This window comes from Triticum urartu, chromosome 6A, assembly GCF_056163025.1.
Source record: "Triticum urartu cultivar PI428250 chromosome 6A, HENAU_Tu73, whole genome shotgun sequence".
Taxonomy (NCBI): Eukaryota; Viridiplantae; Streptophyta; class Magnoliopsida; order Poales; family Poaceae; genus Triticum; species Triticum urartu.
Window position 1 is genome coordinate 60,530,553 of NC_141878.1, and position 71,590 is coordinate 60,602,142.

At 45.3% G+C, this 71,590-nt stretch overlaps 4 protein-coding genes across 6 annotated transcripts; 3 read left to right on the forward strand and 1 right to left on the reverse strand.

The window, feature by feature from the left end:
- The first annotated feature begins 3,122 nt into the window (after positions 1-3,122).
- On the forward strand, positions 3,123-17,698 carry LOC147963923 (uncharacterized). Its single transcript, XM_087529761.1, has 5 exons — positions 3,123-3,662; positions 3,842-4,105; positions 4,337-5,356; positions 14,122-15,716; positions 17,335-17,698. The coding sequence occupies exons 1-5, from the start codon at positions 3,123-3,125 to the stop codon at positions 17,696-17,698; spliced, it is 3,783 nt and encodes a 1,260-aa protein (XP_087385887.1).
- A 12,932-nt stretch (positions 17,699-30,630) lies between these two features.
- LOC125517164 (putative alkaline/neutral invertase F) lies at positions 30,631-34,510 on the forward strand. The gene is made up of 4 exons (XM_048682349.2): positions 30,631-31,040; positions 31,285-31,719; positions 32,316-32,868; positions 33,771-34,510. The coding sequence occupies exons 1-4, from the start codon at positions 30,639-30,641 to the stop codon at positions 34,082-34,084; spliced, it is 1,704 nt and encodes a 567-aa protein (XP_048538306.1). The 5' UTR covers positions 30,631-30,638; the 3' UTR covers positions 34,085-34,510.
- A 1,993-nt stretch (positions 34,511-36,503) lies between these two features.
- On the forward strand, positions 36,504-38,527 carry LOC125512160 (light-harvesting complex-like protein 3 isotype 1, chloroplastic). The gene is made up of 3 exons (XM_048677238.2): positions 36,504-36,974; positions 37,791-37,928; positions 38,101-38,527. The coding sequence occupies exons 1-3, from the start codon at positions 36,602-36,604 to the stop codon at positions 38,346-38,348; spliced, it is 759 nt and encodes a 252-aa protein (XP_048533195.1). The 5' UTR covers positions 36,504-36,601; the 3' UTR covers positions 38,349-38,527.
- Positions 38,528-39,055: 528 nt separating this feature from the next.
- LOC125512159 (basal transcription factor complex subunit-like protein) lies at positions 39,056-43,551 on the reverse strand. 3 transcript variants are annotated; one of them, XR_007285225.2, is made up of 11 exons: positions 43,317-43,551; positions 43,152-43,240; positions 42,684-42,954; positions 42,551-42,597; positions 42,250-42,287; positions 42,118-42,163; positions 41,858-41,911; positions 41,675-41,765; positions 40,783-40,859; positions 40,164-40,259; positions 39,056-39,448 (listed from the first exon to the last, which is right to left on the reverse strand). XR_007285225.2 is itself a non-coding variant. In XM_048677237.2 (11 exons), the coding sequence occupies exons 1-11, from the start codon at positions 43,345-43,347 to the stop codon at positions 39,388-39,390; spliced, it is 879 nt and encodes a 292-aa protein (XP_048533194.1). In that variant the 5' UTR covers positions 43,348-43,548; the 3' UTR covers positions 39,056-39,387. The 3 variants fall into 3 exon arrangements, 2 of the variants coding, with proteins under 2 accessions (XP_048533194.1, XP_087382679.1); XM_048677237.2 differs by having other exon boundaries at positions 41,675-41,743; positions 43,317-43,548; XM_087526553.1 differs by having other exon boundaries at positions 41,675-41,911.
- Positions 43,552-71,590: the final 28,039 nt, after the last annotated feature.

A 71,590-nucleotide genomic window follows, 5' to 3' on the forward strand; every position in this document is an offset into this window, starting at 1 on the left:
GTAATTCCGAAGTGAGATCGGCAGTTGCGATGGCTGCGGGGAAGGGCCCCGGTGGCAGCGGCAGCAAGCCGCAGCGAGCAGCGAACGGGGCAGCGGCGGTGCGGGCAATGCGAAACAGGGGCGCGGGCGACTCGTCTGAGGTGCGCGGCAAACGCGGTGAGCGCGCACGCGCGGGGAGCGAAGCGGGGCTGCGGCGAGCCTAGCGACGCGCGAGGGCGGAGGGCAGAGGGGAAGAAGGAGGGAGGTGCGGTGCTCACGGCGGGGCCGAGTGCGCGCGGGCAGGCGGCGAGCGCGAGCGCAGGCGCGGCGGGGCTGCAGAAGCAGCAGCCACAGGGGCGCGGCGCCGGGCGTGGGCGTGCGCAGCCGAGCGCGGGCGCGCGTGCACACAGTAGCGCACTGAGGAAGACAGAGAGGAGGGAGAGGTCGGGCCTCACCGCGCGGAGAAGGGGTCGGGGCAACGGGGCGCGAGGAGGGCGGCTGGGACGACGGCGCCGGAGGGGAAGCAGGCCGGCAATGAGGAGGAGGCAGGCCGGCGGGGAGGTTCCGGCGACGGGCGGCGACGGGATCGTGCCCCTCCCCGATCCAGAGGGGATCGAGAGGAGAGAGGGGGGAGAGGCGAGCAAGTGGGGGGTGGGGGTGCGGTTAGGGTTCGAGTGTAGTGGGGGAGGGATTATGGAGAGTGGGGGGGGGGGGGGGGGCGGTTGGGCCGGCCTGCTAGTGGCCACGTGGGCCAAATGGCCCAGGGAGGGTTCTTTTACTTTCTTTTATTTTTATTTTGTTTTTATTTACTATTTTATTATTTTTATTTTCTATTTTATTTTAGATACACATTATTTTTAGTCTAGTAAAATATGATAACAACTCCTAAAATAATGTTTCAAAACCGCCCACTGACATAAAGTTTTACCCCGAAATAAATTAGTTTAGAGTTTTATTAATTGAAAAGAGGCATTTACTTAATTGTCTTTGTTACCGTTTAAATCACTTTAGAGTATTAAAACATTATATAAAAGTATGGTTTCTTCACCATAATTACCTATGCATTATTTGGCACCTCCTGAACATTTTAGTTTTAACATTTGAAAACCTTTATCGTTAGCCTGATTTTGAATTTTTGAATTCGAACCGGTTTCAATCTAACGTGAGTTTACCAACAGTAATTGAGGTGATATGGCAACATTAGCAGGGTTCACTGTAGCTTAAATATCTGGGCGCACAGTCCACCCTCCAACTACGCCACTGTGTGTGAGTGGAGCGTGTTGTGTTTCACAGTTCAATCAGCATGAGCGGTGTCTCACTAAGTTTTTTTAGGCAGTCAAGCCATTTTAGTGGAAACATTTTCTACGGTGCAATTAGAGACAGGGCCCTTGTGTGTCTGCTAGGTCTTGATGCTCATTTGGATAGAGGCCGTCCGTCCCACGTAGGGTGACGGTTTGTGTTCGGCGATCACGGAGGCGATTCTCGCGCCCCTGATTCCTGCTCGTGGTTTTGCCCTCGCCTTGCCAGATCTCGCCGCCTGATCATTCGCCTGAGCGCCACAGCGGCGTGCTTCCCCGCGATCCATTCCCGTTCCCCACCATAAGCCTTTCGCGAGTTGCCTAGGGCTCGCGATCATAAAACACCGACTAGGGTTAGGGCTTGTTCTCGCTAGGTTTGGGCGGCAGCATGGAGAAGATGTCAGGGCTGATGGAGAGGATGAAGATGTCAGAGGAAGGGGGTGAAGATTCGGTGGAAGTCGAGAGCGAAGGAGCCAACCGGAGAGATCCAAGCGGTGGGGAAGGTTCTTTCCGATAGGCCGGCGCATCCCGATGCGATCTGCATGGCACTCGGACGCTGCTGGTGCCCCTTGAAGGGAGTAGAGTGCAAGGAGCTTGGGGAGAATGTCTTCCTCTTCACGTTCAAGTAGGAGAGCGGGAAGTGAAAGGCGTTGGAGGATGGGCCTTGGATGTTCGGCAACGATCTGGTGGTAATGGTGGATTTTGTGCCCAGTAAACGGATTGATCAGTATGTGTTTGAGGATATCCCGATCTGGATTAGGGTTTTTGGACTACCGCTGGGGAAGATGGAGGAAGATACGGCAGAAGATATTGGTAATCTGGTTGGAAGATTTGTGGAGATGGACACGGGGGTGGATGGATCGGCGATGGGGCGGTTCTTGAGGATTAAGGCCCGTATGCCCATAAACAAACCTATTATGAGAGGCATCTTCCTGGATGAGGAGGTAGAGAGTGATGATGAGATTGTGGAGGAGAAGGACACTAGCAAGGAGAAGGAGCGTCCATTCTGCCGATTTGAGTTTGAATATTTACCTGACTTCTGCTATATCTTTGGCATGCTTGGTCATGTTGATAAGAGCTGCCAGATTAAACTGAAGAAAGGGGAAAAAGCTTAGTATGGGAGGTGGTTGAAGGCAGATATGAGCAGGAGGAGAGGTGGAGAGGATGGGTGGCTGGGAAGGAAGATGGCGAGCGGCAGTGGTAGTGGCTCGGGAGGGACTAGGACGTATGGCTTTGGCAAGACAGGTGGTAAATCTCGCAGCAACATCATCTCTTGGAGGAAAACGGAGTCCAGGTCGAGTGGAGGGAGATCGGAGGATGGAGAGGAGGTTGTGAGCCCTAGCAAGACACAAAAAGCAGGTGGCACTTCAATGAATCGGAAGAGATTGACATTTGTCGAACGGATTGATAGCGCTGGGGGGGGCAGCGAGTGATTTGAAGGTTGGAGAGGGGGTGACAAGGGGTTACTGACTGAAGAGATGAAAAAGGCAGCTATGGAGGTAGATATTGGGAAGAGTGGGGGGTCGAGGAGTGTGCTAAGCCGCTAGATGAGAAGAAGAAAGGGAAGCTAGCAGATGAGATTGGCCCCATTGTTGGAAGAGAGAATAAGAAGGATGGGTACAAACCAAAGAAATACAAGAAGGTGAACCGGGAGGGAAGAGCGGAAGGGGAGGGTGGTGGTGTGGGAGGCCCTGTGCTTGGACAGAAGAGGGGTTTGCAGGAGGGAGAAGAGGAGGCCAGCATGAAGAGGGGTCGTGTGAATAGCACGGGGGAGGTTCGGGAGGAGGTGCATGCTTCAAACCTTGTAATATCGGCCGGGCTGCAGGAGCAGCCCCGCCGGACGCAATGAGGATAGTGAGCTGGAACTGCCGGGGACTCGGGAACGGCCCGACAGTTCGTGGCCTCTTGGATCTCAAGAGGGCGAAGGATCCCGATGTTTTATTTCTGTGCGAAACAAAGCTGTTAGAGAAGGAGTTGGAGCAATTTAGGTGGAAGCTTGGTTTGGTGAACATGTGTGCGAAGGACTCAGAGGGAAGGAGTCGGGGTGTGGCTATTTTCTGGAGAAGAGGAGTGAATCTCTCCTTGCGTTCTTTGGGAAGGAGGCATATTGATGCTGACATAACGGAGGAAGACGGATCTGTTTGGAGAATAACGGGGGTGTATGGAGAGTCGCAATGGGGAAGGAAGAAGGAAACCTGGAGGACGTTGCATCTGCTGAACCAACAACATCAGGAGAATAGGCCGTGGTTATGTCTGGGGGACTTCAATGAGATTATATCAAATGAGGAGAAGAGGGGAGGTGCGGATCGATCAGAGAGCTGCATGAACTTGTTCAAGGAGGCGTTAGATGGGTGCAAATTGAGCGACCTGGGATATGAAGGTGATGTAATCACATGGTGGAATAATTGTACGAATGCTGATGGATACATATGTGGCTGGCTCGATCGCGCTACTGCTAATATGGAGTGGTGCTCCAAATTCCCGGAGTTCCGTGTTCGAAATGAGCTGCCCCAACACTCTGATCACCGGCCAGTGGTGGTTGATACGGTGGATATGGGGGACAGGAGAAGGGGGGTGGTAGTGGATTTCGGTTTGAGGCCAAGTGGCTAAAGGAGGAAGGGTGCGATTTAGTGGTGGAGGAGGTGTGGAGGAGAGTAAGAGAAGGCGGAGCTGTGGATGTGGCTGTGGCGTTGAATGGAGTGGCTCGAGATCTTTCAAGATGGAGTAAGGATGTTGTGGGTGATTCGGAGAAAAAGTTAAAGGATGCCAAGCGGGAGCTGGAGAACTGTAGGAAGAAGGGTATTACACCTGAAAAGGTTGCGGAGGAGGTGCGGTTGCGTTGCTTGGTGGATCATTTGGAGGAAGTAGTGGACATTAAGTGGAGACAGCGGGCTCATGTGTGGTGGCTAAAGGAGGGAGATAGGAACACTAAGTTTTTCTTCAGATATGCCTCGGCACGGAGGAAGGCCAATAGAATTAGGAGACTTAGAAGGGAGGATGGGGTGGTGGTGGTGGAGGAAGGAAGGGGTTTAACTAACTATGTCATGTCTTATTTTTAGGATCTCTTCACCTCGAATGGCATTGGCCAATATGATGAGCTGCTCCGGGCGGTGCCGGTGAAAGTTACAGGTGCCATGAATGATACCCTCACGGCTGCGTACTCGGATATGGAAATCAAATCGGCACTTGATCAGATTGGTGACCTCAAAGCACCGGGACCGGATGGTATGCCTGCACTGGTCTTCAAAAAATACTGGTTGTTGATGGGCAAGAACATAATCGAGGAGGTGCGGCGTGTATTCGAGGGGGGTGGTATGCCGGAGGGATGGAATGATACCCATGTTGTGCTAATACCCAAGGTGAAAACCCCCTCGAGGATTAAGGATCTCCGTCCTATCAGCTTGTGTAATGTTTTGTACAAAATTGTCTCAAAAGTGGTGGCCAACCGACTCAAGCTTATTCTGCCGAAGATCATCTCAGACAACCAAAGTGCGTTTGTACCTGGAAGGCTGATAACGGACAATATCCTCATGGCCTATGAGATTTCTCACTTCTTGATGAACAAACGGACTGGGAAAGAAGAGTTTGCAGCGGTAAAGGTGGACATGAGCAAAGCCTATGACCGGGTTGAGTGGGCTTTCTTGGAAGCTATGATGCATAAGCTTGGATTCGCGCATAACTGGGTGAAGCTGGTAATGAAGTGTGTAGTTTCAATGCGGTACGGCATTAAGATTAATGGCGAGTTATCCCAACAGTTTGCACCATCGAGAGGGCTCCGGCAGGGCGATCCAAGTTCGCCCTATCTCTTTGCGATTTGTGCTGAGGGGCTGTCGGCTTTGCTGAAGGAGGCCCAGCAGAGAGGCAACTTTGGGGGCATACGAATTTGTCCAGGGGCGCCTGCTATCTCGCACTTGTTCTTCGCCGATGATTCGGTGCTGCTCATGCGTGTGCGGACGGAGGAAGCTTTGGAACTCCAACGCATCCTTAAGGTTTATGAGAGGTGCTCGGGGCAATGCGTCAACCATGAGAAGTCTGCGGTGATGTTTAGCAAAAACTGCTCCGAGCAAACTAAGTTAAATGTAAATGAAGGAAATATGCCCTAGAGGCAATAATAAAGTTATTATTTATTTCCTTATATCATGATAAAAGTTTACTATTCATGCTAGAATTGTATTAACCGGAAACATAATACATGTGTGAATACATAGACAAACAGAGTGTCACTAGTATGCCTCTACTTGACTAGCTCGTTAATCAAAGATGGTTATGTTTCCTAATAATGGACAAAGAGTTGTCATTTGATTAAACGGGATCACATCATTAGTTGAATGATCTGATTGACATGACACATTCCATTAGCTTAGCACCCGATCGTTTAGTATGTTGCTATTGCTTTCTTCATGACTTATACATGTTCCTATGACTATGAGAATATGTAACTCCCGTGTGCCGGAGGAACACGTTGTGTGCTACCAAACGTCACAACGTAACTGGGTGATTATAAAGGTGCTCTACAGGTGTCTCCAAAGGTACATGTTGGGTTGACGTATTTCGAGATTAGGATTTGTCACTCCGATCGTCGGAGAGGTATCTCTGGGCCCTCTCGGTAATGCACATCACTTAAGCCTTGCAAGCAATGCAACTAATGAGTTAGTTGCGAGATGATGTATTACGGAACGAGTAAAGAGACTTGCCGGTAACGAGATTGAACTAGGTATTGGATACCGACGATCGAATCTCGGGCAAGTAACATACCGATGACAAAGGGAACAACGTATGTTGTTATGCGGTCTGACCGATAAAGATCTTCGTAGAATATGTAGGAGCCAATATGGGCATCCAGGTCCCGCTATTGGTTATTGACCGGAGACATGTCTCGGTCATGTCTACATTGTTCTCGAACCCGTAGGGTCCGCATGCTTAAGGTTTCGCTGACAGTTATATTATGAGTTTATACGTTTTGATGTACCGAAGGTTGTTCGGAGTCCCGGATGTGATCACGGACATGACGAGGAGTCTCGAAATGGTCGAGACATAAAGATTGATATATTGGAAGCCTATGTTTGGATATCGGAAGTGTTCCGGGTGAAATCGGGATTTTACCGGAGTACCGGGAGGTTACCGGAACCCCCCGGGAGCTATATGGGCCTTAGTGGGCCTTAGTGGAAAAGAGAAGAGGCATCCTGAGATGGGCCGCGCGCTCCTCCCCTCCCTTGGTCCGAATAGGACAAGGAGAGGGGGCCGGCCCCCCTTTCTCTTTTCCCCCCTCCGCGAATCCTATTCCAACTAGGATTGGGGGGGGGAGTCCTACTCCCGGAGGGAGTAGGACTCCTCCTGGCGCGCCTCTCCTCGGCCGACCGCACCCCCCTTGAGCCTTTATATACGGAGGCAGGGGCACCCCGGAGACACACAAGTTGATCCACGTGATCATATTCTTAGCCGTGTGCGGCGCCCCCTGCCACCATAGTCCTCGATAATATTGTAGCGGTGCTTAGGCGAAGCCCTGCGACAGTAGTACATCAAGATCGTCACCACACCGTCGTGCTGACGGAACTCTTCCGCGACACTTTGCTGGATCGGAGTCCGAGGATCGTCATCGAGCTGAACGTGTGCTAAAACTCGGAGGTGCCGTAGTTTCGGTGCTTGATCGGTCGGGCCGTGGAGACGTACGACTACATCAACCAAACGCTTCCGTTGTCGATCTACAAGGGTACGTAGATCACACTCTCCCCTCTCGTTGCTATGCATCACCATGATCTTGCGTGTGCGTAGGAAATTTTTTGAAATTACTACGTTCCCCAACAGTGGTATCAGAGCCAGGTTTTATGTGTTGATGTTATATGCACGAGTAGAACACAATTGAGTTGTGGGCGATATAAGTCATACTGCTTACCAGCATGTCATACTTTGGTTCGACGGTATTGTTGGATGAAGCGGCCCGGACCGACATTACGCGTACGCTTACGCGAGACCGGTTCTCCCGACGTGCTTTGCACATAGGTGGCTTGCGGGTGACAGTTTCTCCAACTTTAGTTGAACCGAGTGTGGCTATGCCCGGTCCTTGCGAAGGTTAAAATAGCACCAACTTGACAAACTATCGTTGTGGTTTTGATGCGTAGGTAAGATTGGTTCTTGCTTAAGCCCGTAGCAGCCACGTAAAACTTGCAACAACAAAGTAGAGGACGTCTAACTTGTTTTTGCAGGGCATGTTGTGATGTGATATGGTCAATACATGATGCTGAATTTTATTGTATGAGATGATCATGTTTTGTAACCGAGTTATCGGCAACTGGCAGGAGCCATATGGTTGTCGCTTTATTGTATGCAATGCAATCGCGCTGTAATGCTTTCCTTTATCACTAAGCGGTAGCGATAGTCGTGGAAGCATAAGATTGGCGAGACGACAACGATGCTACCATGGAGATCAAGGTGTCGCGCCGGTGACGATGGTGATCATGACGGTGCTTCGGAGATGGAGATCACAGGCACAAGATGATGATGGCCATATCATATCACTTATATTGATTGCATGTGATGTTTATCTTTTATGCATCTTATCTTGCTTTGATTGACGGTAGCATTATAAGATGATCTCTCACTAAATTATCAAGAAGTGTTCTCCCTGAGTATGCACCGTTGCGAAAGTTCTTCGTGCAAGCCAGTTTTGCACATGCAGAATACTCAGGTTAAACTTGACAAGCCTAGCATATGCAGATATGGCCTCGGAACACTGAGACCGAAGGTCGAGCGTGAATCATATAGTAGATATAATCAACATAGTGATGTTCACCAATGAAACTACTCCATCTCACGTGATGATCGGACATGGTTTAGTTGATTTGGATCACGTGATCACTTAGAGGATTAGAGGGATGTCTATCTAAGTGGGAGTTCTTTAAGTAATTTGATTAACTGAACTTAAATTTATCATGAACTTAGTACCTGATAGTATCTTGCTTATGTATGTTTGATTGTAGATAGATGGCCCGTGCTATTGTTCCGTTGAATTTTAGTGCGTTCCTTGAGAAAGCAAAGTTGAAACATGATGGTAGCAATTACACGGACTGGGTCCGTAACTTGAGGATTATCCTCATTGCTGCACAGAAGAATTACGTCCTGGAAGCACCGCTGGGTGCCAGGCCTGCTGCTGGAGGAACACCAGATGTTATGAACGTCTGGCAGAGCAAAGCTGATGACTACTCGATAGTTCAGTGTGCCATGCTTTACGGCTTAGAATCGGGACTTCAACGATGTTTTGAATGTCATGGAGTATATGAGATGTTCCAGGAGTTGAAGTTAATATTTCAAGCAAATGCCCGGATTGAGAGATATGAAGTCTCCAATAAGTTCTATAGCTGCAAGATGGAGGAGAACAGTTCTGTCAGTGAGCATATACTCAAAATGTCTGGGTATAATAATCACTTGATTCAGATGGGAGTTAATCTTCCAGATGATTGCGTCATTGACAGAATTCTCCAATCACTGCCACCAAGCTACAAGAGCTTCGTGATGAACTATAATATGCAAGGGATGAATAAGACTATTCCCGAGCTCTTTGCAATGCTGAAAGCTGCGGAGGTAGAAATCAAAAAGGAGCATCAAGTGTTGGTGGTCAACAAGACCACTAGTTTCAAGAAAAAGGGCAAAGGGAAGAAGAAGGGGAACTTCAAGAAGAACAACAAGCAAATTGCTGCTCAAGAGAAGAAACCCAAGTCTGGACCTAAGCCTGAATCTGAGTGCTTCTACTGAAAGCAGACTGGTCACTGGAAGCGGAACTGCCCCAAGTATTTGGCGGATAAGAAGGATGGCAAGGTGAACAAAGGTATATGTGATATACATGTTATTGATGTGTACCTTACTAATGCTCGCAATAGCACCTGGGTATTTGATACTGGTTATGTTGCTAATATTTGCAACTCGAAATAGGGACTACAGATTAAGTGAAGATTGGCTAAGGACGAGGTGACGATGCGCGTGGGGAACGGTTCCAAAGTCGATGTGATCGCGGTCGGCACGCTACCTCTACATCTACCTTCGGGATTAATATTAGACCTAAATAATTGTTATTTGGTGCCAGCGTTGAGCATGAACATTATATCTGGATCTTGTTTAATGCGAGACGGTTATTCATTTAAATCAGAGAATAATGGTTGTTCTATTTATATGAGTAATATCTTTTATGGTCATGCACCCTTGAAGAGTGGTCTATTCTTATTGAATCTCGATAGTAGTGACACACATATTCATAATGTTGAAGCCAAAAGATGCAGAGTTGATAATGATGGTGCAACTTATTTGTGGCACTGCCGTTTAGGTCATATCGGTGTAAAGCGCATGAAGAAACTCCATACTGATGGACTTTTGGAACCACTTGATTATGAATCACTTGGTACTTGCGAACCGTGACTCATGGGCAAGATGACTAAAACACCGTTCTCCGGTACTATGGAGAGAGCAACAGATTTGTTGGAAATCATACATACAGATGTATGTGGTCCGATGAATATTGAGGCTCGTGGCGGATATCGTTATTTTCTCACCTTCACAGATGACTTAAGCAGATATGGGTATATCTACTTAATGAAACATAAGTCTGAACCATTTGAAAAGTTCAAAGAATTTCAGAGTGAAGTTGAAAATCATCGTAACAAGAAAATAAAGTTTCTACGATCTGATCGTGGAGGAGAATATTTGAGTTACGAGTTTGGTGTACATTTGAAACAATGCGAAATAGTTTCGCAACTCACGCCACCCGGAACACCACAGCGTAATGGTGTATCCGAACGTCATAATCGTACTTTACTAGAGTGCGATCTATGATGTCTCTTACTGATTTACCGCTATCGTTTTGGGGTTATGCTTTAGAGACAGCCGCATTCACGTTAAATAGGGCACCATCAAAATCCGTTGAGACGACGCCTTATGAACTATGGTTTGGCAAGAAACCAAAGTTGTCGTTTCTGAAAGTTTGGGGCTGCGATGCTTATGTGAAAAAGCTTCAACCTGATAAGCTCGAACCCAAATCGGAGAAATGTGTCTTCATAGGATATCCAAAGGAAACTATTGGATACACCTTCTATCACAGATCCGAAGGCAAGACTTTTGTTGCTAAATTCGGAAACTTTCTAGAGAAGGAGTTTCTCTCGAAAGATGTGAGTGGGAGGAAAGTAGAACTTGATGAGGTAACTGTACCTGCTCCCTTATTGGAAAGTAGTACATCACAGAAAACTGTTTCTGCGACACCTACACCAATTAGTGAGGAAGCTAATGATAATGATCATGAAACTTCAGGACAAGATACTACTGAACCTCGTAGATCAACCAGAGTGAGATCCGCGCCAGAGTGGTACGGTAATCCTGTTCTGGAAATCATGCTGCTAGATCATGATGAACCTACGAACTATGAAGAAGCAATGGTGAGCCCAGATTCCGCAAAATGGCTTGAAACCATGAAATCTGAGATGGGATCCATGTATGAGAACAAAGTATGGACTTTGGTTGACTTGCCCGATGATCGGCAAGCAATTGAGAATAAATGGATCTTCAAGAAGAAGACTGACGCTGACGGTAATATTACTGTCTACAAAGCTCGACTTGTCACAAAAGGTTTTCGACAAGTTCAAGGGGTTGACTACGATGAGACCTTCTCACCCGTAGCAATGCTTAAGTCTGTCCGAATCATGTTAGCAATTGCCGCATTTTATGATTATGAAATTTGGCAGATGGATGTCAAAACTGCATTCCTGAATGGATTTCTGGAAGAAGAGTTGTATATGATGCAACCGGAAGGTTTTGTCGATCCAAAGGGAGCTAACAAAGTGTGCAAGCTCCAGCGATCCATTTATGGACTGGTGCAAGCCTCTCGGAGTTGGAATAAACGCTTTGATAGTGTGATCAAAGCATTTGGTTTTATACGGACTTTCGGAGAAGCCTGTATTTACAAGAAAGTGAGTGGGAGCTCTGTAGCATTTCTGATATTATATGTGGATGACATATTAATGATTGGAAATGATATAGAATTTCTGGATAGCATAAAGGGATACTTGAATAAGAGTTTTTCAATGAAAGACCTCAGAGAAGCTGCTTACATATTAGGCATAAAGATCTATAGAGATAGATCAAGACGCTTAATTGGACTTTCACAAAGCACATACTTTGACAAGATTTTGAAGAAGTTCAAAATGGATCAAGCAAAGAAAGGGTTCTTGCCTGTGTTACAAGGTGTGAAGTTGAGTCAGACTCAATGCCCGACCACTGCAAAAGATAGAGAGAAAATGAAAGATGTTCCCCATGCTTCAGCCATAGGCTCTATCATGTATGCAATGCTGTGTACCAGACCTGATGTGTGCCTTGCTATAAGTCAAACAGGGAGGTACCAAAGTAATCCAGGAGTGGATCACTGGACAGCGGTCAAGAACATCCTGAAATACCTGAAAAGGACTAAGGATATGTTTCTCGTATATGGAGGTGACAAAGAGCTCATCGTAAACGGTTACGTTGATGCAAGCTTTGACACTGATCCGGATGATTCTAAATCGCAAACCGGATACGTGTTTACATTAAACGGTGGAGCTGTCAGTTGGTGCAGTTTTAAACAAAGCGTCGTGGCGGGATCTACATGTGAAGCGGAGTACATAGCTGCTTCGGAAGCAGCAAACGAAGGAGTCTGGATGAAGGAGTTCATATCCGATCTAGGTGTCATACCTAGTGCATCGGGTCCAATGAAAATCTTTTGTGACAATACTGGTGCAATTGCCTTGGCAAAGGAATCCAGATTTCACAAGAGAACCAAACACACCAAGAGACGCTTCAATTCCATCCGGGATCTAGTCCAGGTGGGAGACATAGAGATTTGCAAGATACATATGGAGCTGAATGTAGCAGACCCGTTGACTAAGCCTCTTCCACGAGCAAAACATGATCAGCACCAAAGCTCCATGGGTGTTAGAATCATTACTGTGTAATCTAGATTATTGACTCTAGTGCAAGTGGGAGACTGAAGGAAATATGCCCTAGAGGCAATAATAAAGTTATTATTTATTTCCTTATATCATGATAAAAGTTTATTATTCACGCTAGAATTGTATTAACCGGAAACATAATACATGTGTGAATACATAGACAAACAGAGTGTCACTAGTATGCCTCTACTTGACTAGCTCGTTAATCAAAAATGGTTATGTTTCCTAACCATGGACAAAGAGTTGTCATTGGATTAAACGGGATCACATCATTAGTTGAATGATCTAATTGACATGACCCATTCCATTAGCTTAGCACCCGATCATTTAGTATGTTGCTATTGCTTTCTTCATGACTTATACATGTTCCTATGACTATGAGATTATGTAACTCCCGTGTGCCGGAGGAACACTTTGTGTGCTACCAAACGTCACAACGTAATTGGGTGATTATAAATGTGCTCTACAGGTGTCTCCAAAGGTACATGTTGGGTTGACGTATTTCGAGATTAGGATTTGTCACTCCAATCATCGGAGAGGTATCTCTGGGCCCTCTCGGTAATGCACATCACTTAAGCCTTGCAAGCAATGCAACTAATGAGTTAGTTGCGAGATGATGTATTACGGAACGAGTAAAGAGACTTGCCGGTAACGAGATTGAACTAGGTATTGGATACCGACGATCGAATCTCGGGCAAGTAACATACCGATGACAAAGGGAACAACGTATGTTGTTATGCGGTCTAACCGATAAAGATCTTCGTAGAATATGTAGGAGCCAATATGAGCATCCAGGTCCCGCTATTGGTTATTGACCGGAGACATGTCTCGGTCATGTCTACATTGTTCTCGAACCCGTAGGGTCCGCACGCTTAAGGTTTCGATGACAGTTATATTATGAGTTTATACGTTTTGATGTACCGAAGGTTGTTCGGAGTCCCGGATGTGATCACGGACATGACGAGGAGTCTCGAAATGGTCGAGACATAAAGATTGATATATTGGAAGCCTATGTTTGGATATCGGAAGTGTTCCGGGTGAAATCGGGATTTTACCGGAGTACCGGGAGGTTACCGGAACCCCCCGGGAGCTATATGGGCCTTAGTGGAAAAGAGAAGAGGCATCCTGAGATGGGCCGCGCGCCCCTCCCCTCCCTTGGTCCGAATAGGACAAGGAGAGGGGGCCGGCCCCCCTTTCTCTTTTCCCCCCTCCGCGAATCCTATTCCAACTAGGATTGGGGGGGAATCCTACTCCCAGAGGGAGTAGGACTCCTCCTGGCGCGCCACCTCTAGGCCGGCCGCACCCCCCCTTGAGCCTTTATATATGGAGGCAGGGGCACCCCAGAGACACACAAGTTGATCCACGTGATCATATTCTTAGCCGTGTGCGGCGCCCCCTGCCACCATAGTCCTCGATAATATTGTAGCGGTGCTTAGGCGAAGCCCTGCGACAGTAGTACATCAAGATCGTCACCACGCCGTCGTGCTGACGGAACTCTTCCCCGACACTTTGCTGGATCGGAGTCCGGGGATCGTCATCGAGCTGAACGTGTGCTAAAACTCGGAGGTGTCGTAGTTTCGGTGCTTGATCGGTCGGGCCGTGGAGACGTACGACTACATCAACCAAACGCTTCCGTTGTCGATCTACAAGGGTACGTAGATCACACTCTCCCCTCTCGTTGCTATGCATCACCAGCATCACCATGATCTTGCGTGTGCGTAGGAAATTTTTTGAAATTACTACGTTCCCCAACAGTAAAAGGGGCGCTGGGCATACAAAGTGAAGCATACAATGAGAAATATCTGGGGCTGCCGGTGTACATTGGACGATCCAAGCGCAAGGCTTTTGCTTATCTTAAGGACTGGATTTGGAGTCATATGCAGGGCTGGAATGAGAGGACCTTGTCTAGGCAAGGAAAGGAAATTCTCGTTAAAGGAGTTGCACAAGCGATTCCAACCTTTGCAATGTCAGTTTTCTACCTCACAAAATCGTTCTGCGAAGAGCTCAGTTCTATGATTGCCAGATACTGGTGGAGGCACCAAGATAAAGACAACAAGATCCATTGGATTAGTTGGCAGAGGCTCACACGGTCGAAGGGAAGGGGAGGCCTGGGGTTTCAGGACATACATGACTTCAACATTGCTATGCTGGCCCGACAGGTTTGGCGTCTGATAGAGCAACCGGAGAGTCTGTGTGCGCAGCTTATGAAGGCAAAGTACTACCCAGACTGCTCTATACTGGATGTGGTACCGACCTCAAACATGTCATATGCCTGGCGCAGTATCACATACGGCATTGATGTTGTTAAGCAAGGAATGATCTGGCGGGTTGGGGACGGGCATAGCATCCACATCTGGGATGATCCATGGATCCCCCGTGCTTGGTCTAGGCGAGTCATCACTCCTCGCGGGGCAAACCTACTGACAAGAGTCGCTGAGCTCATTGACCCAACATCTGGCAACTGGGATGTGGACCTGGTTAATGAGACATTCTGGGAAGAGGATGCCAAACTGATCCTCCAAATGCCACTAAGGGACGGAGCCGGTGACTTTCTAGCATGGCATTTCGATCCTAAAGGTGTGTTCTCAGTTAAGCAAGCGTATAAGCTGAAGCGGGCTCTGTCCGAACCTGGGCTTGCACTGGCCGATGGTAACCTGGAGGGAGGAGGGGAGGCAAAATGGAAAAGATTATGGGACAGAGCGTGCCCGGGGAAGGTCAAACATTTTGTGTGGCGTCTAGCGCACAACACACTGGCCACAAAGGACATTTTGTGTCGGAGGGGTATGGCGATCGAGAATCACAAATGCTTCATGTGCAATGCGAGGGATGAATCCGCTAAGCACCTGTTTGTGGAGTGCCACGAGATAAAGCAGGTAAGGCGGGGCCTCGATCTTGAACCTGTGAGATTGAGACTCACGGAATGTGATAGCGCGGACAACACCCTGGATTGCCTCTGGCAAATACCAGAGAAGGATCGAATAGCTATCATCGTCATGTGGTGGCAATGGTGGTCTCAGCGCAACAAGGTTCAAGAGGGAGAGAAGCCGATGGACCACGCGCAGTTTGTCGTGAGGGCTGCATGCACGGCTGCAGAGTATGAGGGGTGTTTCTGCAAACCACCACCCCCACCAAAGAGCACGGTCCGATGGACCCCTCCACCACCGGATATTCTCAAATTCAACGTCGACGGGGCTTTTCAGGAGGATGAATTGCTGGGAGCCTGGGGCGTGGTTGTAAGGACTAATGCAGGCGAGGTGGTGGCAGCGCGGGCTGGCCGTATTGACAATGTTGTTGATGCCTTCGGTGCTGAGCTGAGAGCGCTGGAACAAGCTCTTGAACTTGCGGCGGAGTTGGGAGTGATTCGGCTGGCAGTGGAGATGGATGCCCAAATGCTTGCACAGGCTCTGAACAGACGTACTCCAGATTGCTCGCGGTACGCAGCGGCGATTGAGGATATCAAGGTGCAATCCCGGCTATGGTTCTCTTCATGTGTGTTTGCTCATTGCAAACGAGAGTCCAACATGGCAGCTCACCATATGGCAATTAGGCATGACTCTCCCAATGGGAGAGGTTTTATTTGCGGATCATGTAATTCCAGCAAGTGTTGCTGACTCTGTTATGGGCGATCTTGCCCTGAATGTTTCGTAATAAAGCTATTTGCTTACCTTCAAAAAAAAGCCATTTTAGTGGCATAAAAAGGACTTCTCTAATGGGAAATACGCAAGAGCACCTGGGTGTCCACCCCCATATGAAAATAATTTTTAGAAGTACTAGGAATATTAAAAAAAACTTAAATCTTGGGATCTCAAACTTGAGTACCCAATCTACTCCTCTATGAAGTTTCATAGAAAAATACCAAGACATGTATTCGTGGCGAAGAAAATACAGCTCGAACTAAAATCCATCAAAACAATTTTTTCTATGCATAGGAATGTTTTGCCTTCTTTTTGCCATGGATACGATTCCTGGTATTTTTTCACGAAATTTCACACGAAAGTAGATTGGGCATCCCAGGTTTCATATCCCAAAACCCTAGATTTTTTTTAAAATTTCCTGGTATTTTTTGAACTAAATGGTCATATAGGAGAGTGAAGCACCTGGGTGTTACAAATCATCTTCCCTTCTCTAATACCCCTTTTTAACCATGTATGTAGGAGCAAGGGTGTCCAATGTGCCAGCCCACAGCACGGCACGCCTCGGCCTAGACCAAACGGGCCAGGCATGGCACGACCCACCATGGCACGCTTGATACACGTGGGTGGTGTCGTGCTGGTCCGTGTGCTGCACTCTCTAGCCAAAGCACGACCCCCCTTAGTAAACTGGCCGGCCTGACGGCACCTTTAGCCTGCTCGCCCACATAGGATTCAACCTATTAAGTCGTGTTGGGCCTATATTTGGTCTATTGGGCCGATAAAAAAACGGGTCGTGTCGTGGCAGCACAACCCGATTATAAATCGTATCGGAGTAGGCCAACACTTACGTCACTTCACGCCCAACACCCACTTCCCTAGGACTTCTCTCATGAAGATCCCCCTCTGTACTAGACAAGTGGACGACTTTTGGACATGGTCGGGCGACCTGAGGGGCCGTTTCTCAGTAAAATCAGCTTACAAATTGATCCATAAGATGAAGATGGGAAGGGAGGACTGGCTAGATGAGGCCCAGGATATGTCCAGCGGAGAATCCAAAGGATGGTCATCTATTTGGGGATTGCAAGTTCCTTCAAAACTGAAAATATTCACATGGAGGCTGGCTCGTCACTCACTTCCTACCAGTGATGTTCTGCATCGTCGAAACATGTCATCATCGCATGTGTGTGCGTTATGCAGAGCAGATGACAATTGGCGCCATTCTCTTCTTGACTGTAACTACGCCCGGTGCGTGTGGGCTCTATCAAATGAGGATATGGTGCAGCATATGTGTATGCAAAGAGATGAACATGCAAAGAGATGGCTCTTTCTAATGAGCGAATCGCTTCCTCATGAGGAATTCACTACCATGATTGTCACACTATGGGCGATTTGGGCAGCGAGGAGAAAGATAATCCATGAAGGAATTTACAAAACTCCATTCGCTACTCATGGTTTTGTCACTAGCTACTTGGCTGATTTGAAGCATATACAGAAACCTGTTGTCAGGTCACCAACAACTCCAAGGGCTCGCCCTACTGCTTGGCAGCCACCACCGAATGATCATGTTAAGATTAATGTTGATGCGGCTGTGCCGCGTGCTGGTGGAAGGGGGGCTGTGGGAGCCGTTTGCCGCGATGCATCGGGTGTGTATTTGGGGGCCTCGACAGTTGTCTTCAACAACATAGAGGACCCGGAGGTGCTTGAAGTTCTAGCTACCAGGGAGGCGCTGGCGCTTGCTGAGGACTTGTACGAGCAGAAAGTTTTCATCGCCTCGGACTGCATCGACAGCGGTGGAAGCGATCAAAGGAGGAACGACAGCAGCATATGAAGCAGTGGTACATGAAATAACGGAAATAACGGATAGAGCTCGTTTTTCTCATCTTGTTCTTTTAGCCATGAATTTAGATCCTCGAACTTTGAGACTCACAACCTCGCGAAGCATGCTTTAACGTTGGGGACCGGCCGCCATGTCTGGTTAGGCCATCCCGGCGATCTTTTGTTCGTCCCTGTAAACATTGTGACGGTTGAATAAAAGTTTCACGAGTTTGTCTAAAAAAAAACCAATTGTAGCACACTTGCTCGCCAACTGCCAATGCATTCCTCTCTTCCTGATCACCTCCCGCTCCACTGCACTAGTGTAGAGTTAGAACGAAGATCTATCTAGACTCCTTAGTTGGATTACGTTTTCCACTGGACTCCTTAGATCTACATGTCGTATGATACTTGTCATTCCACGAAGGAGAAACACATGAAAATTTGCCAATTATCTTCTTATTTTCAACGGGACATTAGATTAAGTTTACTCACACTACATGATTCATCCGACTTTTCCGTTTTCTTTTTAACTCAAAAGATGCAAGACATCGAGTTGGAAGGAAACACATCGTGACGACAAGAAAATTACTACTCCCCCAGTTCCATAATGTAGCGTGTATATATTTTTTTAAGCCAAACTAAGTAAACTTCGACCGAGTTTATAGAAAAAAACTATTTATATATACAATTTCAAGCATATGCAACGTGAAAGTATTAGTGATGATGTATCGCATCTGGTATTTTAAATGAACATATTTTCGTCTATAAACAAACATTTTTCTTTATAAAAGAGAGATCTCCTCTCCGATTTCCATTAATAGAAATCACCAAGTCTTACAACTAGCAGAAAATAAAAGCAAAGAAACTAAGCTGTCTCCCCCTGGCCCCTGTCAGCACTGCTTTGAGGTAGGAGGGAAGCCATCCCTTGCCCTGCCCACAGGTCCTCAAAAAGTACAGAGCTTCCCAAGGGGGAGACCTAAGGCCTGGGCTCAAAACCGGTCCCAGCACCAGCATTACAGAGTTTAAAAAGTCTTTAGAACAGCAGCTAAACAGCGATAACGGAAACAGTCTCAACACACTAGTCTTCTCTGAAGGACAAAGACAAAAGCAGAAAAAACAGTGGGAAGGATTGAGGCAGTAGAGTTCTTCGCAGCGTCACCGAATCCAGAAGACCCTTGAAGCTTTTCACCCCATGATCCTTCTAGTCGCCAGTCGCCACCCATGAGCTGCTTGAAACACTTCTTCAACCACCACACCGATCTGCTTTAGTCCAGCCTCCATCATTTTATTTCTTACGGGGTTTTTCTGCAAGAGATTCCAATCATGTAAGTTTTTAAGTAACAAGTTGACAGGCACACAGGGATCATTTACCCTGTTATTATCAAAAATCACATTGTTTCTCAATTTCCAAATAGTCCAATAAATAGCAGAAATACCTATCCAAACTAAACCCCTTTCCTCTTTTCCAAAAGTTTTAGCCCAGCCCCTCATCACCAGATCCAAATCGTCTGGTATATCTTTGAGATTGAAAGCACATTTCAAAATAATCCACAGAAGCCTAGCTACCGAACAAGTCAAAAACAGATGATTGATGTTTTCTTTTCTTCCACAGAATGGACATTTATCATCTCCTTTCCAGCCCCTGCGTAACAAGTTATCTTTAGTGAGGATGCTTTTTCTAAGAGCTAACCACATGAACACCTTAACTCTAGGTGGTATTTTAATCTTCCACATATATAAGTGTGGGTATTTGATCCCATTTTCTATCAAATGTCTATAGAAGGATTTCACTGTGTAAATCCCTTTTTTTGTCAGAGTCCACTTCACCTTATCTTTTTCATCTGTTAACACCACCGAATTGGCAGCCTCTTTTATATGTTCCCACAACTCTCTCGAATACCCCATTAGTGTTCTCCTAAACTGTATATTGTCAATCCCCCCTAATAACCTCTTTAACTGTTTTATTTTTATCAAATCAGATATCATATAATCTAGGGAATTGTTTGCATAAAGGTGCTGAACCAATCCACCAATCTTCCCAGAATCCGGTGTTTTCCCCATTTCCTATGTTAAATTTACATAGAGAGGCAAAATGATCTCTATGTTTTAATAACTCTTTCCAAAATTGAGAGTCTCCCTATCTAGCAATAATATTCCCAATAGCTTTATTTTCTCAGTATTTTTTCAGCATAATATCTTGCCATAGTCCGTTCGTGTTATAAATTTTCCACCACCACTTGCTCAATAGAGCTTTATTCATCAGTGCTAGATTATGAATCCCCAAACCCCCCATGTCTTTAGGTCTGCAAACCTCAGACCATTTAACCAAATGATATTTTTTTTCTTCTTATCTTCTTCCTGCCACAGTAATCTAGCTCTGAAAAAATCCATGCATTTTTCAACCCCTACAGGTATTCCATAAAAGGACATCATGAAATAAGGGATGCCTGTCAGAGAAGATTGAATTAGTGTGACCCTCCTAGCACTAGCAAGAAGCCTCCCTTGCCAGGTTTCACACTTTTTTCCATCTTGTTCTCAGTGGGTTTCCAGTGTTTATTTCTGATTCTCCTTTTATCAACTGGTAGCCCTAAATATTTCATAGGTAAAACCCCCACAAGGCACGTGAATATCTTAGTGTATTCATCTTTTTTTATTTTCAGCCTCCCAAAGAAGAAAAGTTCACTTTTCTGAAAATTAATTTTCAAGCCAGACATTTGCTCAAAGAGGCATAGTATATATTTAAGATTTTGAGCACTATCTATGTCATCTTGTAGAAGGAAAATGATATCATCTACATATTGCAGCATGTTAATTCCATCTACCACATATTCCTCCAAAACCCCTTTAACAATCCCATTTTTCTAGCATTATCCAGCATGATGGCCAAGGCATCAGCTGCCAGATCAAAATTAAGGGGTGACAGAGAATCCCCATGTCTCAACCCTTTATGAGTAGGGAAATATTTTCCTAAGTTTTCATTAACCTTCACACACACCTTCCCACCTCTAATGGTTTCCATAACCCAGTATATCCATTTATCTAGGAAGCCTTTCATATTGAGCATCTGGAAAAGAAAAGACCACTTAATTTTATCATATGCTTTCTCAAAATCTATTTTTAACAACAAGGCACCTTGTTTTTTCTTTTTTATACTGTTTAACGCTTCATGAAGAATCAAAACCCCCTCCATTATGTATATGCCTTTTATAAAGGCAGTCTGAATAGGAGAAATAACATTAGCTGCTACCAGGTTTAGTCTGTTCATCAGGACTTTTGTAATGATTTTGAAACAAACATTCAATAAACAGATAGGTCTAAAGTTTTGTATCATATTGGCATCTTTTTTTTGGAACCAAAGTAATAATACCATAATTCAATCTACTAATATCAATTTTCCTGATAGCAAAATCGTCTAGCAAAGCTTTAATATCATGCTTAACCAGATCCCAATAATGTTGATAAAATTCAGTTGTGAACCCATCTGGTCCAGGAGATTTATTATGTGCCATTTTAAATACCACATTCTTAATTTCTTCCATTGTAAATCCCCCAACCAACATGTTTCTGTATTGGTCTTGAATCATCTGTGGATTTTCAATGTTTAAGGAAATAGTAGAGTTATCAGGATGCCCAAACAGAGTTTTATAAAAATTTATGATGTATTCCATCAGATCTTTTTCACCTTCAACAGTCCCCTCATCTTGCTCTAGCCTATTAATTCTATTTCTCCTTAGTCTCCCATTTGCCTTGGCATGGAAGAATTTTGTATTACTATCTCCTTCCAGTAACTCATCAACTTTAGCCCTCTGTTTCCATTTAGCTTCCTCTTGTTGTAAAAGCATGTCTAATTACTCTCCGAGTTCTTTTTGTTCCTTCCTATCAGCAGCGGTGAGCCCATTCAGCTCACAGTGTTTATCAATGTTATCTAATTTGAGTAAAATATCTTTCTTCAGCTCAATATACCAAGAATTCATGTTTCTATTCCACCCTTTTAATTTGGGTCTAAGTATTCTAAATTTCCCCAACAATCTGTCCACACTATCTCCAGTGATACTTTTATCATTCCAAACATCTTTATCATTCCAAACATCCTGCACAATCTTATCAATCCCCTCCTTCAAAAAACAAGCATTTTCAAATCTGAAAAGAGGGTCTGATTTTTGAATATCACCAGAATCCAAAAAGAGTGGAGTATGGTCCGACTTTTCCCTAGTTAAAGCTGTAACTTGGGTCAAGGGGTATACCTCTTCCCATTTTGTACTACACAGAATCCTATCTAGCTTTTCAAAGGTAGGGACAGGCAAGTTGTTCCTCCATGTAAATTTCCCGCCGTTCATTTCAAGCTCCCTAACCCCAGCTTGTTCCAGAATAGCATTAAACAAAAAACTCCAATGTCCACGAGTGCCAGGTTTGTTTTTTCACTGGCTTTTCTAATGATATTAAAGTCTCCTCCAATTAAGATGGGGTTGACACTAGTCTGAAAAATTCTAGAGAGCTCAGCAAAAAATTTAGCTTTTTTCTCTGGTTGAGCATCTCCATAAATTACTACCAGGTCCCACATAAACCTAGTTTTTTATCTTGAACTGTCATTTTAATATGATAATCCCCCTCGTCTTGTGAAATTACATCAAGAGTAGTATAGTTAACCCCCAAAAGTAATCCACCAGACTTCCCCCTAGCTGGGGTGAAGTGCCAATGAAAATCTCTTCCAGCACAGATTTGCTGTAATTCATTTCTAGAGATTTCCTGTCTCATGGTCTCTTGTAAGCCTAGGAAATCTACTTTCATGTCCATGATCATTTCCTTGAGAAATCTTTTTTAGTTATCTCCCCAAAGCCTCTCATGTTCCAGAAAATACCTCTCATTTCTTCTTTTTCTTCTTCTTAGCAGAAGATTCTAAAATTTTTATAGTATAGGCAGTTTTAACCCCAGAACCTCTGGTGGTTTTATGTCTCCCCTTTCCTTTTTTTGAAGAAAAGAGCTCTTTAACTATTTCCCAATCATCATCTTCCCCCCTCCCTTCATCTTCATCTTCTACCTGATCTAAAAGATCTTCCAGGGTATATTTCCCAGTATCAATGATCTCATCACCCTCAGGCAAAACCGTCTGTCTTTGTTCTTTATTAAAATCAGATAACCACAAATCAATTCTAGCTTGTTCCACTTTTTTAATCAACTCAATATTATGTTTGATTATGTCAGGGGTATTTTCTATATTTACACCAACCCCTTCGGCAATTTTTTGAAAGAAACTGTCAGAATTTGGAAAACTCTCAGAATCACCCATCTTACCATAGTTATCCTTCTTTGCTGCCCTTTCTTTCGCCAGCTCTGAAATCTTGCGATCTTCTTTCCCTTTTAACCTAATGCATCTCCTCAATTCCTCCTCTTCATCTTTAAGATCAGCATCTCCTTTCCCAACTTTCAAAATTTTGGTCTCAAAAGAATCTGTCTCTTGACTGGCTGTATAACCCACTGGCTCCACATAGCCCAATCCAATGGCTTGAGCCATCAGCTCCTGGTCTGTCATCTCTCCTTCTTCCTCTTGTTTGTCCTCAGTCCCCATATCTTCATCAAGATTCTCCACTTCCTCTCCCTCGGCAGTGTTTTTATCTCCATATTGTGACCCTTTTATTTCTTCACCTCCTTTAAGATTAATCTGGAGCAACTCATGCTGTCTTTTCACCTCATTTTCAAGGGTTTTCCTAATGATCTCCATTTCTTTTCTCTTTTTTTCCTCCAACATCAGCTGTGCAGACTGTCTAGCAGCCAATTCATCTGCTCTTTGCAACCTGAACAACAGATCCTCCTCTCTCCCTTGCATCTCTGCAGCTCTCTCTGCCTTTTTATTCTCTTCAAGAGTATCATTGGTTTGGCCACTCCCCCCAGGTTTCAGAACCACATGTTCATACTATTTCAGACCCAGGCTCCCCAAACTTACATTTGTTTTTCCAGTGTTTGTTTGTTTGCTCTTCTTCTGCGTGTCATTCTCTCTTTGTGTCTCAAAGTGTTCTAACTCCAGATATTCAAACATCTTCCTCTTGTTTCCCTCCTCAAATTTGTACCACCCTTGTTCTGCAACTGAGTCAAACTCAAAGTGTATATCATACAAGAGTAAATCTTTGGTGGTTATCTCAGTCCCTGCTGGTATCTTGTGTATGTCTCTCACCCCAACCTTCACTTTGATCTCTTCTCTAGAGTGTATATGTTCAATATCCACCTCAACCACTGGTCCCAGAGCAGACCCAATCTCACATATTCCCAAGTAATGTCTCAGGTTGTCAGGCACTCCCCACATTTTTATCCACACAGAATGTAGCTTCCCTTTGGCTTTATCATCCGGGCTCCAGAAATCAACTTCCACCATTGCCCCTGTCCCTAGAAGAGTTAATTTTCCAAAGTTTTTTAGTTCCACTAATTTGGCTTTATTGGGAAATCTCATCATAAAAGTTGCAGGGCTTTGAAATTTAGCTCTCCAGGTCCATCCCCATTCAAACATCTTAGAGAATCTAAAAGCAACTGTAGTTTCATTCAACTGTCCAGAGTGAACAGTCACCAAAGCCATAGGGTTTATATGTTCAGCAGCTACAATGTCTTTGGTGTTTTGAACCAGAAGGCAACCTAATCCCCTAGCTCCATATCCCACATATTTGGCCACAGGTTTAGCTTGTTTCAGCACTGTGCAATCTTTAGTATTGTGTGATGCCCTCTGGCACACCACACAAAACAGTTTGTTTTTGCATTCGCTCTTTAAGTGTCCCTGCTCTTTACATTTGACACAAAATATTTCCTTGGTATTATTCCCCGTATCTTTCTTCTTTGTTGGCCCTTTCTCCCCTTCCTCCTTCTGTAGTCCCTGCATTTTCAAAGTCTCTTGTTTTGGCATGTTGGAGAGAAGATATTGGTACTGTTGTGTCATTTGCTCCTGTGGCACAAAACCCAAACTGACCCAAGCCCATTCCAATTGGTACCAACTGGGGAAAGTTAGTATTGTTCATCACAGGGAAACCACCCGCCAACTGCATCTGTCCCCTCTGAATACCCATCTGCGGAACACTATGGTTGACTGTTGCAAAACCAGTTCCAGATCCCGTCTCTCCACTTCCCCCATGAGCTTTTTCCTATTGCCCCCCCCCCGATTCTGCCTAAACCAAAATTTCCAGCCTTGCCATCCAGCTCCCTGCCACTCCTCATAGATGCCCCTTCTCCTCCAGAGCCACTGCTGTTAGTCCCAGATCCTCCTCTGTAATTCTCATCTCTACTCCTCCAGTCAAAATTATCTTGATCTCTCCCATCAATCCTATTAAAACCTCTCTCGAAATTGTTGGGCTTGTTGTAATAATTACCTCTTCCTCCGAAGCCTGTCCCTCTCCCCGGCCTGGGCCACCAGCTTTCTTGTCTATTGGCCATGATCTCTCCTTCTCCCTAAGAAATCTCTTCTTCCTCAGTGTCGCCTTAGATATTTTAGGGTTTGGAGGATGGAGGAAATCAGGTTTAGGGATGAGAGGTGGGATACCTCCTTTATATATGTCCATCCCCTCCACACCCCCCTCTGGGCCCCCAAAACGTTGCTCCTTGTTGGTCCATGCGTCTTTAAAGCCCACTTTAACAGAACCAGTCCCCCTCCACTCTCTCCCTCTGCTGTCTCCCCCGTTCTCTGTTTCAGCACTCTGAATTCCTCTTTCCCTCTGAAATTCACCAACCCCTTCTTCTAGCACATAATTCTCAGGTATATCAATCCTAATATGTTCCCTATCAATTTTGTTCACTCTCCTCTTAGAACCATTTATAAGTTTTTTGGGAGGATTAATATCATCAGGTTCAACGTCACTTAAGAATTTAGGGAATCTGGTATAATCCCAAATTTTTGGATTTTTGGGCTTCATTTTAACAAGCGCCATATCAATTTCACCATTATGATAATTTCCCCAACTGGGAGAATCAATATGTATCAAATCACTACCATAATCAGTATGCATCCTATCAATTTCATTTCTATCTTCACACCCCTCATGTTTCAGAAGTAAACTCTGCTCATATTGATTCATTTTTTTCTTCATTTTCCTATTTACACGCCTGATACGGCTTTGTGTATCAATATCCTCCAATTGTATGCGATAATTATAGCAGGAGGGATCATATGAAGGAGTCGAATCACATCAAATACCTGCATCTTCATCCTCATCAGAATCGAAACCTGAATCTCTGCTAGCCAGCATCCAGAAGCGGTTGCAGGCTAGCGGAGGCTTCAGGCATCGATTCCGGCGAGGCATGCCGAGCGACGAGGAGTCGACATCGCCGGAGTCGGAGCTGAAGCGATTCGAGCCGAGCGTCTCAGGGTCCGCGCCTCCACCTGCGGCGGCTCCTCCTATGGTGCTTGCGCCACTGGGTCTTCGCGGATCTCGATCGGCGCCATGGCCGATCCTGCAGTGGGGAGAGCCAGTACCCCCTCGTGGGATCTGAGCGTCGACTCCCTCATGGCCGGGGCGAGGTTCGTCGTCTCGAAGGAGGTGAACGCCACCCACTTCCTCGCCACTTCTCCCACCAGCGAGTCCGCCTGATCCATCGCCCACAGCAGCACCTGGAGCGGATGCTTGCGCCCACCGCGCCCGAACAGCGACCGCTCCTCCGCCGCCGTCAGGCCCTCGAAGATCGCCTCCGCCTCCCCATACATCTCCCTTTTGCTGGTGTACCACGAGCCGATCTCCCTCAGACGAGCGCGCAGGCGCGCGTCCCTGCCTGCAAACCTCCTCAGCTTCTCCTCGCTGATCTCCACCATCGCCACCGCAGTCGAGGAGAGAGGATATCGAGATGGCTGGGGGAGGAAGTGAATGGCCGAGGAGGAGCGGAGCAGCCCGGCCATAAGTATTGCCCGAATTAACTCCCCCACCGGCTGCAATTCCTCTCTCACCGACCGCAATTCCTCCCTCGCCGGCTCCCGAGGCGTCGTTCCCGCCGGGGTCTTCCTCCTCGATGCGCGCAACGTGACATGGGAACACGATTGTGTTGGAAATATGCCCTAGAGGCAATAATAAATTGGTTATTATTATACTTGTTCATGATAATCGTTTATTATCCATGCTAGAATTGTATTGATAGGAAACTCAGATACATGTGTGGATACATAGACAACACCATGTCCCTAGTAAGCCTCTAGTTGACTGGCTCGTTGATCAATAGATGGTTAAGATTTCCTGACCATGGACATTGGATGTCGTTGATAACGGGATCACATCATTAGGAGAATGATGTGATGGACAAGACCCAATCCTAAGCCTAGCACAAGATCGTGTAGTTCGTTTGCTAAAGCTTTTCTAATGTCGAGTATCATTTCCTTAGACCATGAGATTGTGCAACTCCCGGATACCGTAGGAGTGCTTTGGGTGTGCCAAACGTCACAAAGTAACTGGGTGGCTATAAAGGCACACTACAGGTATCTCCGAAAGTGTCTGTTGGGTTGGTACGAATCGAGACTGGGATTTGTCACTCCGTGTAACGGAGAGGTATCTCTGGGCCCACTCGGTAGGACATCATCATAATGTGCACAGTGTGATCAAGGAGTTGATCATGGAATGATGTGTTACGGAACGAGTAAAGAGACTTGCCGGTAACGAGATTGAACAAGGTATCGGGATACCGACGATCGAATCTCGGGCAAGTATCATACCGCTAGACAAAGGGAATTGTATACGGGATTGATTAAGTCCTTGACATCGTGGTTCATCTGATGAGATCATCGTGGAACATGTGGGAGCCAACATGGGTATCCAGATCCCGCTGTTGGTTATTGACCGGAGAGTTATCTCGGTCATGTCTGCATGGTTCCCGAACCCGTAGGGTCTACACACTTAAGATTCGATGATGCTAGGGTTATAAGGAATAGATATACGTGGTTACCGAATGTTGTTCGGAGTCCCGGATGAGATCCCGGACGTCACGAGGAGTTCCGGAATGGTCCGGAGGTAAAGATTTATATATGGGAAGTCCTGTTTTGGTCGCCAAAAAGTTTCGGGGTTTATCGGTAACGTACCGGGACCACCGGGAGGGTCCCGGGGGTCCACCAAGTGGGGCCACAAGCCCCGGAGGGCTGCATGGGCCAAGTGTGGGAGGGGACCAGCCCCAGGTGGGCTGGTGCGCCCCCCACAAGGGTCCAAGGCGCCTAAGGGGAGGAGGGGGGCAAACCCTAAGGGCAGATGGGCCTTAGGGCCCATGCCTGGTGCGCCTCCCTCTCCCCCTCCACCTGGCCGCCACCCAGATGGGATCTGGGGGCTGCCGCCACCCCTAGGGAGGGAACCCTAGGTGGGGGCGCAGCCCCTCCCCTTCCCCTATATATACTTGAGGTTTGGGCTGCCCAAGACACACGAGTTCCTCTCCTTCTTGGCGCAGCCCTACCCCTCTCCCTCCTCGTCTCTTGCGGTGCTTGGCGAAGCCCTGCTGGAGTACCACGCTCTTCCACCACCACCACGCCGTTGTGCTGCTGCTGGATGGAGTCTTTCTCAATCCCTCCCTCTCTCCTTGCTGGATCAAGGCATGGGAGACGTCACCGGGCTGTACGTGTGTTGAACGCGGAGGTGCCGTCCGTTCGGCACTAGGATCTCCGGTGATTTGGATCACGACGAGTACGACTCCTTCAACCCCGTTCTCTTGAACGCTTCCGCTTAGCGATCTACAAGGGTATGCAGATGCACTCTCCTTCCCCTCGTTGCTGGTTTCTCCATAGATAGATCTTGGTGACACGTAGGAAAATTTTAAATTTCTGCTACGTTCCCCAACAGATTGTGGTGCCCGGGGCCAGCACGATCCCTCTCCTGGTCCGCCTGTCAACCGTACACCCTCTCTCGTCCACGAGCTCCACCGAGTCCAGGTGCGAGACGAGCACAACCTCCCTGCGACATGGCCTCAGAGTCGTCGCCGCCTGAAGGTTGACGGCGAACCACGCCGGCCATTGTCGAGGGGCGGGATCGCCTGGCACGTCGCCAGGGAAACGTGTCGGACCCGTCATCCTCTCCTCTGTGCCATCGCTGGCCTCAGAAGACGCAAAGATAGAGGTATAAACAAACATAATCAAAATTTGTAATGTTTGACGCACTACATGGATGAAACAGAGGGAGTATAGAGGGGAAACGAGCTATCCAACGGACGAGTGCAAATTGTTTGGGTTACCCGCGACCGCGACTCATCCCCGCACAGCAACCTTTTACCGCTCTCGTCGCCCAACAAAGGGAAGCCGGTGACAGCTAATTACCAGAGTTTGCCTCTTGAGATAAATTAATTACCACAGTTACTCCAGAGTTTGCCCAACAAAGGGAAGCCAGTGACAGCTAATTACCGAGCCCTCACCGACCTACCCCCTACAAAGGCGCGGCGCTAAACCCACCCGTCCCTCACTCCCACATTTCCCACCCCTCCGGCTCCGGACACACCCCCGCCTCCCACCACGCCTCGCCGCCCCGCTCCTCCTCCCCGCCGGGAAATCGGCCGCGCCTCCGGCACCTCCGCCACGCCCGCCCGCCAGCAGCATTCGCCCGTCGGTCCCGAGGTACGCGCGCACGAGGCTGCTTGTCCCTTCCCTCAGCGATTCCCCCGCTTAAATCCGGCCCGGGGGACGGCCTCCGGGCGCGCGCGCGCGCCGTCTAGATCCGCCTCCGCAGGCCTCGTCGCGGGCGGGGGGACGGGTGGAGGCGGAGCCGCGTCGTCGATCGGGCTCCCCTCTCGCTCCGTCTCTCTCACCGCGCGGTTTCGCTGCGCTCGAGGTTTATGGGGTGGGAGAGGGTTTTGCGGTTTCGCACGCGCGGGTTCGTGCGTCCCCTGTTCTGGCCATTTTTTTTCGCGTTCTAGGTCTTCCGATCTGCTCCGCTCTAGGTCCTCCGTTTATGGAGTAGTAGCGTCGCGCTCGATTTCGGAGGCCGTCGCCCTGGCGCGCGGCCGCGTCTCTGCTCTTGTGGCAGAGTGCCTGGAATGCTTCGCTGATTTTGGTCCTACTAGTGCGTTCGGATCGTCCGCGGTTGGCCGCCATGTACAGCGTGCTGTTCCCCCTACGATAAGGGGGTGTGCCATCCTGTTTCACGGTTCTCCATTTAGAGGATCGAATTTGTTGTTGAATCATTATTATGTTGTGCATCTTTGATGATTGTTTAATCTGTGTGTGCTGTTTGGGTTGAGGATATGGTTGATGGTTTCGTGTTTTTGTTAAGAAATTGAGATGTGGTGGTCGGTGTAAGACAGTGCATCAGCGGCTTGTAATGTTGTGCTGTGTCTCTGTGCGGTGCGGTGATTGATCAGTTTGCTTTGATACTTCCCTTAGTAAGCGATTGTAATTGTTGGATTTGCATTTGGAGTCTCTGAGCATTCTGAGCAGGGACAAGCAGTATTGGTCTCAGTGCTGTACATGAGAGAAGTATTTTAAGGGCTTACTGGTAAAAATGCGTAGGTGGCTTCTGTCACCTTCACATTAGAATTATGCACTGTCCATAGCCCATTTTATTTTCAGACAGTAGGCAGCCTCAGGCAATTCCCCAAAGCTATTGTTCCTAGCTGTATGCGAGTAAATTACCAACGTTACGTTAGTCCCTTTCTGCCATTGCCTTTTTTCTGTGGATAAGATGATGTGTTCCTCTTACTGTAGGCTTACATTTTGACGGCATGGTAGTTTGTTTGTGTATCTTCTTAAGTAAAAGATGCAGTGCGTGTTGGTTTTATTTTGCTCTGCTTTCATCTCTGGTTCATGTTCTGGTATCTCAGTTTGTCATTGGTAACCTTCACCAAACATATACCCATCTCCACTTGTAAGTTGCACGAGCTACTGGTAGAATGCTGGCCTTTTCAGTTAGAATACAATGTATTTTATTTTTTGTACAGTATGGATTTTCTGAATTTCGAAATGAATTCAGCTCACTCTTGGATAAAATCTGACTTGCGTTTACCTTTTTGTATTAGCAGAAGGAACTAGAAAGATGGTACTCTCCTCAACAATTGCCCCTCGGAGTAAGGTCACAGAACTGACGGATGATACCAAGTATGATTCCTTGAATCTGGAGCAGAAGAAAAAAGCGTGGCCTATGGAACGGCACAGATCTGCTGAAGTGAGTCAAGCAATCTTATCTAAGATAGGGCATGATGGTTTTCAACTTTGTCATCAGCCCCAAATCCCGGAGATCGTTAAAGGTGGTTGTACACCAATATCTTCATGTGATCCTTCTGGAGAATTCACTGCAGACAGCAATGGAATGCACAGGCACACAATCACAGATGCTGCTTGGGAAGCCCTAAAGCAATCAATAGTTTACTTCAAAGGTCAGCCAATTGGGACTCTTGCTGCAATAGACAAGTCTCAGGCAGAACTCAACTATGACCAGGTTACCTTTTCCTTCCCAGTCGAACCATTGTTTTTTTCGTCCTTGGTAGTTATGAACATTCCTTACTCTATTCTACTGTATTTTTTAGAGCAAAATTCTCGAATAGCGAACATTGATGCTTTTAGTTATTGTCTCTTGTGTAAAGCACCTACTGTGTGTCTCATGAAAAAAACTTGTAAATCTCCTTGTACCCTACATACATTATTATCAACAGTGCTGAAATTCTTGCCATATCCTGGAACAGGTTTTCATGAGGGATTTCGTTCCTAGTGCCTTGGCTTTCTTGATGAAAGGGGAACCAACGATAGTGAAGAATTTCCTGGTAGAGACTGCTCGCCTACAATCAAGAGAGAAGATGGTTGATCTTTTTAAGCTTGGACAGGGTGTGATGCCAGCAAGCTTCAAGGTGCACCATTCCCACCCTACGAAGAAGACTGAAACTCTGCTTGCTGATTTTGGTGAAATTGCTATCGGGCGAGTTGCTCCTGTGGATTCTGGCCTATGGTGGATTTTTCTTCTTCGTGCTTACACCAAATATACTAGGGACAGTTCTCTGGCTGAAAGTCCTCACTGCCAAAGGGCCATGCGCCTTATTCTCAAGCTATGGCTCTCTGAAGGGTTTGATACATCTCCAGCATTACTTTGCGCTGATGGTTGCTCCATGATAGACCGCAGAATGGTAAGCCACTCATAGACACCGCTACATAAATGTGTTTTGTTATTATTGTTCACATTATGTCTTGTGCCTGCCTGCTTACCATGAAAATTGAAATTGTCCCCTTATCCCATTAGTTTTATTACAAGGTAACTGTCCAGGCACATTCTTACAAATGCACTCTTGATCAGAATTGAAATTACATTAAGCTCGTTAGGATTATGTGAGTGCTTATAAGGATATTCTATGTGTACAAATGAGATAAGGAATCTGAAATGTGATCAGTCTGAACATTAGGAATCATACATTGCACAATAATGCAGTAGTTTTGAAAGTATGAGCACTGTGTAGTTATGAACAGCATACTTTCAGATAAGTGAATGCCATCAATCAAGTGTTGACGAGATAAGGCGATTCGTTTTAGTCACGTATCACGGCTCTTATTGAGATTGGGACTGGAAACAAAGTTCACCTTAGATTGCATAATAATGTTGTACAAGGTCAAGTAAATAGCACGGATCATCTTATGAACTTTGGATGGGGAACTATCTGAATGTATACCTTAAGCATTTGTTCATGGCCATATTTTCTCTTGCTTGTATTAATTAAAATGCGTGCAGGGTATATACGGCTATCCGCTTGAAATCCAGGCACTCTTCTTCATGGCTCTGAGATGCGCCTTGAGTTTGCTGAAAGACTCTGATGACGACTTTGTGTACCAAATAACAAAGAGGATCAAAGCTTTGAGCTACCATCTGCACAGTTACTACTGGCTCGACTTCCAAAGACTCAACGACATCTATCGCTACAAGACCGAAGAGTACTCGCAGACAGCTCTGAACAAGTTCAATGTGATCCCTGAATCGATCCCTGACTGGATATTTGACTTCATGCCTAGCCGTGGTGGCTACTTCATTGGAAACGTCAGTCCTGCAAGGATGGACTTCCGCTGGTTCTGCTTGGGCAACTTCATTGCGATCCTGTCATGTTTGGCAACTGGAGAACAAGCTGAGGCAATATTGGATCTCGTGGAGGAACGCTGGAAAGAGCTTATTGGAGAGATGCCCCTGAAGATCTGTTACCCTGCAATGGAAAACCAGGAATGGCAGATAGTCACTGGATGCGACCCAAAGAACACCAGATGGAGCTACCACAACGGAGGGTCGTGGCCAGGTAAGTCTGAAAATAGTTGGATTAACAACACATTATAGTTCAAAATTTGTGCTGGCTTGGGAGTAATATTGATCTGTTTTAGCTAGCTATTCTGTCCAGCTTAGCTGTCAAGGATTGATTTATGGATGATTCCTTTGTGAACCTTGTTTAAGTTACAGTCTTGACACAGTAGCTCTTACAAAGTAAACAAATACTACCTGTCTGGCAATCATATTGTGTTTGAATGTAGCATAGTATCTGATTATGGTGATTTTTTAGGCATTTGTCTTCAGAAAAGGGTTGTGTACAGTATCTGTATTTCCAGGAATCTAATTATGACACCCTGCACAGCTGCAATATCATGCCCCCCCCCCCCCTAAAACACATGAATTTGTTTTACTTTTTGCCCTTGGTGGTTACTGGTTTTGGACTTAAGGACACACATGTGTTAGTTGTTATTATTCACTTTTTATTTTTATTTTTGCAGGATAGTTAGTGTTCACTTTTCTGTTCTGCTTTATACCTGTGGTTAGTCTACGTACTGGTTCAGGACTTGAGGGCACACTTGTGTTGTGTGGTGGTATTTTACTTTTCTGCTCGGTTTTATACCTGTCCATGGTGTATATATGAATGACCTGAAATCAAATAACCCTCATAGGAGATTGATAGTTTTTATCAAAAAAATAGGAGATTGATAGTTTAGCTCATATAGATGATCTTATAGTGAACAGCTTCAGTTGTTTGATGCATGTCACTGCTTTTTATCGCCATATATAATGTCCATTCAGTATTAGCTCCTTGGATCTGTGCCCATGCACTGTATGCTCTTCTTTCCATATATGCACTACATTTCTACTGTATATGGCAATGTGCTTACCCTCTGATGTCCTGTTTCGGGGGCGCGCGCAAACTAAACTGTGCAGTGCTGCTGTGGCTCCTGGTGGCGGTGAGCGTGAAGCTGGGGCGGCCCCACATCGCCCGCGACGCGGTGGAGCTGATGGAGAGGCGTCTGGCCAAGGACGACTTCCCCGAGTACTACGATGGCAAGACGGGGCGGTACATCGGGAAGCAGTCGCGCAAGTTCCAGACGTGGTCGGTGGCGGGCTACCTGGTGGCCAAGATGCTCCTGGACGACCCCTCCAACCTCCGCGCCGTCTCCCTGGAGGACGACGGCCACATCCGGGAGCCCGTCCTCAAGCGCAGCAACTCCTGCCCGGCCCTGCACATATCACACTGACACTACAGGTTTCGGCTCACTCGGATCCGATGGAGAGGAGGTACATTTTACACTACATACATACGAACGTCGCGATGGATGGTGGCTGCTAGGTTGGCGTACGTACGTTACAGGTTCAGATCGCTGTGTTCGGAGAGGAACCTGTTTTTTCCTTGGTCTCGCTGCTGTCACTCGTTACGGTATAAAGAAACACTGGTAGTAGGTAGGATCGCTGGAACGGTGAGGAGTAAGTGGTAGCGATAACTGTTGGATTGCTGGTTCACCGGATGCCTAACGCTGGTGAAAGGAGGTTTTGGTACGTTCGTAGCTCGGGTTTTTCCGCGTGCACAGATTTTTGGGTCGAGATGGAATTGCTTGTTGAGCATGGTTACTGATGGATGACGCTGAATGTTGATGGACGATCGATGATGGTACGCCGTTGGCTTATTCTGTGTGTGGTCGTGGAAGTGTTGTTGTTTTGGAGATGGTGATGGTGATCTGTGAGTTACTCGCCATACCTGCTTGTTTTTTCCCCTCTCTTTTGCGATCAGCCATACCTGCTTGTTGATCAGTCCTTTTAGCCTTTTCGTATGTGGCTGCTTGTCGTTGGGATGTCGTTGCCACACGACGGTACTCGCGGGATTGTGGCCGAGCAATCCTGTAAACCTCAAGCATACGCGTGCGTTCATTGTTAAAAGCATGTGAGCACGCTACACGGACCTACACGTATCCGTTTACAGCATCTTTTATTTTTTGAGATCGTTTACAGCATATTAACCGGCACGACTGACCATGTCGTGCTCGTTTACTATGAACATTGAACCAAATTGTGCTTTCATGCCCCAGGGAAAAAGTAGAAGAATTTCAGGAAAGAAAAAAGTTGAGACGTAATTAGCCTAAAGACATATGCAATGCGGATCATCAAGTGGATATCATCAAATATCCATGGACACGTCATCCAATCTTGTCCTCCAAATTTTCATATTCGTTTTGTTTCCTCTTCTCTTTATCAAATCTATCTTGATAAATAGCAATTCGATCCTACATTTAAATAGTTGCAAACAAATGATACCATTAGCAAACATGTATGTTTATCAAGTTGTTTACATCCTTCGAAACCCAGAAGCAAAAAGAATTGGCTGTCTCGGCCAAATGCCTCAAGTTTCAGCCCCCCCTCCTTTTGTAAACAAATGGAACACATACAACAACATGAACCAAAACTTACAAGCTCGAGCAGTGACGGCCACTTGGCCATGGATTATGCGCCTCACAAAACTTATCAACAGCCTCTTGAACAGTGTATCATCGACTTCAGATTGCGGTCATGGAACACTTGCTGTAGGGGTTATAGTGCTTTTGCTCATGATAGAAATCAAGCACACTTTGCCGAAAAAGCAAGCCCTTTTGCTCCTTCCTTGAAGCGGGTCAACACTTATGCCCAACCATGCCAAACACAACAATTAACCCTTTCTATTCGAGCACGACAAGCCCCGCTTTTTCTTTGCGTTCGCATCGGGCACGCCCGACTGTTGGGTGTCCACTGACGTCTCTTGCTCCGACTGCGGCGAGTAGCGGTCCTCAACTTGTCTGTCTTCATGGACGCCGTCATTATGGATCATGTTCATCATCGCCTTGTCGAGTTTGGGAAGGAATTCCGTGAAAAGTGACAACGCATTGCCAGTCCAGGTCTCCATGGACGGAAACTACGACTAGAGGAGCGTTCGCGACTCGGCGAACAAGTAGTCGTTGTTGAGGTTGATTGTGTACGGTGGAGGGTGGCCTAAGGCGGAGCTGAAGAAAACGACGTAGTGCTACATCGATTGTTGTGTGTCGGGCTGACTGTATCGTGTGGTGGCGTAGTAGTATGACGCCTTGTACTGGGTGGGCCAGGGCTGCGATTGCCCGTGAGTCACCAACACGGCAGTCCTATGTGGAGGAATTGGAGCTCCATCCTAAGCGGCCATGTGTGCCTTCTTCTTCGCCCTCTCCTTCACGTGTCGTTCTTGCGTAGCGTTGACGCTATTGCATTGTTGGGAGTTCTTCCGGTCTGACAAGACCTCGAATCTCGTGACATTGGCGGGATTGAGAGAGGAGGGATTGTCAAATTGTGCGGACATTGGCTTGGTTTTGGGTGGGTCCTGATTGTCAGGGTTTGATGTGGCAAACGTATAAACTCCCCCGATTTAGGATCAAACCGTGGGATTTCGGGCGGCCGGACCAACCCAGCCTGATTTGGTGGTACCGTTCAGTCCAAACATTTGCGTGTGTTTTGATGACTCGCGTTGGAGATGCCCTAACCCGTTTGCATTATTATTTGCCAACAAAGTGTTGTGTGCGCCACCACGAGGCACACGTGGGACGAGGCCCCATCCAGACCGTCCACGTAGGCCACGCCACCTCAGCAAAAAGGCAAAGCATAAGACACGCGGTCCGTGTGCTGTGTCCAAGCCCCTCTCTCTTGCTCTCACTCTATCCTCAAGGGGAAGAAGGGATAGAGTGGGGAGCGGAGCTCAGCTCACTTCAGCGGGAGCTCTACTCATGGCCATGGCGACCTCCACCTTCTCCCCGCACCCGCTCTCGCTCAAGCCCCAGCTCGGCCCCAGGCCCCACCGCCTCCACCTCGCCCCCTTCCCGCGCCTCCGCTCCCACCGCCGCCTCGCCGCCGCCGGGGAGGCCCCCGTCGAGGCGCCGCCCAAGCCCGCGGAGGCGGATCCCTCCCCCGCCGCGTCCAACGGGTCCGCGGCAGCCGCACCCGCCGCTGCCGCTCCCGCTGCTCCGGTCGCCGCGGCCAAGGCCGAGGCGGTGGCGTCGCCCAAGTTCCAGGACTCGAGGTGGGTCAACGGGACCTGGGACCTCAGCCGGTTCGGCAACACCGGCGGCGCCGTCGACTGGGACGCCGTCATAGACGCCGGTGAGATTGCCGCCCGCCCCCTTCATGCTGCTGCTAGCTAAGTAGCAGTGGACAGTAAGCTAAGCATGTCACAGCATTTTATCCGGATCCGGATGGGGAATTATAGACGGGATTGCACTTATGCCAATAGAGCAAGTACATGCATTTTCCTTGAGGATTCTAGTAATGGTTGCGCGATGCGAGCGACGCCTTTTGATGTCGAATGTCCTCGATGCATATGATGGATGCGAGCAGCGCCTTTCGGAAATCGCACGTTAGCTTTCCGGTTCAGTTGCTGCTAGCGTGCTTGATGAGATAATGCTCAGGATGACACAAACTGAAGCAGAGGGATTTGCAGCTATATATATGTGCTATACTCTCCATGGGTGTCTAGGCCTATCCGAGCGTGTTGCGCATTATTCGTAGAGCTAGCGGCTCCCATATTCTCCGCAGCGAAGCGTAATTTTTGCATGGGCTCGACGCCTCCGTATGCATCACTCCATTTCTCAAGAGTGTTATAGATGGCAAGGTTCGACAAGTAGACAGTTCCAATTGGGAAATCACCAATTTATATGTAAAGTAGCTCTCACATCAAAGTAGGAGTACTAACTAAAGTTATAACTGTTTTCAAAATTCAAATCCATATATTTTCTGAACTAATTCCAAATTGGGCCATCTTGCCAACTGTTTTACATTTCTGTAGTGTTCCTGCATGAAGTGGCTACTTGTTGATCATGCAGAAGCTTGCGCCACTTGTCGATCTGCTGCAGTGAATGGGACAAACATTGCATTCCTGACAATCTGATGAGGCTGAATGGCATCTTTGTTTGTTTCCAGAGGCCAGGAGGAGGAAATGGCTGGAAGATTCCCCGGAGGCAAGTAGCAGCGAAGACGCCGTTGTGTTCGACACTTCGATTATCCCATGGTGGGCATGGATCAAGCGGTTCCATCTCCCTGAAGCCGAGAAGCTAAATGGTTATTCTTGAATCCTTTCGGTTTAAATAACAGAATTATGTGCTTTCGGTCGATACAAACTGCTGGTGTAAACGGGCGGTATGGCATTGGAAAGAACAGTACATTCATATCTATCTACACCTTTTGGCTTTTCATTTCACATCTTCTAATGATATAACCAATGTCTATGCAGGCCGTGCTGCCATGGTGGGCTTCTTCATGGCTTACTTTGTCGATAGCTTGACGGGCGTGGGGCTCGTCGACCAAATGGGCAACTTCTTCTGCAAAACCCTGCTGTTTGTTGCTGTGGCTGGGGTGCTGCTGGTCAGGAAAAACGAGGACATCGACAATCTGAAGAAGCTCATCGACGAGTCGACATTCTACGACAAGCAATGGCAGTCAACTTGGCAAGATGATTCCCCTTCCGGGCCAAAGAAATAGCTCTGAAGTTGAATTTTGCGGTGGCTGAGGGGCAATGCGGACTTTCCTCCTTATGTTGTACTGTTTCTTTTATCAGCCTTCTTTTTCAACAAACTTTGTAATAACTATGCCATCTTGTAAAAAGTATCAACTCAGTTATGTGCTAGAGCCTAGAGGTAAATGCTTCTGCGGGTTATTTAGCTGAACGTTTTACTGCTGCATATCGTTGCAGGGTTACAAGTCAAAATCTTGGAGGATTTGTAGCTCTTGGATGCCACACACCCCTATATGAATATAGCACTAAGAAAATAACAGGAAATTTCAAAAAATTCTGAAATTTTGAAATATCAAACTAGGTGCCCATTGTACACCCATGTTCTGTTTCGTGAAGAATGGATGCCCGTGGTAATCTCGGTAAAAAGGTAAAAAAAATCTATGTATAGGGAAAAAATTGAATGGATCATATGTCGGATCGTATTTTCTTCGCCATGGATACCACAGGCACCCATTCCCCAAAAAACTTAATACAGGTGTACAACGGGCACCCAGGTTTGATATCCCAAAATTTACTTCTCTTTTTTGAATTTTTCTGATATTTTTTTAATGCTATATTCATATAGGGGTGTGCGGCACCTGAGAGCTGCAATGCATTTTCCGTTATCTAACTTCCAACATTATTTTGCATCAGCTTAGCAAGATATCAAGTTCGCTCCCAAAGAAGAGTGAAATTTAAGAAGTTGATCTAATTTCCATCATTGTTTTGCATCAGCTTAGCAAGGTTTCAAGTGGTACATTCAGGGCAAAGCTCCCAAAGAAGAATGAAGTAGTACCAAAACTAATGTGCATTTCTCAATCGGGATAATGTCCACAAAATTGCACTCCAGTTTCCCTAATTAATACATTGACAGCCCTTCGAATATACACACGCGATCCCCTCCTTGCAGCGATTCAGCTTGTAGAAAAACGATGATGGTACGAGATTAGATATTGTAAGCCATCAAAGGAAGTTCAATTCTGAAAGGCCCAGTATGCAGTCTGGCAGTTCCCTGTCTACAGACTACTACTGCCTTTGATCTGGCAAGGAATTCAAATCCGGCATGCTGACACGGCTGAATTCTGACCTGCAAAGGTAGCACATAAAATTAAACCTTCTGTTGTTGCATCGGGGTAACTATGTTATTACACCACATCAGAGAAAGCGGTAACAACTTTACAAAAACAAACTGAAAGTACAACATTTTGCAGCTGAAGGGAATAGTATGAGAGGTAATATTGCAAACAATGGTAACCTGCTGGGCCGAGCCTATTTCATGACATCTTGACACCAAAAATAAATAATTGCAAAGGTATTTTAAGTAGGCATAATATTAAATCAAATGTGAAAGGAGCGCACAAAGGACAAAGCTCAATGTATTGCTGTTCAAGTAGACAAGTAAATTGAGTAGATTAAACATGCATCTAAATTTCTCTTCCCAGGGAAAATGTTCAGCATAAGCAATGCTACATTGTGGGCAATGAGATATCAATCTAGGATAAAATTCAGGAACGAATACTCCGACTTGGATGGAGAGGGACAGCCGGGAAAGAAAGCAGAGAAACATATTCAGATATCACACTCTGGGTACATGGAAAAGAGAGCACTGATTATTACTCCCTACGTCCGGAATTATTTGTTGTAGAAATGGATAAAAATGGATGTATCTAGAACTAAAATATGTCTTGATACATCCATTTCTCCGACAAGTATTTCGGGACAGAGGGAGTACTAAAAGTAAAATTAAACCTCTCCTGAAGAAATACAAGAAATAATTATAAAAAAATAAAGCTATAACTTACCCACAGGTCGAACATTTCTTATGGTACTTGCAGAATATTGATAAGCAAACTGAACAAACATATCCCATGTCAATAGTCTTCTTGTGGCAGAAACATCTGTGGAGCATTAAAACAAGTTAAAGAGGCTGTTGACTGTCAATGACATCGGCAAACTGAGCGGAACTAAGAACAATATGAAACCTTAATTTGGTATCCCAACCAGACCTTTGGTAAAGTACAACTTCAGAAACAAATCAGCTGTCTGTTCCTCATAATTTGGCATAGTTGAAAAAGAGCGCCTAGGCATGTGCTTAAGCACGCCTAGGCTCTAGGCGATAGCAAAATGCCTGGCGCTTAATTATGCTTAATGTGCACATAACTGTGCTTAAGCACACGCTTTGGTCAGAAAAGCTCAAGGCGGTGGCAAAACACACAATTAACGCCTAGCGCTTTTTAAAACTTAAATGCATGACTTTTGCAGCTTTGCTGTAGTATTATGCCATGTTAACAACTTTATAGCTAGCACCTCAGAGTTATGTGATAAAGACTGTTGAAATACCAGTTCACTTGATCCCTCGAAGATACTATTGCAGCAGAAACAGATATATGCTTAGCTGAAAGAAAACTGAAAATAACTTACGAGGCACGGAAATCCACTCCCAGGGTCTTAGGGAGGCGCAGAAAAGTTCTCGAGTGCAAGTCCGTTGCAAATACAGCCTGCATATTTGCTGAATGAGTCATGAACTCAAGATAACTAATCACTTGTACTTAGATAAAAGTAATCACACAAAAAATATAATGTAGGCGGACACAGAGGGGAACCCATTTTTTTCTCGAGAAACTGAGGGGAACCATTTCGAAAACAAGTAAACAGACAAAATCCCGTATACTGCCAAAGTCACTGAAACAAGAGATTTGCATCACAATACAATCAGTACACACTCTGTCAGACCATGTATGGATACCCAACTCAGATTTACTATATAATAAGTGTCAAACTAATTCACAAACATACGGTGTCATAACCTAGATAGTGTTTCTATTATCTAGTGTTTCTAATACCAATTGAAACAGAAAGCTCTTGACTCCAACACAAACGTATCATTAGCGCAACCTATAAGCATATCTGTGCATTCAAATATGGAAGGCAAATTGGTATACTTGTTAGGGTGATAGGGAACTTCTCTGTTCAGTTTGCAGAAAAAGAAAAGGTGACGATGCGATGGGATTAGCAGATGAACATAGCCTGTGATTGTGTGTTTGGCCTTATAGCCTAGCTGGATTCCAAATAATTTTAGATGATCAGTTCTTATATGCCACCTGTACACAACTTCCAATGGAACATTACATGCAGATTTTTGTCATATTCTCCTTTCCATATTATATTATGTAAAACATGACGGAAGAGACTGAGCATAAAAAAAAAGGATACCACAAGCTTCATATGATTATATCACACCTCTAGAATGATAAAGTTGTCGCACTGCAGAAGAAAATAACTGAGTTGTGTGGTAGAAGGCAAAATAACTTACAGCAAGGTATTGAAATAGACCACTTAGTTCTTGGGGCTTCATATAAACTCCCCCTGTTATATATGAAGCCTGTGAAATGCGACAACAATATCTAATTAGCAAGGAAAAGAAAGTGTTATGCGGGCAACACTTGGAAATGATGATATAATCAGTAAAACGCAAGAGGGCACCAAAGAATATCACCTGCTGCAAGAAAGCAGAGTCTTGTGTCCCCACGATACATGTATCAATTGGAACCTACAAGATTTGTTAAATGTTTTGAGTAAGATACCATGGAAGTAGCCAGTGAAAGATTTAAACAATTAAACTATTGATGTATGTCAACATGTTACTGTTGCTTGCGGTTCGAACGTACTAAAATTCCACAACTTGAAAAGTAACAGAGTAAATCACAACAAAAAGAAACAGCCAAGGAACCCAAATCCAGGCAGTTCATGTAATACCATGGAACGCTGTGCCGAAAATATTGAATTCATCACTGCCACATATCTGCAGATCGTCTGGTCAAGTAAGAATAAGTCGAAGAAAATATATACGTGCATGAAAATGCAGTACTGAGGAAGAAGTATGCGTACTGTTCAGGTCCATCTGGAGAACCTTGCAGGCACAAAATCTGCATTTCATGTTAGCATAAGAGATGGTGCTAAGGTATTTTATGTGTAAGAATACCGACTAAAAGAATTCAAAAGAACAAATATCAATAGTGTCATCAACTACGAGCCAGGTTGTTATCAGTCTATTGAGTATTTTTTGTCAGTCAATTATGCCCATTGCAATCAAGTACGCTAACTGATACACTATCCCTTGTACATAATTTCATAAGTAAATACCAAAAGGGGTCAAAACCAAGTATCACAGAAAAGAACGTGTACTCACCCGAGGCTGTGGATGCCGAGTACCAGACCGAAAAATCCTCTGTATATCTGAACATCACATATTATTAAGGACACAAATGCACCAAGGTAAAGAGGAAAATGCACAACGAGGAAGAAACTTGATCATAGGATACAGCACAGAGCAAGGGACAGCGCGCCAGAAAACAGCGACGCGGCACCGCCATCAGCAACGGTGCCATTGCTGGCAGTCTCACGAGCATCCTGCTTAATGAACTCCTCCATCTTGCGGCTCGCCTTGCCCAAGGTTTCAGCAACATCTGCCGTGCCTCCGGCATAAGCATTGCCCGAGTCGAAGACGTAGGCGCAGGAGCTGACACCCGCGGCGATGATGACCACGTGGTTGAGGTTGCTCAGCAGCAGGAGCGAGTTCACGAAGTGGATCAGCTGCACCCGCACAGAACTCAGTAAATAACATCGAAGGATGAAGCACTTGAAGAAACGGAAACTAAAATCAAACCAAATTGGTTAGATCAGGGGAGAGCCGGCCCCGCTATATGCTCCCCAAATGCCTACGAATCGAAAGGGGAAGCGGGTAGCGGGGAGGAGAGGGTTAGGGTTTCAGGAGCACCGCCGTCGCGTACGTGGGACAAGAAGTCGGCGAAGGGGAGCGCGGCGCCGGCCCAGAAGAAGGGGTTGGTGTCGACGACCACCACCACGAGGCTGACGTCATCTGCGAGGCGTGTTATCGGTCAGCTCGAGCGACGCGGGGTCGTCGCGGAAGACGGCGAGGAGAGAGGGGTGCGTACCGGAGTAGAGCTTGGAGTGCGCGGAGGTCATCGCCGCCGGCGGAGACGGAGCTGGGGCGCTCAGTGGTCAGCGGCGGCCGGTGGTTGGCTCTAACGGGGCTCCGGTTCGCGGAGCGGCGCCCACGCTTGCTCGTGGGCGCGGCCGGGGGACGGGGAGCTGGGCGGCGCCGGCGGCGGTGGAGGGGGAGATGAGCTGTGTGGCCTGTGGAGAGGGGCTTCGACTTAGAAACAGGCCGGCGGTCTCAGAAGAGATACTGGCCCAACGCCAAGCCCTGTGCTCCAGGCCCGGTCGGTGGGTTCAGGTGTCGCTGAGGCCCGCTAAACACTAATAGGCTGGCCGGTGAGTATGCATGGCCCAAAATACGTACTAGTAATTGCAATCGTCAAAGAGATCAAACTAGAGCAACTCTTTTTAATTGTAATTTAGCTAGATTTTCTTTATTTTTAGCTTCTCGTCATGTCTGGTTTGATCAATCACATGACACAAATTGTATCCCACTAGTTGTGGTATTTGATCAATGGAGATTGGCTTTATCCCTTAAAATGAGACGTCGAGGCGTAGTGGCACATGGTAAACGAAAAAAGTTTAAAATAAACCTTGAACTTGTAGACGGAAGTTAAATTCTCTCTCTATTAAAATTAAACAAGAGCTAAATGAGACTCTGCATTTCTAATCTTTGAAATCAGCACACCAAATTTTCCGATCCTGGTCTACTTTGAACCTTGTGAGATTTGTTTATGTGGCAAGTTAAATCGGGCTGGCCCATTAGCGCCTCACGCGCTCGCTCTGCTCCGTTTTTTTCCTTCTATTTTGTTCCCTATGGTTTTTCTTTGTTTTCTCATTGTTTGGGGGTTTCTTTTTTTCTTGCATTATAGTTCATTTCTTTCACTGATTTTCTTTGTTACACTTTTTCCTTCATTATTGTTCATTTTCCCCCTTCATCATAGTCCATTTTGTTCCCTGTGTTTTTTTTGTTTTCTTTGGCCAGCCATCCCGTGCGGCAACCCCCCCTCCCCTACCCGTAAAAAAAACCTCCAACTTTCCTATCCCTTCTCCGCCGCCGGCCACCAGGACTCTCCTCTGCCGTGACCTCCCTCAACACACACACACACACCGCAATCCTGTCGTCCGCCGCCGGCCACCACCACTCTTCGTCGTCGGAACCACCTCCGCTGCCTGGGCTATTATGCCTGGCTGCGTTTTTTGGGGGCAAACAATCTCAAGGGAGCCGGAGGCAGAAGAAGAGTCGATTTCCTTGTGTGGTCTAGACAGAAAGGGGATCGATTTCGGTTTATGCGGCAAGCGCAGTCAAAAAGGATTATTTTTTATTCGGATTCTATCTGTTGAGAAGTTGTAATCAGGGCCCTCCTCCCTTTCCCCTTTTGGAGGAGTGCCGGCCATCAATAAATCGAGGAGTGGGAGGAGCACGAGGTGGCCCTCATTGATCGAATAAGTTGGCCTCTTCTATTTCACGGATGATTAGTCTGCTTTGTTGCGCCGGCCAATGAGTAGATAGAGGAGGATAAGGAGCCTGGTGATCACAGGCGTCCGCCGTTGTCACAGACATCAGAAAGGCCAGTATTTATCCGATCAGCGCCGTGTCCCAACATCAGTAAGGCCAATTCAATTTTTGACGCGATCAGCCATGAAGAACAAGAACGGTCGTCGCAGACGCAATGTAAGCCTTTCTTATTTTGTGCTTGATGTTTGTCCTGTTGGGGAACATAGTGATTTTAAAAATTTCCTACGCACATGCAAGATCATGATGATGCATAGCAACGAGAGGGGAGAGTGTTCTCTACGTACCCTCGTAGACCGAAAGCGGAAGCGTTAGCACAACGCGGTTGATGTAATCGTACGTCTTCACGGCCCGACCGATCAAGCACCGAAACTACGGCACCTCCGAGTTCTAGCACACGTTCAGCTCGATGACGATCCCCGGACTCCGATCCAGCAGAATGTCGGGGAAGAGTTCCGTCAGCACGACGGCGAGGTGACGATCTTGATGTTCTACCGTCGCAGGGCTTCGCCTAAGCATCGCTACAATATTATCGAGGATTATGGTGGAGGAGGGCACCGCACACGGCTAATAGATCTCAAGGATCAATTGTTGTGTCTTTGGGATGCCCCCCTGCACCCGTATATAAAGGTGTTGGGGAACGTAGTAATTTCAAAAAAATTCCTACGCACACGCAAGATCATGGTGATGCATAGCAACGAGAGGGGGAGAGTGTGATCTACGTACCCTTGTAGATCGACAACGGAAGCGTTAACTTGGTTGATGTAGTCGTACGTCTCCACGGCCCGACCGATCAAGCACCGAAACTAGGGCACCTCCGAGTTCTAGCACACGTTCAGCTCGATGACGATCCCCGGACTCCGATCCAGCAAAGTGTCGGGGAAGAGTTCCGTCAGCACGACGGCGTGGTGACGATCTTGATGTACTACCGTCGCAGGGCTTCGCCTAAGCACCGCTACAATATTATCGAGGACTATGGTGGAAGGGGGCACCGCACACGGCTAAGAATATGATCACGTGGATCAACTTGTGTGTCAAGGGGTGCCCCCTGCCCCCGTATATAAAGGATCAAGGGGAGGAGGCCGGCCGGCCCTCTATGGCGCGCCAAGGAGGAGTCCTCGTCCTAGTAGGAGTAGGACTCCTACTAGGAGGGGGAAAGAAGTGGGGAGGGAGAGGGAAAGGGGGGCGCCGCCCCCCCTCTCCTAGTCCAATTCGGACCAGGGGGAGGAGGCGCGCGGCCCACCTCTGGCTGCCCCTCTCTCTCTCTCCACTAAGGCCCATATGGCCCATTACTTCTCCCGGGGGGGTTCCGGTCACCCTCCGGCTCTCCGGTTTTTCTCCGAAATCACCCGGAACACTTCCGGTGTCCGAATATAGCCGTCCAATATATCAATCTTTATGTCTCGACCATTTCGAGACTCCTCGTCATGTCCGTGATCACATCCGGGACTCCGAACTAACTTCGGTACATCAAAACTCATAAACTCATAATATAACTGTCATCGAAACCTTAAGCGTGCGGACCCTACGTGTTCGAGAACAATGTAGACATGACCGAGACACGTCTCCGGTCAATAACCAATAACGGAACCTGGATGCTCATATTGGCTCCTACATATTCTATGAAGATCTTTATCGGTCAGACCGCATACCAACATACGTCGTTCCCTTTGTCATCGGTATGTCACTTGCCCGAGATTCGATCGTCGGTATCTCAATACCTAATTCAATCTCGTTACCGGCAAGTCTCTTTACTCGTTCTGTAATACATCATCCCGCAACTAACTCATTAGTTGCAATGCTTGCAAGGCTTAAGTGATGTGCATTACCGAGAGGGCCCAGAGATACCTCTCCGACAATCGGAGTGACAAATCCTAATCTCAAAATAAGCCAACCCAACATGTACCTTTGGAGACACCTGTAGAGCTCCTTTATAATCACCCAGTTACATTGTGACGTGTGGTAGCACACAAAGTGTTCCTCTGGCAAATGGGAGTTGCATAATCTCATAGTCATAGGAACATGTATAAGTCATGAAGAAAGTAATAGCAACATACTAAACGATCGGGTGCTAAGCTAATGGAATGGGTCATGTCAATCAGATCATTCAACTAATGATGTGATCCCGTTAATCAAATAACAACTCTTTGTCCATGGTTAGGAAACATAACCATCTTTGATTAACGAGCTAGTCAAGTAGAGGCATACTAGTGACACTCTGTTTGTCTATGTATTCACACATGTATTATGTTTCCGGTTAATACAATTCTAGCATGAATAATAAACTTTTATCATGATATAAGGAAATAAATAATAACTTTATTATTGCCTCTAGGGCATATTTCCTTCAGTCTCCCACTTGCACTAGAGTCAATAATCTAGATTACACAGTAATGATTCTAACACCCATGGAGCCTTGGTGCTGATTATATTTTGCTCGTGGAACAGGCTTAGTCAACGGGTCTGCAACATTCAGATCCGTATGTATCTTGCAAATCTATATGTCTCCCACCTGGACTAGATCCCGGATGGAATTGAAGCGTCTCTTGATGTGCTTGGTTCTCTTGTGAAATCTGGATTCCTTCGCCAAGGCAATTGCACCAGTATTGTCACAAAAGATTTTCATTGGACCCGATGCACTAGGTATGACACCTAGATCGGATATGAACTCCTTCATCCAGACTCCTTCATTTGCTGCTTCCGAAGCAGCTATGTATTCCGCTTCACACGTAGATCCCGCCACGATGCTTTATTTAGAACTGCACCAACTGACAGCTCCACCATTTAATGTAAACACGTATCCGGTTTGCGATTTAGAATCGTCCGGATCAGTGTCAAAGCTTGCATCAACGTAACCGTTTACGATGAGCTCCTTGTCACCTTCATATACGAGAAACATATCCTTAGTCCTTTTCGAGTACTTCAGGATGTTCTTGACCGCTGTCCAGTGATCCACTCCTGGATTATCTTGGTACCTCCCTGCTAGACTTATAGCAAGGCACACATCAGGTCTGGTACATAGCATTGCATACATGATAGAGCCTATGGCTGAAGCATAGGGAACATCTTTAATTTTCTCTCTATCTTCTGCAGTGGTCGGGCATTGAGTCTGACTCAACTTCACACCTTGTAACACAGGCAAGAACCCTTTCTTTGCTTGATCCATTTTGAACTTCTTCAAAATCTTGTCAAGGTATGTGCTTTGTGAAAGTCCAATTAAACGTCTTGATCTATCTCTATAGATCTTTATGCCTAATATGTAAGCAGCTTCACCGAGGTCTTTCATTGAAAAACTCTTATTCAAGTATCCCTTTATGCTATCCAGAAATTCTATATCATTTCCGATCAGTAATATGTCATCCACATATAATATCAGAAATGCTACAGAGCTCCCACTCACTTTCTTGTAAATACAGGCTTCTCCAAAAGTCTGTATAAAACCAAATGCTTTGATCACACTATCAAAGTGTTTATTCCAACTCCGAGAGGCTTGCACCAGTCCATAAATGAATCACTGGAGCTTGCACACTTTGTTAGCTCCCTTTGGATCGACAAAACCTTTCGGTTGCATCATATACAACTCTTCTTCCAGAAATCCATTCAGGAATGCAGTTTTGACATCCATCTGCCAAATTTGATAATCATAAAATGCGGCAATTGCTAACATGATTCGGACAGACTTAAGCATCGCTACGGGTGAGAAGGTCTCATCGTAGTCAACCCCTTGAACTTGCCGAAACCCTTTTGTGACAAGTCGAGCTTTGTAGACAGTAATATTACCGTCGGCGTCAGTCTTCTTATTGAAGATCCATTTATTCTCAATTGCTTGCCGATCATTGGGCAAGTCAACCAAAGTCCACACTTTGTTCTCATACATGGATCCCATCTCAGATTTCATGGCTTCAAGCCATTTTGCGGAATCTGGGCTCACCATCGCTTCTTCATAGTTCGTAGGTTCATCATGATCTAGTAGCATGACTTCCAGAACTGGATTACCGTACCACTCTGGCGTGGATCTCACTCTGGTTGATCTACGAGGTTCAGTAGTATCTTGTTCTGAAGTTTCATGATCATTATCATTAGCTTCCTCACTAATTGGTGTAGGTGTCACAGAAACAGTTTTCTGTGATGCACTACTTTCCAATAAGGGAGCAGGTACAGTTACCTCGCCAAGTTCTACTTTCCTCCCACTCACTTCTTTCAAGAGAAACTCCTTCTCTAGAAAGTTTCCGAACTTAGCAACAAAAGTCTTGCCTTCGGATCTGTGATAGAAGGTGTATCCAATAGTCTCCTTTGGATATCCTATGAAGACACATTTCTCCGATTTGGTTTCGAGCTTAGCAGGTTGAAGCTTTTTCACATAAGCATCGCAGCCCCAAACTTTCAGAAACGACAACTTTGGTTTCTTGCCAAACCATAGTTCATAAGGCGTCGTCTCAACGGATTTTGATGGTGCCCTATTTAACGTGAATGCGTCCGTCTCTAAAGCATAACCCCAAAACGACAGCGGTAAATCAGTAAGAGACATCATAGATCGCACCATATCTAGTAAAGTACGATTACGACGTTCGGACACACCATTACGCTGTGGTGTTCCAGGTGGCGTGAGTTGCGAAACTATTCCGCATTGTTTCAAATGTACACCAAACTCGTAACTCAAATATTCTCCTCCACGATCAGATCGTAGAAACCTTATTTTCTTGTTACGATGATTTTCAACTTCACTCTGAAATTCTTTGAACTTTTCAAATGCTTCAGACTTATGTTTCATTAAGTAGATATACCCATATCTGCTTAAGTCATCTGTGAAGGTGAGAAAATAACGATATCCGCCACGAGCCTCAATATTCATCGGACCACATACATTTGTATGTATGATTTCCAACAAATCTGTTGCTCTCTCCATAGTACCGGAGAACGGCGTTTTAGTCATCTTGCCCATGAGGCACGGTTCGCAAGTACCAAGTGATTCATAATCAAGTGGTTCCAAAAGTCCATCAGTATGGAGTTTCTTCATGCGCTTTACACCGATATGACCTAAACGGCAGTGCCACAAATAAGTTGCACTATCATTATCAACTCTGCATCTTTTGGCTTGAACATTATGAATATGTGTGTTACTACTATCGAGATTCAATAAGAATAGACCACTCTTCAAGGGTGCATGACCATAAAAGATATTACTCATATAAATAGAACAACCATTATTCTCTGATTTAAATGAATAACCGTCTTGCATCAAACAAGATCCAGATATAATGTTCATGCTTAACGCTGGCACCAAATAACAATTATTTAGGTCTAATATTAATCCCGAAGGTAGATGTAGAGGTAGTGTGCCGACCGCGATCACATCGACTTTGGAACCGTTTCCCACGCGCATCGTCACCTCGTCCTTAGCCAATCTTCGCTTAATTCGTAGTCCCTGTTTCGAGTTGCAAATATTAGCAACAGAACCAGTATCAAATACCCAGGTGCTACTGCGAGCATTAGTAAGGTACACATCAATAACATGTATATCACATATACTTTTGTTCACCTTGCCATCCTTCTTATCCGCCAAATACTTGGGGCAGTTCTGCTTCTAGTGACCAGTCTGCTTGCAGTAGAAGCACTCAGTTTCAGGCTTAGGTCCAGACGTGGGTTTCTTCTCTTGAGCAGCAACTTGCTTGCTGTTCTTCTTGAAGTTCCCCTTCTTCTTCCCTTTGCCCTTTTTCTTGAAACTAGTGGTCTTGTTGACCATCAACACTTGATGCTCCTTTTTGATTTCTACCTCCGCAGCTTTCAGCATTGCGAAAAGCTCGGGAATAGTCTTATTCATCCCTTGCATATTATAGTTCATCACGAAGCTCTTGTAGCTTGGTGGCAGTGATTGGAGAATTCTGTCAATGACGCAATCATCTGGAAGATTAACTCCCATTTGAATCAAGTGATTATTATACCCAGACATTTTGAGTATATGCTCACTGACAGAACTGTTCTCCTCCATCTTGCAGCTATAGAACTTATTGGAGACTTCATATCTCTCAATCCGGGCATTTGCTTGAAATATTAACTTCAACTCCTGGAACATCTCATATGCTCCATGACGTTCAAAACATCGTTGAAGTCCCGGTTCTAAGCCGTAAAGCATGGCACACTGAACTATCGAGTAGTCATCAGCTTTGCTCTGCCAGACGTTCACAACATCTGGTGTTGCTCCAGCAGCAGGCCTGGCACCCAGCGGTGCTTCCAGGACGTAATTCTTCTGTGCAGCAATGAGGATAATCCTCAAGTTACGGACCCAGTCCGTGTAATTGCTACCATCATCTTTCAACTTTGCTTTCTCAAGGAACGCATTAAAATTTAACGGAACAACAGCACGGGCCATTTATCTACAATCATACATAAAAAAGCAAGATACTATCAGGTACTAAGTTCATGATAAATTTAGGTTCAATTAATCATATTACTTAAAGAACTCCCACTTAGATAGACATCCCTCTAATCCTCTAAGTGATTACGTGATCCAAATCAACTAAACCATGTCCGATCATCACGTGAGATGGAGTAATTTCATTGGTGAACATCACTATGTTGATCATATCTACTATATGATTCACGCTCGACCTTTCGGTCTCCGTGTTCCGAGGCCATATCTGTATATGCTTGGCTCGTCAAGTATAACCTGAGTATTCCGCGTGTGCAACTGTTTTGCACCCGTTGTATTTGAACGTAGAGCCTATCACACCCGATCATCACGTGGTGTCTCAGCACGAAGAACTTTCGCAACGGTGCATACTCAGGGAGAACACTTCTTGATAATTTAGTGAGAGATCATCTTATAATGCTACCATCAATCAAAGCAAGATAAGATGCATAAAAGATAAACATCACATGCAATCAATATAAGTGATATGATATGGCCATCATCATCTTGTGCTTGTGATCTCCATCTCTGAAGCACCGTCGTGATCACCATCGTCACCGGCGCGACACCTTGATCTCCATCGTAGCATCATTGTCGTCTCGCCAATCTTATGCTTCCACGACTATCGCTACCGCTTAGTGATAAAGTAAAGCATTACAGTGCGATTGCATTGCATACAATAAAGCGACAACCATATGGCTCCTGCCAGTTGCCAGTAACTCGGTTACAAAACATGATCATCTCATACAATAAAATTTAGCATCATGTCTTGACCATATCACATCACAACATGCCCTGCAAAAACAAGTTAGACGTCCTCTACTTTGTTGTTGCAAGTTTTACGTGGCTGCTACGGGCTTAAGCAAGAACCAATCTTACCTACGCATCGAAACCACAACGATAGTTTGTCAAGTTGGTGCTGTTTTAACCTTTGCAAGGACTGGGCGTAGCCACACTCGGTTCAACTAAAGTTGGAGAAACTGTCACCCGCAAGCCACCTATGTGCAAAGCACGTCGGGAGAACCGGTCTCGCGTAAGCGTACGCGTAATGTCGGCCCGGGGCGCTTCGTCCAACAATACCGCCGAACCAAAGTATTACATGCTGGTAAGCAGTATGACTTATATCGCCCACAACTCACTTGTGTTCTACTCGTGCATATAACATCGACATGTAAAACCTAGGCTCGGATGCCACTGTTGGGGAACGTAGTAATTTCAAAAAATTTCCTACGCACACGCAAGATCATGGTGATGCATAGCAACGAGAGGGGGAGAGTGTGATCTACGTACCCTTGTAGATCGACAACGGAAGCGTTAACTTGGTTGATGTAGTCGTACGTCTCCACGGCCCGACCGATCAAGCACCGAAACTACGGCACCTCCGAGTTCTAGCACACGTTCAGCTCGATGACGATCCCCGGACTCCGATCCAGCAAAGTGTCGGGGAAGAGTTCCGTCAGCACGACGACGTGATGACGATCTTGATGTACTACCATCGCAGGGCTTCGCCTAAGCACCGCTACAATATTATCCAGGACTATGGTGGAAGGGGGCACCGCACACGGCTAAGAATATGATCACGTGGATCAACTTGTGTGTCAAGGGGTGCCCCCTGCCCCCGTATATAAAGGATCAAGGGGAGGAGGCCGGCCGGCCCTCTATGGCGCGCCAAGGAGGAGTCCTCGTCCTAGTAGGAGTAGGACTCCTACTAGGAGGGGGAAAGAAGTGGGGAGGGAGAGGGAAAGGGGGGTGCCGCCCCCCCTCTCCTAGTCCAATTCGGACCAGGGGGAGGAGGCGCGCGGCCCACCTTTGGCTGCCCCTCTCTCTCCACTAAGGCCCATATGGCCCATTACTTCTCCCGGGGGGGGGGGGGGGTTCCGGTAACCCTCTGGCTCTCCGGTTTTTCTCCGAAATCACCCGAAACACATCCGGTGTCCGAATATAGCCGTCCAATATATCAATATTTATGTCTCGACCATTTCGAGACTCCTCGTCATGTCTGTGATCACATCCGGGACTCCGAACTAACTTCGGTACATCAAAACTCATAAACTCATAATATAACTGTCATCGAAACCTTAAGCGTGCGGACCCTACGGGTTCGAGAACAATGTGGACATGACCGAGACACGTCTCCGGTCAATAACCAATAGCGGAACCTGGATGCTCATATTGGCTCCTACATATTCTACGAAGATCTTTATCGGTCAGACCGCATAACAACATACGTCGTTCTCTTTGTCATCGGTATGTCACTTGCCCGAGATTCGATCATCGGTATCTCAATACCTAGTTCAATCTCGTTACCGGCAAGTCTCTTTACTCATTCTGTAATACATCATCCCGCAACTAACTCATTAGTTGCAATGCTTGCAAGGCTTAAGTGATGTGCATTACCGAGAGGGCCCAGAGATACCTCTCCGACAATCGGAGTGACAAATCCTAATCTCGAAATACGCCAACCCAACATGTACCTTTGGAGACACCTGTAGAGCTCCTTTATAATCACCCAGTTACGTTGTGACGTTTGGTAGCACACAAAGTGTTCCTCTGGCAAATGGGAGTTGCATAATCTCATAGTCATAGGAACATGTATAAGTCATGAAGAAAGTAATAGCAACATACTAAACGATCGGGTGCTAAGCTAACGGAATGGGTCAAGTCAATCACATCATTCTCCTAATGATGTGATCCCATTAATCAAATGACAACTCATGTCTATGGTTAGGAAACATAACCATCTTTGATCAACGAGCTAGTCAAGTAGAGGTATACTAGTGACACTCTGTTTGTCTATGTATTCACACATGTATTATGTTTCCGGTTAATACAATTCTAGCATGAATAATAAACATTTATCATGATATAAGGAAATAAATAATAGCTTTATTATTGCCTCTAGGGCATATTTCCTTCAGTCTCCCACTTGCACTAGAGTCAATAATCTAGTTCACATCGCCATGTGATTTAACATCAATAGTTTACATCACCATGTGATTAACACCCATAGTTCACATCGAGATGTGACCAACACCCAAAGGGTTTACTAGAGTCAATAATCTAGTTCACATCGCTATGTGATTAACACCCAAAGAGTACTGAGGTGTGATCATGTTTTGCTTGTGAGAGAAGTTTAGTCAACGGGTCTGCCACATTCAGATCCGTAAGTATTTTGCAAATTTCTATGTCAACAATGCTTTGCATGGAGCTAATCTAGCTAATTGCTCCCACTTTGAATATGTATCCAGATTGAGACTTAGAGTCATCTGGATCAGTGTCAAAACTTGCATCGACGTAACCCTTTACGACGAACCTTTTGTCACCTCCATAATCGAGAAACATATCCTTATTCCACTAAGGATAATTTTGACCAATGTCCAGTGATCTACTCCTAGATCACTATTGTACTCCCTTGCCAAACTCAGGGCAGGGTATACAATAGGTCTGGTATACAGCATGGCATACTTTATAGAACATATGGCTAAGGCATAGGGAATGACTTTCATTCTCTCTCTAGCTTCTGCCGTGGTCGGGTTTTGAGTCTTACTCAACTTCACACCTTGTAACACATGCAAGAACTCCTTCTTTGACTGTTCCATTTTGAACTACTTCAAAATCTTGTCAAGGTATGTACTCATTGAAAAACTTATCAAGCATCTTGATCTATCTCTATAGATCTTGATGCTCAATATGTAAGCAGCTTCACCGAGGTCTTTCTTTGAAAAACTCCTTTCAAATATTCCTTTATGCTTTGCAGAATAATTCTACATTATCTCCGATCAATAATATGTCTTTCACATATACTTATCAGAAATGTTGTAGTGCTCCCACTCACTTTCTTGTAAATACAGGCTTCACCGCAAGTCTATATAAAACTATATGCTTTGGTCAACTTATCAAAGCGTATATTCCAACTCCGAGATTCTTGCACCAGTCCATAGATGGATCGCTGGAGCTTGCATATTTTTTTAGTACCTTTAGGATTGACAAAACCTTCTGGTTGCATCATATACAACTCTTCTTTAATAAATCCATTAAGGAATGCAGTTTTGTTTATCCATTTGCCAGATTTCATAAAATGCGGCAATTGCTAACATTATTTGGACAAACTTAAGCATAAATACGAGTGAGAAACTCTCATCGTAGTCAACACCTTGAACTTGTCGAAAAACTTTTTGCGACAATTCTAGCTTTGTAGATAGTAACACTACTATCAGCGTCCGTTTCCTCTTGAAAATCCATTTAATCTCAATGGCTCGCCGATCATTGGGCAAGTCAATCAAAGTCCATACTTTGTTCTCATACATGGATCTCATCTCAGATTTCATGGCCTCAAGCCATTTCACGGAATCTGGGCTTATCATCGCTTCCTCATAGTTCGTAGGCTCGTCATAGTCAAGTAACATGACCTCCAGAACAGGATTACCGTACCACTCTAGTGCGGATCTCACTCTGGTTTACCTACGAGGTTCGGTAGTAACTTGATCTGAAGTTACATGATCATCATCATTAGCTTCCTCATGAATTGGTGTAGTAGTCACAGGAACAGATTTCTGTGGTGAACTACTTTCCAATAAGGGAGCAGGTACAGTTACCTCATCAAGTTCTACTTTCCTCCCACTCACTTCTTTCGAGAGAAACTCCTTCTCTAGAAAGGATCCATTCTGAGCAATGAATAACTTGCCTTCGGATCTGTGATAGAAGGTGTACCCAACATTTTCTTTTGGGTATCCTATGAAGACGCACTTCTCCGATTTGGATTTGAGCTTATCAGGTTGAAACTTTTTCACATAAGCATTGCAACCTCAAACTTTAAGAAACGACAGCTTAGGTTTCTTGCCAAACCATAGTTCATACAGTGTCGTCTCAACGGATTTAGATGGTTCCCTATTTAATGTGAATGTAGTTGTCTCTAATGCATAACCCCAAAATGATAGTGGTAAATTGGTAAGAGACATCATAGATCGCACCATATCTAATAAAGTACGGTTACGACATTCAGACACACCGTTACACTGTGGTGTTCCAGGTGGCGTGAGTAGTGAAACTATTTCACATTGTTTTAACTAAAGGCTGAACTCGTAACTCGAATATTTTACTTCTGCGATCATATCGTAGAAACTTTTATTTTTTGTTACGATGATTCTCCACATCACTCTGAAATTCTTTAAACTTTTCAAATATTTCAGACTTGTGTTTCATCAAGTAGATATACTCATATCTGCTCAAATCATCTGTGAAGATCAGAAAATAATGATACCTGCCACGAGCCTCAATATTCATCGGACCACATACATCAGTATGTATGATTTCCAACAAATCTGTTGCTCGCTCCATTGTTCCGGAGAATGGAGTCTTAGTCATCTTGCCCATGTGGCATGGTTCGCAAGCATCAACTGATTCATAATCAAGTGATTGCAAAAGCCCATCAGCACGGATTTTCTTCATGCGCTTTACACCAAATGACCTAAACGACAGTGCCACAAATAAGTTGCGCTATCATTATTAACTTTGCATCTTTTGGTTTAAATATTATGAATATGTGTATCACTACGATCGAGATCCAACGAACCATTTTCATTGGGTGTGTAACCATATAAGGTTTTATTCATGTAAACAGAACAACAATTTATTCTCTTACTTAAATGAATAACCATATTGCAATAAACATGATCAAATCATATTCATGCTCAACGCAAACACCAAATAACACTTATTTAGGTTCAACACTAATCCCAAAATTATAGGGAGTGTGCGATGATGATCATATCAATCTTGGAACCACTTCCAACACACATCATCACCTCACCCTTAACTAGTCTCTGTTCATTCTGTAACTCCTGTTTCGAGTTGCTAATTTTAGCAACCGAACAAGTATCAAATACTCAGGGGCTACTATAAACACTAGTAAGGCACACATCAATAACCTGTATATCAAATATACCCTTTGTTCACTTTGCCATCTTTCTTATCCACCAAATATTCAGGGAATTTCCGCTTCCAGTGATCATTTCCTTTGCAGTAGAAGCACTCAGTTTCAGGCTTTGGTCCAACTTTGGGCTTCTTCACGGGAGTGACAACTTGCTTGTCTTTCTACTTGAAGTTCCCTTTCTTTCCCTTTGCCCTTTACTTGAAACTAGTGGTTTTGTTTACCATCAACACTTGATGCTTTTCTTGATTTCTACCTTCGTTGATTTCAGCATCACAAAGAGCTTGGGAATTGTTTTCGTCATCCCTTGCATACTATAGTTCATCATGAAGTTCTACTAACTTGGTGATGGTGACTAGAGAATTTTGTCAATCACTATTTTATCTGGAAGATTAACTTCCACTTGATTCAAGTGATTGTAGTACCCAGACAATCTGAGCACATGCTCACTGCTTGAGCTATTCTCCTCCATCTTTTAGCTATAGAACTTGTTGGAGACTTCATATCTCTCAACTCGGGTATTTGCTTGAAATATTAACTTCAACTCCTGAAACATCTCATATGGTCCATGACGTTCAAAACATCTTTGAAGTCCCGATTCTAAGCCGTTTAAGCATGGTGCACTAAACTATCAAGTAGTCATCATATTGAGCTAGCCAAATGTTCATAACATCTGCATCTGCTCCTGCAATAGGTTTGTCACCTAGCGGTGCATCAAAGACATAATTCTTCTGTGCAGCAATGAGGATAAACCTCAGATCACGGATCCAATCCGCATCATTGCTACTAACATCTTTCAATTTAGTTTTCTCTAGGAACATATCAAAAATAAAACAGGGGAGCTAAACGCGAGCTATTGATCTACAACATAGATATGCTAATACTACCAGGACTAAGTTCATGATAAATTAAAGTTCAATTAATCATATTACTTAAGAACTCCCACTTAGATAGACATCCCTCTAATCTTCTAAGTGATCACGTGATCCATATCAACTAAACCATGTCCGATCATCACGTGAGATGGAGTAGTTTCAATGGTGAACATCACTATGTTGATCATATCTACTATATGATTCACGCTCGACCTTTCGGTCTCCGTGTTCTGAGGCCATATTTGTTATATGGTAGGCTCGTCAAGTTTAACCTGAGTATTCCGCGTGTGCAACTGTTTTGCACCCGTTGCATTTGAATGTAGAGCCTATCACACCCGATCATCACGTGGTGTCTCAGCATGAAGAACTTTCACAACGGTGCATACTCAGGGAGAACACTTGTACCTTGATAATTAGTGAGAGATCATCTTATAAAGCTACCGTCGAACTAAGCAAAATAAGATGTATAAAAGATAAACATCACATGCAATCAAAATATGTGACATGATATGGCCATCATCATCTTGTGCCATTGATCTCCATCTCCAAAGCATCGTCATGATCTCCATCGTCACCGGCATGACACCATGATCTCCATCATCTTGATCTATATCAATGTGTCGTCACATGGTCGTCTCGCCAACAATTGCTCTTGCAACTATTGCTATCGCATAGCGATAAAGTAAAGCAATTATTTGGCGCTTGCATCTTATGCAGTAGAGAGATAACCATAAGGCTTTTGCCAGTTGCCGATAACTTCAACAAAACATGATCATCTCAAACAACAACTTATATCTCATCACGTCTTGACCATATCACATCACAACATGCCCTGCAAAAACAAGTCAGACGTCCTCTACTTTGTAGTTGCAAGTTTTACGTGGCTGCTACGGGCTGAGCAAGAACCGTTCTTACCTACGCATCAAAACCATAACGATAGTTTGTCAAGTTGGTGTTGTTTTAACCTTCGCAAGGAACGGGCGTAGCCACAGTCGGTTCAACTAAAGTTGGAGAAACTGACACCCGCCAGCCACCTGTGTGCAAAGCACGTCGGTAGAACCAGTCTCGCGTAAGCGTACGCGTAATGTCGGTCCGGGCCGCTTCATCCAACAATACCGCTGAACCAAAGTGTGACATGCTGGTAAGCAGTATGACTTATATCGCCCACAACTCACTTGTGTTCTACTCGTGCATAACATCAACGCATAAAACCTAGGCTCGGATGCCACTGTTGGGGAACGCAGTAATTTCAAAAATTTCCTACGCACACGCAAGATCATGGTGATGCATAGCAATGAGAGGGGAGAGTGTTGTCTACGTACCCTCTTAGACCGGAAGCGGAAGCGTTAGCACAACGCGGTTGATGTAGTCGTACATCTTCACGGCCCGACCGATCAAGCACAGAAACTACGGCACCTCCGAGTTCTAGCACACGTTCAGCTCGATGACGATCCCCGGACTCCGATCCAGCAGAATGTCGGGGAAGAGTTCCGTCAGCACGACGGCGAGGTGACGATCTTGATGCTCTATCGTTGCAGGGCTTCGCCTAAGCACCGCTACAATATTATCGAGGATTATGGTGGAGGAGGGCACCACACACGGCTAATAGATCTCAAGGATCAATTGTTGTGTCTTTGGGGTGCCCCCCTGCACCCATATATAAAGGAGCAAGGGAGGAGGAGGCCGGTCCTAGGAGGGGGCGCGCCAAGTGTGGAGTCCTACTAGGACTCCCTAGTCCTAGTAGGATTCCACCTCCCATATGGAATAGGAAAAGAGGAAGGGAAAAGGAGAAGGAAGGAAGGGGGCGCCCCCCTTCCCTAGTCCAATTCGGACCAGACCAAGGGAAGGGGTGCGACTGTAGGGTTTCGTAGTAATTTCAAAAATTTTCCTACGCACACGCAAGATCATGTGATGCATAGCAACGAGGGGAAGAGTGTTGTCTACGTACCCAACGCAGACCGACTGCGGAAGCGATGACACATCGTAGAGGAAGTAGTCGTACGTCTTCACGATCCAACCGATCAAGCACCGAAACTACGGCACCTCCGAGTTCGTGCACACGTTCAGCTCGATGACGATCCCCGGACTCCGATCCAGCAAAGTGTCGGGGAAGAGTTCCGTTAGCACGACGGCATGGTGACGATCTTGATGAACTACAGCAGCAGGGCTTCGCCTAAACTCCGCTACAGTATTATCGAGGAATATGGTGGCAGGGGGCACCGCACACGGCTAAGGAATAGATCACGTGGATCAACTTCTGTGTTCTAGGCTGCCTCTACCTCAGTATATAAAGGAGCCAAGGGGGGAGGGGGGCGCCGGCCAGGGAGAGGGTGCAGGAGGAGTCCTACTCCTTCCGGGAGTAGGACTCCCCCCCAATCCTATTCCAACTAGGGTTCCCCAAGGGGGGGGGAAAGAGAGAGAGGGGGGCCGGCCACCTTCTCCTAGTCCTAATAGGACTAGGGGAGGGGGAAGTGGCGCAGCCACCTTGGGCTGCCCCTTTCTCCTTTCCACTAAGGCCCATGAAGGCCCATATGGCTCCCGGGGGGGTTCCGGTAACCTCCCGGTAACCCGGTAAAATCCCGATTTCACCCGGAACACTTCCGATGTCCAAACATAGGCTTCCAATATATCAATCTTTACGTCTCGACCATTTCGAGACTCCTCGTCATGTCCGTGATCACATCTGGGACTCCGAACAACCTTCGGTACATCAAAATGCATAAACTCATAATGTAACTGTCATCGTAACCTTAAGCGTGCGGACCCTACGGGTTCGAGAACAATGTAGACATGACCGAGACACGTCTCCGGTCAATAACCAATAGCGGGACCTGGATGCCCATATTGGCTCCTACATATTCTACGAAGATCTTTATCGGTCAGACCGCATAACAACATACGTTGTTCCCTTTGTCATCGGTATGTTACTTGCCCGAGATTCGATCGTCGGTATCCAATACCTAGTTCAATCTGGTTACCGGCAAGTCTCTTTACTCGTTCCGTAATACATCATCTCACAACTAACATATTAGTTGTAATGCTTGCAAGGCTTATGTGATGAGTATTACCGAGAGGGCCCAGAGATACCTCTCCGACAATCGGAGTGACAAATCCTAATCTCGAAATACGCCAACTCAACATCTACCTTTGGAGACACCTGTAATGCTCCTTTATAATCACCCAGTTACATTGTGACGTTTGGTAGCACCCAAAGTTTTCCTCCGGTAAACGGGAGTTGCATAATCTCATAGTCATAGGAACATGTATAAGTCATGAAGAAAGCAATAAAAACATACTAAACGATCGGGTGCTAAGCTAATGGAATGGGTCATGTCAATCAGATCATTCAACTAATGATGTGACCTCGTTAATCAAATAACAACTCATTGTTCATGGTCAGGAAACATAACCATCTTTGATTAACGAGCTAGTCAAGTAGAGGCATACTAGTGACACTTTGTTTGTCTATGTATTCACACATGTATTATGTTTCCGGTTAATACAATTCTAGCATGAATAATAAACATTTATCATGATTATAAGGAAATAAATAATAACTTTATTATTGCCTCTAGGGCATATTTCCTTCAGTCTCCCACTTGCACTAGAGTCAATAATCTAGATTACACTGTAATGAATCTAACACCCATGGAGCTTTGGTGCTGATCATGTTTTGCTCGTGGAAGAGGCTTAGTCAACGGGTCTGCAACATTCAGATCCGTATGTATCTTGCAAATCTCTATGTCTCCCACCTGGACTAGATCCCGGATGGAGTTGAAGCGTCTCTTGATGTGTTTGGTCCTTTCGTGAAATCTGGATTCCTTTGCCAAGGCAATTGCACCCGTATTGTCACAAAAGATTTTCATTGGACCCGATGCATTAGGTATGACACCTAGATTGGATATGAACCCCTTCATCCAGACTCCTTCGTTCGCTGCTTCCGAAGCAGCTATGTACTCCGCTTCACATGTAGATCCCGCTACAACGCTTTGTTTAGAACTGCACCAACTGACAGCTCCACCGTTTAATGTAAACACGTATCCGGTTTGCGATTTAGAATCGTCCGGATCAGTGTCAAAGCTTGCATCAACGTAACCTTTATGGTGAGCTCTTTGTCACCTCCATATATGAGAAACATATCCTTAGTCCTTTTCAGGTATTTCAGGATGTTCTTGACCGCTGTCCAGTGATCCACTCCTGGATTACTTTGGTACCTCCCTGCTAAACTTATAACAAGGCACACATCAGGTCTGGTACACAGCATTGCATACAAGATAGAGCCTATGGCTGATGCATAGGGAACATCTTTCATATTCTCTCTATCTTCTGCAGTGGTCGGGCATTGAGTCCTACTCAACTTCACACCTTGTAACACAGGCAAGAATCCTTTCTTTGCTTGATCCATTTTGAATTTCTTCAAAATCTTGTCAAGGTATGTGCTTTGTGAAAGTCCAATTAAGCGTCTTGATCTATCTCTATAGATCTTAATGCCTAATATGTAAGCAGCTTCACCGAGGTCTTTCATTGAAAAACTTTTATTCAAGTATCCCTTTATGCTATCCAGAAATTCTATATCATTTCCAATCAGCAATATGTCATCCACATATAATATCAGAAATGCTACAGAGCTCCCACTCACTTTCTTGTAAATACAGGCTTCTCCGAAAGTCTGTATAAAACCAAATGCTTTGATCACACTATCAAAACGTTTATTACAACTCCGAGAAGCTTGCACCAGTCCATAAATGGATCGCTGGAGCTTGCACACTTTGTTAGCTCCCTTTGGATCGACAAAACCTTCCGGTTGCATCATATACAACTCTTCTTCCAGAAATCCATTCAGGAATGCAGTTTTGACATCCATCTGCCAAATTTCATAATCATAAAATGCGGCAATCGCTAACATGATTCGGACGGACTTAAGCATCGCTACGGGTGAGAAGGTCTCATCGTAGTCAATCCCTTGAACTTGCTGAAAAACCTTTTGCGACAAGTCGAGCTTTGTAGACAGTAACATTACCATCAACGTCAGTATTCTTCTTGAAGATCCATTTATTCTCAATTGCTTGCCGATCATCGGGCAAGTCAACCAAAGTCCATACTTTGTTCTCATACATGGATCCCATCTCAGATTTCATGGCTTCAAGCCATTTTGCGGAATCTGGGCTCACCATCGCTTCTTCATAGTTCGTAGGTTCATCATGATCTAGTATCATGACTTCCAGAACAGGATTACCGTACCACTCTGGTGCGGATCTTACTCTGGTTGATCTACGAGGTTCAGTAGTATCTTGATCTGAAGTTTCATGATCATTATCATTGGCTTCCTCACTAACTGGTGTAGGTGTCACTGAAACAGTTTTCTGTGATGAACTACTTTCCAGTAAGGGAGCAGGTACAGTTACCTCGTCAAGTTCTACTTTCCTCCCACTCACTTCTTTCGAGAGAAACTCCTTCTCTAGAAAGGATCCATTCTTAGCAACGAATGTCTTGCCTTCAGATCTGTGATAGAAGGTGTACCCAACAGTCTCCTTCGGGTATCCTAGGAAGACACATTTCTCCGATTTGGGTTCGAGCTTATCAGGTTGAAGCTTTTTCACATAAGCATCGCAGTCCCAAACTTTAAGAGACGACAACTTTGGTTTCTTGCCAAACCACAGTTCATAAGGCGTCGTCTCAACGGATTTTGATGGTGCCCTATTTAACGTGAATGCGGCCGTCTCTAAAGCATAACCCCAAAATGATAGCGGTAAATCAGTAAGAGACATCATAGATCGCACCATATCTAGTAAAGTACGATTACGACGTTCGGACACACCATTACGCTGTGGTGTTCCGGGTGGCGTGAGTTGCGAAACTATTCCACAGTTTTTCAAATGTACACCAAACTCGTAACTCAAATATTCTCCTCCACGATCAGATTGTAGAAACTTTATTTTCTTGTTACGATGATTTTCAACTTCACTCTGAAATTCTTTGAACTTTTCAAATGTTTCAGACTTATGTTTCATTAAGTAGATATACCCATATCTGCTTAAATCATCTGTGAAGGTGAGAAATAACGATATCCGCCACGAGCCTCAATATTCATCGGACCACATACATCGGTATGTATGATTTCCAACAAATCTGTTTGCTCTCTCCATAGTACCGGAGAACGGTGTTTTAGTCATCTTGCCCACGAGGCACGGTTCGCAAGTACCAAGTGATTCATAATCAAGTGGTTCCAAAAGTCCATCAGTATGGAGTTTCTTCATGCGCTTTATACCGATATGACCTAAACGACAGTGCCACAAATAAGTTGCACTTTCATTATCAACTCTGCATCTTTTGGCTTCAACATTATGAATATGTGTATTACTACTATCGAGATTCAATAAGAATAGACCACTCTTCAAGGGTGCATGACCATAAAAGATATTACTCATATAAATAGAACAACCATTATTCTCTGATTTAAATGAATAACCGTCTCACATTAAACAAGATCCAGATATAATGTTCATGCTCAACGCTGGCACCAAATAACAATTATTTAGGTCTAATATTAATCCCGAAGGTAGATGTAGAGGTAGCGTGCTGACCGCGATCACATCGACTTTGGAACCGTTTCCCACGCGCATCGTCACCTCGTCCTTTGCCAGTGCCCGCTTATTCCGTAGTCCCTGTTTCGAGTTGCAAATATTAGCAACAGAACCAGTATCAAATACCCAGGTGCTACTGCGAGCTCTAGTAAGGTACACATCAATAACATGTATATCACATATACCTTTGTTCACCTTGCCATCCTTCTTATCCGCCAAATACTTGGGGCAGTTCCGCTTCCAGTGACCAGTCTGCTTGCAGTAGAAGCACTCAGTTTCAGGCTTAGGTCCAGACTTGGGTTTCTTCTCCTGAGCAGCAACTTGTTTGCCATTCTTCTTGAAGTTCCCCTTCTTCTTCCCTTTGCCCTTTTTCTTGAAACTAGTGGTTTTGTTAACCATCAACACTTGATGCTTCTTTTTGATTTCTACCTCCGCAGCTTTCAGCATTGCGAAGAGCTCGGGAATAGTCTTGTTCATCCCTTGAATATTATAGTTCATCACGAAGCTCTTGTAGCTTGGTGGCAGTGATTGGAGAATTCTGTCAATGACGCAATCATCCGGAAGATTAACTCCCAATTGAATCAAGTGATTATTATACCCAGACATTTTGAGTATATGCTCACTAACAGAACTGTTCTCCTCCATCTTGCAGCTATAGAACTTATTGGAGACTTCATATCTCTCAATTCGGGCATTTGCTTGAAATATTAACTTCAACTCCTGGAACATCTCATATGCTCCATGACGTTCAAAACGTCGTTGAAGTCCCGATTCTAAGCCGTAAAGCATGGCACACTGAACTATCGAGTAGTCATCAGCTTTGCTTTGCCAGACGTTCATAACATCTGGTGTTGCTCCAGCAGAAGGCCTGGCACCCAGCGGTGCTTCCAGGACGTAATTCTTCTGTGAAGCAATGAGGATAATCCTCAAGTTACGGACCCAGTCCGTGTAATTGCTACCATCATCTTTCAACTTTGCTTTCTCAAGGAACGCATTAAAATTCAACGGAACAACAGCACGAGCCATCTATCTACAATCAACATAAACAAGCAAGATACTATCAGGTACTAAGTTCATGATAAATTTAAGTTCAATTAATCATATTACTTAAGAACTCCCACTTAGATAGACATCCCTCTAATCTTCTTAGTGATTACGTGATCCAAATCAACTAAACCATAACCGATCATCACGTGAGATGGAGTAGCTTTCAATGGTGAACATCGTTTATGTTGATCATATCTACTATATGATTCACGCTCGACCTTTCGGTCTCCATGTTCCGAGGCCATATCTGCATATGCTAGGCTCGTCAAGTTTAACCTGAGTATTCTACGTGTGCAAAACTGGCTTGCACCCGTTGTAGATGGACGTAGAGCTTATCACACCCGATCATCACCTGGTGTCTGGGCACGACGAACTTTGGCAACGGTGCATACTCAGGGAGAACACTTCTTGATAATTTAGTGAGAGATCATCTTATAATGCTACCGTCAATCAAAGCAAGATAAGATGCATAAAAAGATAAACATCACATGCAATCAATATAAGTGATATGATATGGCCATCATCATCTTGTGCTTGTGATCTCCATCTCCGAAGCACCGTCATGATCACCATCGTCACCGGCGCGACACCTTGATCTCCATCGTAGCATCGTTGTCGTCTCGCCAATCTTATGCTTCCACGACTATCACTACCGTTTAGTAATAAAGTAAAGCATTACATCGCGATTGCATTGCATACAATAAAGCGACAACCATATGGCTCCTGCCAGTTGCCGATAACTCGGTTACAAAACATGATCATCTCATACAATAAAATTCAGCATCATGCCTTGACCATATCACATCACAACATGCCCTACAAAAACAAGTTAGACGTCCTCTACTTTGTTGTTGCAAGTTTTACGTGGCTGCTACGGGCTTAAGTAAGAACCAATATCACCTACGCATCAAAACCACAACGATAGTTTGTCAAATAGACTCCGTTTTAACCTTCGCAAGGACCGGGCGTAGCCATACTTGGTTCAACTAAAGTTGGAGAGACAGTCGCCCGCAAGCCATCTCTGTGCAAAGCACGTCGAGGGAACCGGTCTCGCGTAAGCGTACGCGTAAGGTTGGTCCGGGTCGTCTCGTCCAACAATACCGCCGAACCAAAGTATGACATGCTGGTAGGCAGTATGACTTGTATCGTCCACAACTCACTTGTGTTCTACTCGTGCATATAACATCAACATAAATAACCTAGGCTCGGATGCCACTGTAGGGTTTCGTAGTAATTTCTAAAATTTTCCTACGCACACGCAAGATCATGTGATGCATAGCAATGAGGGGAAGAGTGTTGTCTACGTACCCAACGCAGACCGACTGCGGAAGCGATGACACGTCGTAGAGGAAGTAGTCGTACGTCTTCACGATCCAACCGATCAAGCACCGAAACTACGGCACCTCCGAGTTCGTGCACACGTTCAGCTCGATGACAATCCCCGGACTCCGATCCAGCAAAGTGTCGGGGAAGAGTTCCGTCAGCACAACGGTGTGGTGACGATCTTGATGAACTACAGCAGCAGGGCTTCGCCTAAACTCCGCTACAGTATTATCGAGGAATATGGTGGCAGGGGGCACCGCACACGGCTAAGGAATAGATCACGTGGATCAACTTCTGTGTTCTAGGGTGCCTCTACCTCAGTATATAAAGGAGCCAAGGGGGGAGGGGGGCGCCGGCCAGGGAGAGGGCGCAGGAGGAGTCCTACTCCTTCCGGGAGTAGGACTCCCCCCCAATCCTATTCCAACTAGGATTCCCCAAGGGGGGGGGGGAAGAGAGAGAGGGGGGCCGGCCACCTTCTCCTAGTCCTAATAGGACTAGGGGAGGGGGAAGTGGCGCAGCCACCTTGGGCTGCCCCTTTCTCCTTTCCACTAAGGCCCATGAAGGCCCATATGGCTCCCGGGGGGGTTCCGGTAACCTCCCGGTAACCCGGTAAAATCCCGATTTCACCCGGAACACTTCCGATGTCCAAACATAGGCTTCCAATATATCAATCTTTACGTCTCGACCATTTCGAGACTCCTCGTCATGTCCGTGATCACATCCGGGACTCCGAACAACCTTCGGTACATCAAAATGCATAAACTCATAATGTAACTGTCATCGTAACCTTAAGCGTGCGGACCCTACGGGTTCGAGAACAATGTAGACATGACCGAGACACGTCTCCGGTCAATAACCAATAGCGGGACCTGGATGCCCATATTGGCTCCTACATATTCTACGAAGATCTTTATCGGTCAGACCGCATAACAACATACGTTGTTCCCTTTGTCATCGGTATGTTACTTGCCCGAGATTCGATCGTCGGTATCCAATACCTAGTTCAATCTCGTTACCGGCAAGTCTCTTTACTCGTTCCGTAATACATCATCTCACAACTAACATATTAATTGTAATGCTTGCAAGGCTTATGTGATGTGTATTACCGAGAGGGCCCAGAGATACCTCTCCGACAATCGGAGTGACAAATCCTAATCTCGAAATACGCCAACCCAACATCTACCTTTGGAGACACCTGTAATGCTCCTTTATAATCACCCAGTTACGTTGTGACGTTTGGTAGCACCCAAAGTGTTCCTCCGGTAAACGGGAGTTGCATAATCTCATAGTCATAGGAACATGTATAAGTCATGAAGAAAGCAATAGCAACATACTAAACGATCGGGTGCTAAGGTAATGGAATGGGTCATGTCAATCAGATCATTCAACTAATGATGTGACCTCGTTAATCAAATAACAACTCATTGTTCATGGTCAGGAAACATAACCATCTTTGATTAACGAGCTAGTCAAGTAGAGGCATACTAGTGACACTTTGTTTGTCTATGTATTCACACATGTATTATGTTTCCGGTTAATACAATTCTAGCATGAATAATAAACATTTATCATGATTATAAGGAAATAAATAATAACTTTATTATTGCCTCTAGGGCATATTTCCTTCAGCGACCACCCTTGAGGCCCTTTTCCTTCTTTCCCGTATGGCCCAATAAGGCCCAATACGCATTCCCGTAACTCTCCGGTACTCCGAAAAATATCCGAATCACTCGGAACCTTTCTGATGTCCGAATATAGTCGTCCAATATATCGATCTTTACGTCTCGACCATTTTGAGACTCCTCGTCATGTCCCCGATCTCATCCGGGACTCCGAACTCCTTCGGTACATCAAAATTCATAAACTCATAATATAACTATCATCGAAACCTTAAGCGTGCGAATCCACAGGTTCGAGAACAATGTAGACATGACCGAGACACGTCTCCGGTCAATAACCAATAGCGGAACCTGGATGCGCATATTGGCTCCCACATATTCTACGAAGATCTTTATCGGTCAGACCGCATAACAAAATACGTTGTTCCCTTTGTCATTGGTATGTTACTTGCCCGAGATTCGATCGTCGGTATCTCAATACCTAGTTCAATCTCGTTACCGGCAAGTCTCTTTACTCGTTCCGTAATACATCATCCTGCAACTAACTCATTAGTTGCAATGCTTGCAAGGCCTAAGTGATGTGCATTACCGAGAGGGCCCAGAGATACCTCTCCGACAATCAGAGTGACAAATCCTAATCTTGAAATACGCCAACCCAACAAGTACCTTCGGAGACACCTGTAGAGCACCTTTATAATCACCCAGTTACGTTGTGACGTTTGGTGGCACACAAAGTGTTCCTCCGGTAAACGGGAGATGCATAATCTCATAGTCATAGGAACATGTATAAGTCATGAAGAAAGCAATAGCAACAAACTAAACGATCAAGTGCTATGCTAACGGAATGGGTCAAGTTAATCACATCATTCTCCTAATGATGTGATCCCGTTAATCAAATGACAACTCATGTCTATGGTTAGGAAACATAACCATCTTTGATCAACGAGCTAGTCAAGTAGAGGCATACTAGTGACACTCTGTTTGTCTATGTATTCAGACATGTATTATGTTTCCAGTTAATACAATTCTAGCATGAATAATAAACATTTATCATGATATAAGGAAATAAATAATAGCTTTATTATTGCCTCTAGGGCATATTTCCTTCAGTCTCCCACTTGCACTAGAGTCAATAATCTAGTTCACATCGCCATGTGATTTAACATCAATAGTTTACATCACCATGTGATTAACACCCATAGTTCACATCGATATGTGACCAACACCCAAAGGGTTTACTAGAGTCAATAATCTAGTTCACATCGCTATGTGATTAACACCTAAAGAGTACTGAGGTGTGATCATGTTTTGCTTGTGAGAGAAGTTTAGTCAACGGGTCTGCCACATTCAGATCCGTAAGTATTTTGCAAATTTCTACGTCAACAATGCTTTGCATGGAGCTAATCTAGCTAATTGCTCCCACTTTGAATATGTATCCAGATTGAGACTTAGAGTCATCTGGATCAGTGTCAAAACTTGCATCGACGTAACCCTTTACGACGAACCTTTTGTCACCTCCATAATCGAGAAACATATCCTTATTCCACTAAGGATAATTTTGACCAATGTCCAGTGATCTACTCCTAGATCACTATTGTACTCCCTTGCCAAACTCAGGGCAGGGTATACAATAGGTCTGGTATACAGCATGGCATACTTTATAGAACATATGGCTAAGGCATAGGGAATGACTTTCATTCTCTCTCTATCTTCTGCCGTGGTCGGGTTTTGAGTCTTACTCAACTTCACACCTTGTAACACATGCAAGAACTTCTTCTTTGACTGTTCCATTTTGAACTACTTCAAAATCTTGTCAAGGTATGTACTCATTGAAAAACTTATCAAGCATCTTGATCTATCTCTATAGATCTTGATGCTCAATATGTAAGCAGCTTCACCGAGGTCTTTCTTTGAAAAACTCCTTTCAAATATTCCTTTATGCTTTGCAGAATAATTCTACATTATCTCCGATCAACAATATGTCTTTCACATATACTTATCAGAAATTTTGTAGTGCTCCCACTCACTTTCTTGTAAATACAGGCTTCACCGCAACTCTGTATAAAACTATATGCTTTGATCAACTTATCAAAGCGTATATTCCAACTCCGAGATGCTTGCACTAGTCCATAGATGGATCGCTGGAGCTTGCATATTTTTTTAGTACCTTTAGGATTGACAAAACCTTCTGGTTGCATCATATACAACTCTTCTTTAATAAATCCTTTAAGGAATGCAGTTTTGTTTATCCATTTGCCAGATTTCATAAAATGCGGCAATTGCTAACATGATTTGGACAAACTTAAGCATAAATACGAGTGAGAAACTCTCATCGTAGTCAACACCTTGAACTTGTCGAAAAACTTTTTGCGACAATTCTAGCTTTGTAGATAGTAACACTACTATCAGCGTCCGTCTTCCTCTTGAAGATCCATTTAATCTCAATGGCTCGCCGATCATTGGGCAATTCAATCAAAGTCCATACTTTGTTCTCATACATGGATCTCATCTCAGATTTTATGGCCTCAAGCCATTTCACGGAATCTGGGCTCATCATCGCTTCCTCATAGTTCGTAGGCTCGTCATAGTCAAGTAACATGACCTCCAGAACAGGATTACCGTACCACTCTAGTGCGGATCTCACTCTGGTTTACCTACGAGGTTTGGTAGTAACTTGATCTGGGGCCTCGAGGGCTCGAATACAAGAGCTCGATCATAGACGAATCAACGAAAGCAACAATATCTGAGTACAGACATAAGTTAAACAAGTTTGCCTAAAGAAGGCTAGCACAAACTGGGATACAGATCGAAAGAGGCGCATGCCTCCTGCCTGGGATCCTCCTAAACTCCTCCTGGTCGTCGTCAGCGGGCTGCACGTAGTAGTAGGCACCTCCCGAGTAGTAGTAGTCGTCATCAACGGTGGCGTCTGGCTCCTGGACTCCAACGACTGGTTGCAACAATCGGATAT

Coding starts and splice junctions, on each gene's coding strand:
- LOC147963923 (XM_087529761.1), top strand. CDS start 3,123: ATGAGGATAGTGAGCTGGAACTGCCGGGGACTCGGGAACGGCCCGACA. Junction 3,663..3,841: donor ACCTGGGATATGAAGGTGAT/GTAATCACATGG, acceptor TATGGGGGACAG/GAGAAGGGGGGTGGTAGTGG. Junction 4,106..4,336: donor CTGAAAAGGTTGCGGAGGAG/GTGCGGTTGCGT, acceptor TCTTATTTTTAG/GATCTCTTCACCTCGAATGG.
- LOC125517164 (XM_048682349.2), top strand. CDS start 30,639: ATGGTACTCTCCTCAACAATTGCCCCTCGGAGTAAGGTCACAGAACTG. Junction 31,720..32,315: donor CCATGATAGACCGCAGAATG/GTAAGCCACTCA, acceptor AAATGCGTGCAG/GGTATATACGGCTATCCGCT. Junction 32,869..33,770: donor CAACGGAGGGTCGTGGCCAG/GTAAGTCTGAAA, acceptor TAAACTGTGCAG/TGCTGCTGTGGCTCCTGGTG.
- LOC125512160 (XM_048677238.2), top strand. CDS start 36,602: ATGGCCATGGCGACCTCCACCTTCTCCCCGCACCCGCTCTCGCTCAAG. Junction 36,975..37,790: donor GGACGCCGTCATAGACGCCG/GTGAGATTGCCG, acceptor GTTTGTTTCCAG/AGGCCAGGAGGAGGAAATGG. Junction 37,929..38,100: donor TGAAGCCGAGAAGCTAAATG/GTTATTCTTGAA, acceptor ATGTCTATGCAG/GCCGTGCTGCCATGGTGGGC.
- LOC125512159 (XM_087526553.1), bottom strand. CDS start 43,347: ATGACCTCCGCGCACTCCAAGCTCTACTCCG. Junction 43,241..43,316: donor GCACTCCAAGCTCTACTCCG/GTACGCACCCCT, acceptor CACGCCTCGCAG/ATGACGTCAGCCTCGTGGTG. Junction 42,955..43,151: donor TCGCCGACTTCTTGTCCCAC/GTACGCGACGGC, acceptor GTGCGGGTGCAG/CTGATCCACTTCGTGAACTC.